The sequence below is a fragment of the Aegilops tauschii genome, chromosome 5, assembly GCF_002575655.3.
Source record: "Aegilops tauschii subsp. strangulata cultivar AL8/78 chromosome 5, Aet v6.0, whole genome shotgun sequence".
In the NCBI taxonomy this organism is placed as follows: Eukaryota; Viridiplantae; Streptophyta; class Magnoliopsida; order Poales; family Poaceae; genus Aegilops; species Aegilops tauschii.
Genome location: NC_053039.3, coordinates 556895325 through 556964425, shown reverse-complemented (window position 1 = coordinate 556964425; position 69101 = coordinate 556895325). Strand labels below are relative to the sequence as shown.

At 46.4% G+C, this 69101-nt stretch overlaps 9 protein-coding genes across 11 annotated transcripts; 4 read left to right on the top strand and 5 right to left on the bottom strand.

Moving 5' to 3' along the window:
* Positions 1 to 14998: 14998 nt before the first annotated feature.
* Positions 14999 to 18475, bottom strand: LOC109734010 (IAA-amino acid hydrolase ILR1-like 4). The gene is made up of 2 exons (XM_020293222.4): positions 17897 to 18475; positions 14999 to 16225 (listed from the first exon to the last, which is right to left on the bottom strand). Exons 1-2 carry the CDS (start codon positions 18173 to 18175, stop codon positions 15257 to 15259), a joined length of 1248 nt encoding a protein of 415 aa, XP_020148811.1. The 5' UTR covers positions 18176 to 18475; the 3' UTR covers positions 14999 to 15256.
* A 2180-nt stretch (positions 18476 to 20655) lies between these two features.
* On the bottom strand, positions 20656 to 23038 carry LOC109734011 (IAA-amino acid hydrolase ILR1-like 4). The gene is made up of 4 exons (XM_020293223.4): positions 22594 to 23038; positions 21817 to 22257; positions 21555 to 21683; positions 20656 to 21192 (listed from the first exon to the last, which is right to left on the bottom strand). Exons 1-4 carry the CDS (start codon positions 22987 to 22989, stop codon positions 20818 to 20820), a joined length of 1341 nt encoding a protein of 446 aa, XP_020148812.2. The 5' UTR covers positions 22990 to 23038; the 3' UTR covers positions 20656 to 20817.
* Positions 23039 to 29389: 6351 nt separating this feature from the next.
* LOC109734013 (NDR1/HIN1-like protein 3) lies at positions 29390 to 30651 on the top strand. Its single transcript, XM_020293224.4, has one exon. The coding sequence runs from the start codon at positions 29716 to 29718 to the stop codon at positions 30403 to 30405; it is 690 nt and encodes a 229-aa protein (XP_020148813.1). The 5' UTR covers positions 29390 to 29715; the 3' UTR covers positions 30406 to 30651.
* Positions 30652 to 32340: 1689 nt separating this feature from the next.
* LOC109734009 (uncharacterized) lies at positions 32341 to 33484 on the top strand. Its single transcript, XM_020293221.4, has one exon. The coding sequence runs from the start codon at positions 32587 to 32589 to the stop codon at positions 33235 to 33237; it is 651 nt and encodes a 216-aa protein (XP_020148810.1). The 5' UTR covers positions 32341 to 32586; the 3' UTR covers positions 33238 to 33484.
* Positions 33485 to 37772: 4288 nt separating this feature from the next.
* On the top strand, positions 37773 to 39688 carry LOC109734014 (photosystem II reaction center PSB28 protein, chloroplastic). Of its 2 annotated transcripts, none has more exons than XM_020293225.4 (2): positions 37773 to 37997; positions 39032 to 39688. In XM_020293225.4, exons 1-2 carry the CDS (start codon positions 37793 to 37795, stop codon positions 39502 to 39504), a joined length of 678 nt encoding a protein of 225 aa, XP_020148814.2. In that variant the 5' UTR covers positions 37773 to 37792; the 3' UTR covers positions 39505 to 39688. The 2 variants fall into 2 exon arrangements, with proteins under 2 accessions (XP_020148814.2, XP_045085273.2); XM_045229338.2 differs by having other exon boundaries at positions 37773 to 38003.
* A 277-nt stretch (positions 39689 to 39965) lies between these two features.
* On the bottom strand, positions 39966 to 42518 carry LOC109734015 (uncharacterized). The gene is made up of 3 exons (XM_020293226.4): positions 42188 to 42518; positions 41425 to 41609; positions 39966 to 40348 (listed from the first exon to the last, which is right to left on the bottom strand). The coding sequence occupies exons 2-3, from the start codon at positions 41584 to 41586 to the stop codon at positions 40178 to 40180; spliced, it is 333 nt and encodes a 110-aa protein (XP_020148815.1). The 5' UTR covers positions 41587 to 41609; positions 42188 to 42518; the 3' UTR covers positions 39966 to 40177.
* A 3306-nt stretch (positions 42519 to 45824) lies between these two features.
* LOC109734016 (glycine-rich RNA-binding protein RZ1A) lies at positions 45825 to 49210 on the top strand. Of its 2 annotated transcripts, XR_012183423.1 has the most exons (4): positions 45825 to 46073; positions 46977 to 47089; positions 47533 to 48593; positions 48667 to 49210. XR_012183423.1 is itself a non-coding variant. In XM_020293228.4 (3 exons), exons 2-3 carry the CDS (start codon positions 46979 to 46981, stop codon positions 48103 to 48105), a joined length of 684 nt encoding a protein of 227 aa, XP_020148817.1. In that variant the 5' UTR covers positions 45825 to 46073; positions 46977 to 46978; the 3' UTR covers positions 48106 to 49210. The 2 variants fall into 2 exon arrangements, 1 of the variants encoding a protein (XP_020148817.1); XM_020293228.4 differs by having other exon boundaries at positions 47533 to 49210.
* Positions 49211 to 49321: 111 nt separating this feature from the next.
* Positions 49322 to 51726, bottom strand: LOC109734005 (abscisic acid 8'-hydroxylase 3-like). The gene is made up of 3 exons (XM_020293218.4): positions 49896 to 51726; positions 49682 to 49800; positions 49322 to 49593 (listed from the first exon to the last, which is right to left on the bottom strand). The coding sequence occupies exons 1-3, from the start codon at positions 51147 to 51149 to the stop codon at positions 49500 to 49502; spliced, it is 1467 nt and encodes a 488-aa protein (XP_020148807.2). The 5' UTR covers positions 51150 to 51726; the 3' UTR covers positions 49322 to 49499.
* Positions 51727 to 57774: 6048 nt separating this feature from the next.
* Positions 57775 to 59329, bottom strand: LOC109734017 (transcription factor PCF2). Its single transcript, XM_020293229.4, has one exon. It carries the CDS (start codon positions 59250 to 59252, stop codon positions 58218 to 58220), a length of 1035 nt encoding a protein of 344 aa, XP_020148818.1. The 5' UTR covers positions 59253 to 59329; the 3' UTR covers positions 57775 to 58217.
* Positions 59330 to 69101: the final 9772 nt, after the last annotated feature.

Here is a 69101-nt window from a genome sequence, read left to right as displayed (position 1 = left end):
TTAGACGGTGTGTACCTGATCATGAACAGGAACAAATCCTACGCAAGTGTCACTCCGAGGCTTATGGAGGACACCACACTGGAGATAGAACTGCACATAGGGTATTGCAATCCGGTTTTTATTGGCCTACGCTCTTCAAAGATGCCCGTAAGTTTGTCTTGTCTTGTGATGAATGTCAAAGAATTGGTAATATTAGCAGACGTCAAGAAATGCCTATGAATTATTCACTTGTTATTGAACCATTTGATGTTTGGGGCTTTGATTATATGGGACCGTTTCCTTCCTCTAATGGGTATACACATATTTTAGTTGATGTTGATTACGTTACTAAGTGGGTAGAAGCTATTCCAACTAGTAGTGCTGATCATAACACTTCTATTAAAATGCTTAAAGAAGTTATTTTTCTGAGGTTTGGAGTCCCTAGATACTTCATGACTGATGGTGGTTCACACTTTATTCATGGTGCTTTTCGTAAAATGCTTTCTAAGTATGATGTTAATCATAGAATTGCATCTCCATACCACCCGCAGTCTAGTGGTCAAGTAGCATTGAGTAATAGAGAGCTTAAATTAATTTTGCAAAAGACTGTTAATAGATCTAGAAAGAATTGGTCTAAGAAACTTGATGATGCATTATGGGCTTATAGAACTGCATACAAAAATCCTATGGGTATGTCTCCATATAAAATGGTTTATGGAAAAGCATGTCACTTACCTCTCGAACTTGAACATAAGGCATATTGGGCTATTAAAGAGCTCAATTATGATTTCAAACTTGCCGGTGAGAAGAGGTTATTTGACATTAGCTCACTTGATGAATGGAGAACCCAGTCCTATGAGAATGCCAAACTGTTTAAAGAAAATGTTAAAAGATGGCATGACAAAAGGATACAAAAGCGTGAGTTTAATCTAGGTGATTATGTGTTGCTATTCAACTCTCGTTTAAGATTTTTTGCAGGAAAACTTCTCTCTAAATGGGAAGGCCCTTACGTTATCGAGGAGGTCTATCGTTCTGGTGCCATAAAAATCAATAACTTCGAATGCACAAATCCGAAGGTGGTGAACGGTCAAAGGATCAAACATTATATCTCAGGTAATCCCATAAATGTTGAAACCAATATTATTGAAACCGTAACCCCGGAAGAATACATAAGAGACACTTTCCAGAACGTTTCAGACTCCGAAAAGGAATAGGTACGTGGTACGGTAAGTAAACCGACTCCAAAATAGTTCTAATGGCAATTTTTCTCCGTTTTGGAATATTTAATAAAATAGGAAAATAAGAAGCAGTCCGGGAAGGACACGAGGCTTCCACGAGGGTGGAGGGCGCGCCCTACCCCCTGGGCGCGCCCCCTGCCTCGTGGGCACCTCGTGTACTCTCCGGACTCCGTTTTCTTGCCCGATACTCCTCTCGGTCGGTAAAAATTCATTATATAATCTCCCGAAGGTTTTGACCACCATATCACGCAAATATCCTCTGTCTTTGTTTCGAGCTGTTTTTCTGACAGATCTAGATCACCATGACGTCTCCAAGCGCCCCCAAGGACAAGTTCTTCGAGAAGGTCATCAACCCCTTCCTCGCGGAAGTGCTGCAACATCCTCAAACCATTGAGATGTGTGAGGGGTTGCTGCACATTCGCGATGTTGAGGGACCAAGGAGGACCGGAAGCACGGAGACAAGGCTCGAAGCAATGGAGCAACAAGTTTTCAAGTGTCAAGAGATGGTGGAACGTGGACTCGACGCCAACCACATAATGATCACAGAGTTCACCAACAACCACAAGCTAGATGTCAAGAACATTGGGGAGACCATCTTCAAGCTTCACGAGAAAATCGAGCACCTCCAGGCCCAGATCTATGACCTGCAAAACCAAAAATGTGAGTATGAATATATATTCAGAAGGATGAGTTTGGCTGCAGATCTGAGGATCCCGGAGACCCGATCATCCTTATATGATGGTGGGCCTATGCCTTGGAAGATGGACGACAAGCCTACATCATCAACAACTCCATCATCACTACCTCCGAGGAAGGAGAATTGAGTATTGGGTATGGGCACTCCCCTTGGCAACTGCCAAGCTTGGGGGAGGTGCCCGGTATCGTATCACCATCACACTCCTATCTTTACCGTTTTCTTAGTTTGATCCTTTTGGTAATATCTTGATCTAGTAGAATAAAGTTTTAGTATGATCTAGTTTTGAGTTTTGCTTTATGATCCTTCTATGTAATCGAGTCTGTGACCTATATATAATAAAGATTAGTGTTGAGTCAAGGGCTTGATTATCTTGCTATGATCTTGAGTGAATAAAAGAAAGAGAAAAGAAATAGAAAGAAATAAAGAGATCATATTTATCTTATGGAGAGTAATGACTTCACATATAAGAGTATGATGATTAAAAGTTGTTGAGAGTTGACAAACATAGTTTTGGTCATCGTTGCAATTAATAGGAAGTAATAAAGAAAGAGAGGCTTCACATATAAATATACTATCTTGGACATCTTTTATGATTGTGAGCACTCATTAAAATATGACATACTAAAGAGTTGATGTTGGACAAGGAAGACAACGTAATGGGTTATGTTTTCTTATATCCGAAATAGAGTATATTGTCATGGATCATCCAACATGTTGAGCTTGCCTTTCCCCCTCAGGCTAGCCAATTCTTTGCACCAAGTAGAGATACTACTTGTGCTTCCAAATATCCTTAAACCCAGTTTTTCCATGAGTGTCCACCATATCTACCTATGGATTGAGTAAGATCCTTCAAGTAAGTTGTCATTGTGCAAGCAATAAAAATTGCTCTCTAAATATGTATGATTTATTAGTGAGGGAGAAAATAAGCTTTATACGATCTTGTGATGTGGAAGTAATAAAAGTGATGGACTGCATAATAAAGGTCTATATCACAAGTGGCAATATAAAGTGACGTTCTTTCGCATTAAGATTTTGTGCATCCAACCTAAAAGCACATGACAACCTCTGCTTCCCTCTGCGAAGGGCCTATCTTTTACTTCTATCTTCTACCTTATGCAAGAGTCATGGTGATCTTCACCTTTCCTTTTTACATTTTATCCTTTGGCAAGCGCATTGTGTTGGAAAGATCCTGATATATATATATCCAATTTTTTTTTGAATTTGATATATATATATATATATATATATATATATATATCCAATTGGATGTAAGTTAGCATGAACTATTATTGTTGACATTACCCTTGAGGTAAAAGGTTGGGAGGCAACACTATAAGCCCCTATCTTTCTCTGTGTCCGATTAAAACTCCGTAACCACAAGTATTGCGTGAGTGTTAGCAATTGTGAAAGACTAAATGATAGTTGAATATGTGGACTTGCTGAAAAGCTCTTACATTGACTCTTTCCTATGTTATGATAAATTGCAATTGCTTCAATGACCGAGATTATAGTTTATTAGTTTTCAATAAAGTTTTTGATTCATACTTGACATTGTGAATAGATTGTTACTTTATCATAAGAATTCATATGACAATATTCATATATGTTGCTGTTATAAGAATGATCATGATGCCCTCATGTCTGTATTTTATTTTATCGACACCTCTATCTCTAAACATGTGGACATATTTTTCGATATCGGCTTTCGCCTGAGGACAAGCGAGGTCTAAGCTTGGGGGAGTTGATGTTGGAAATATGCCCTAGAGGCAATAATAAAATGGTTATTATTGTATTTCCTTGTTCATGATAATTGTCTGTTGTTCATGCTATAATTGTATTAACTGGAAACCGTAATACATGTGTGAATACATAGACCACAACATGTCCCTAGTAAGCCTCTAGTTGACTAGCTCGTTGATCAATAGATGGTTATGGTCTCCTGACCATGGACATTGGATGTCATTGATAACGGGATCACATCACTAGGAGAATGATGTGATGGACAAGACCCAATCCTAAGCATAGCACAAGATCGTGTAGTTCGTTTGCTAGAGCTTTTCCAAATGTCAAGTATCATTTCCTTAGACCATGAGATTGTGCAACTCCCGGATACCGTAGGAATGCTTTGGCTGTACAAACGTCACAACGTAACTGGGTGGCTATAAAGGTGCACTACAGGTATCTCCGAAAGTGTATGTTGGGTTGGCACGAATCGAGACTGGGATTTGTCACTCCGTATGACGGAGAGGTATCTCTGGGCCCACTCGGTAATGCATCATCATAATGAGCTCAATGTGACTAAGGAGTTAGCCACGGGATCATGCGTCACGGTACAAGTAAAGTGACTTGCCGGTAACGAGATTGAACAAGGTATTGGGATACCGACGATCGAATCTCGGGCAAGTAACGTACCGATTGACAAAGGGAATTGTATACGGGATTGATTGAATCCTCGACATCGTGGTTCATCCGATGAGATCATCGTGGAACATGTGGGAGCCAACATGGGTATCCAGATCCCGCTGTTGGTTATTGACCGGAGAGTCGTCTCGGTCATGTCTGCATGTCTCCCGAACCCGTAGGGTCTACACACTTAAGGTTCGGTGACGCTAGAGTTGTAGAGATATTAGTATGCGGTTAACCGAAAGTTGTTCGGAGTCCCGGATGAGATCCCGGACATCACGAGGAGTTCCGGAATGGTCCGGAGGTAAAGATTTATATATGGGAAGTCCTATTTTGGCCACCGGAAAATGTTCGGGATTTTTCGGTATTGTACCGGGAAGGTTCTAGAAGGTTCCGAAGTGGGGCCCACCTGCATGGGGGGACCCACATGAACGTGGGTAGTGGGGGCAAGGCCCCACACCCCTGGTCAAGGCGCACCAAGATCCCACCTTAGAAGGAATAAGATCATATCCCGAAGGGATAAGATCAAGATCCCTAAAAAAGGGGGATAACAATCGGTGGGGAAGGGAAATGATGGGATTTCTTTCCCCCACCTTTGCCAACGCCCCAATGGACTTGGAGGGAAAGAAACCAGCCCCCTCCACCCCTATATATAGTGGGGAGGCGCATGGGAGCAGCACCCCAAGCCCTGGCGCCTCCCTCCCTCCCGTGACACCTCTTCCTCCCCGCTTGCGCTTGGCGAAGCCCTGCCGGGATCCCGCTACTTCCACCACCACGCCGTCGTGCTGCTGGATCTCCATCAACTTCTCCTCCCCCCTTGCTGGATCAAGAAGGAGGAGACGTCCCCGCTCCGTACGTGTGTTGAACGTGGAGGTGCCGTCCGTTCGGCGCTAGGATCATCGGTGATTTGGATCACGACGAGTATGACTCCATCAACCCCGTTCTCTTGAACGCTTCCGCGCGTGATCTACAAGGGTATGTAGATGCACTCCCCTCTCTCTCATTGCTAGATGACTCCATAGATTGATCTTGGTGGTACGTAGAAAATTTTAAATTTCTGCTACGTTCCCCAACAGTGGCATCATGAGCCAGGTCTATGCGTAGATTCTATGCACGAGTAGAACACAAAGTAGTTGTGGGCGATGATTTGTTCAATTTGCTTGCCGTTACTAGTCTTATCTTGATTCGGCGGCATTGTGGGATGAAGCGGCCCGGACCGACCTTACACGTACTCTTACGTGAGACAGGTTCCACCGACTGACATGCACTTGATGCATAAGGTGGCTAGCGGGTGTCTGTCTCTCCCACTTTAGTCGGATCGGATTCGATGAAAAGGGTCCTTATGAAGGGTAAGTCACCGTTGTGGCTTTTGCGTAGGTAAGAAACGTTCTTGCTAGAAACCCATAGCAGCCACGTAAAACATGCAACAACAATTAGAGGACGTCTAACTTGTTTTTGCAGGGTATGCTATGTGATGTGATATGTCCAAAAGGATGTGATGAATGATATATGTGATGTATGAGATTGATCATGTTCTTGTAATAGGAATCACGACTTGCATGTCGATGAGTATGACAACCGGCAGGAGCCATAGGAGTTGTCTTAATTTATTGTATGACCTGCGTGTCAATGAAAAACGCCATGTAATTACTTTACTTTACTGCTAACCGTTAGCCATAGTAGTCGAAGTAATAGTTGGCGAGACAACTTCATGAAGACACGATGATGGAGATCATGATGATGGAGATCATGGTGTCATGCCGGTGACGAAGGTGATCATGCCGCGCCTCGAAGATGGAGATCAAAAGGCGCAAGATGATATTGGCCATATCATGTCACTTTATGATTTGCATGTGATGTTTGTCATGTTTACATCTTATTTGCTTAGAACGACGGTAGCATAAATAAGATGATCCCTCACTAAAATTTCAAGAGATGTGTTCCCCCTAACTGTGCACCGTTGCAAAGGTTCGTTGTTTCGAAGCACCACGTGATGATCGGGTGTGATAGATTGTAACGTTCGCATACAACGGGTGTTGACGAGCCTAGCATGTACAGACATGGCCTCGGAACACAAGCAAAACACTTAGGTTGACTTGACGAGCCTAGCATGTACAGACATGGCCTCGGAACACAAGAGACCGAAAGGTCGAACATGAGTCGTATAGTAGATACGATCAACATGGAGATGTTCACCGATGATGACTAGTCCGTCTCACGTGATGATCGGACACGGCCTAGTCGATTCGGATCATGTATCACTTAGATGACTAGAGGGATGTCTATCTAAGTGGGAGTTCATTAAATAATCAGATGAACTTAATTATCATGAACATAGTCAAAAGGTCTTTGCAAATAATGTCATAGCTTACGCTTTAGTTCTACTAAGATATGTTCCTAGAGAAAATTTAGTTGAAAGTTGATAGTAGCAATTATGCGGACTGGGTCCGTAAACTGAGGATTGTCCTCATTGCTGCACAGAAGGCTTATGTCCTTAATGCACCGCTTGGTGTGCTGAACCTCGAGCATCGTCTGTAGATGTTACGAAACATCTGACATACACGTTTTGATGACTACGTGATAGTTCAGTGTGTGATGCTAACGGTTTAAAATTGTGGCACCAAAGACGGTTTTGAAACGTCGCAGAACATATGAGATGTTCCAAAGACTGAAATTGGGATTTCAGACTAATGCCCACGTCAAGAGGTATGAGACCTCTGACAAGTTTCTTAAGCCTGCAAACTAAGGGAGAAAAGCTCAATCGTTGAGCATGTGCTCAGATTGTCTGAGTACTACAATCACTTGAATCGAGTGGGAGTTAATCTTCCAGATGAGATAGTGATGGTTCTCCATAGTCACTGCCACCAAGCTATTAGAGCTTCGTGATGAACTATAACATATTAGGGATAGACATGATGATCCTTGAGCAACTCGCGATGTTTGACACCGCGAAAGTAGAAATCAAGAAGGAGCATCAATTGTTGATGGTTAGTAAAACCACTAGTTTCTAGAAGGGCAAGAAGGGATACTTCATGAAACGGCAAATCAGTTGCTGCTCTAGTGAAGAAACCCAAGGTTGAACCCAAACCCGAGACTAAGTGCTTCTGAAATGAGGGGAACGGTCACTGAAGCAGAACTACCCTAGATACTTTGTAGATGAGAAGGCTGGCAAGGTCGACAGAAGTATATTGGATATACATTATATTAATGTGTACTTTACTAGTACTCCTAGTAGCACCAGGGTATTAGATACCGGTTCGGTTGCTAAGTGTTAGTAACTCGAAATAAAAGCTGCGGAATAAACGGAGACTAGCTAAAGGTGAGATGACGATATGTGTTGGAAGTGTTTCCAAGGTTGATGTGATCAAGCATCGCATGCTCCCTCTACCATCGAGATTGGGGTTAAACCTGAATAATAATTATTTGGTGTTTGCGTTGAGCATAGACATGATTGGATTATGTTTATCGCAATACGGTTATTCATTAAAGGAGAATAATGGTTACTCTGTCTATTTGAATAGTACCTTCAATGGTCTTGCACCTAAAATGAATGGTTTATTGAATCTCGATCGTAGTGATACACATGTTCATGCCAAAAGATATAAGATAGTAATTATAGTACCACATACTTGTGGCACTGCCACTTGAGTCATATTGGTATAAAACGCATGAAGAAGCTCCATGTTGATGGATCTTTGGACTCACTCATTTTTGAAAAGATTGAGACATGCGAACCATGTCTATTATTATATATGCATGAAGAAAGTCCATACAGATGGATCATTTGGACTCACTTGATTTTGAATCACTTGAGACATGCAAATCATACCACATGGGCAAGATGACTGAAAGGCCTCGTTTTCAGTAAGATGGAACAAGAGAGCAACTTGTTGGAAGTAATACATTTGATGTGTGCAGTCCAATGAGTGATGAGGCACGCAGTGGATATCGTTATGTTCTTACTTCACAGATGATTTGAGTAGATGCTGAGAATATTTACTTGATGAAACACAAGTCTGAATTATTAAAAGGTTCAAGTAATTTCAGAGTGAAGTTGAAGATCGTTGTGACAAGAGGATAAAATGTCTGTGATATGATCATAGAGATGAATATCTGAGTTACGAGTTTGGCACACAATTAAGAAATTGTGGAAATTGTTTCACGACTAATACCGCCTGGAACACCATATTGTGATGGTGTCCGAACATCATAACTGCACCCTATTGGATATGGTGCATACCATGATGTCTCTTATCGAATTACAACTATCGATTATGGGTTAGGCATTAGAGACAACCGCATTCACTTTAAATAGGGCACCACGCAATTCCGTTGAGACGACACCGTATGAACTATGGTTTAGAGAAACCTAAGCTGTCGTTTCTTAAAAGTTTGGGGCTGCGACGCTTATGTGAAAAAGTTTCAGGCTGATAAGCTCGAACCCAAAGCGGATAAATGCATCTTCATAGAATACCCAAAACAGTTGGGTATACCTCCTATTTCAGATCTGGAAGCAAAAGTGATTATTTCTAGAAAAGGGTCCTTTCTCGAGGAAAAGTTTCTCTCGAAAGAATTGAGTGGGAGGATGGTGGAGACTTGATGGGGTCATTGAACCGTCACTTCAACTAATGTGTAGCAGGGCACAGGAAGTTGTTCCTGTGGCACCTACACCAATTGAAGTGGAAGCTTATGATAGTGATCATGAAACTTCAGATCAAGTCACTACCAAACCTCATAGGATGACAAGGATGCGTACTACTTCAGAGTGGTACGTAATCCTGTCTTGGAAGTCATGTTGCTAGACAACAATGAACCTACGAGCTATGGAGAAGCGATGGTAGGCCCGGATTCCGACGAATGGCTCGAGGCCATAAAATCCGAGAGGATCCATGTATGAAAACAAAGTATAGACTTTGAAAGAACTACTTGATGGTCGTAGGGTTGTTGGGTACAGATGGATTTTAAAGGGAAGACAGACAATGATGGTAAGTGTCACCATTAAGAAAGCTTGACTTGTCGTTAAGATGTTTTCCCGCAAGTTCAAGGAGTTGACTGCGATGAGACTTTCTCACTCGTAGCGATGCTAAGAGTCTGTTAGAATTATATTAGCAGTTACTGCATTATTTATGAAATCTTGCAGATAGGATGTCAAAACATTGTTTCCTCGACGATTTTCTTGAGGAAAGGTTGTATGTGATACAACCAGAAGGTTTTGTCAATCCTGAAAGATGCAAACAAGTATGCAAAGCTCCAGCAATCCTTCTAAGGATTGGAGTAAGCATCTCGGAGTTGGAATGAACGCTTTGATGAGATGATCAAAGATATTGGGTTTATACAAAGTTCATGAGAAACTTGTATTTCCAAAGAAGTGAGTGGGAGCACTATAGAATTTTTGATGAGTATATGTTGTTAACATATTGTTGATCAGAAATGATGTAGAATTTCTGGAAAGCATCCAGGGTTATTTGAAAAGTGTTTTTAATGGAAAACCTGGATTAAGCTACTTGAACATTGAGCATCAAGATCTATAAGGATAGATCAAAAACTCTTAATAGTACTTTCAAATGAATACATACCGTGACAAGATTTTGAAGGAGTTCAAAATAGATCAGCAAAGAAGGAGTTCTTGGCTGTGTTACAAGGTGTGAGTATTGAGTAAGACTCAAGACCTGACCACGGTAGAAGAAAGAGAAAGGACGAAGGTTGTCCCCTATGCTTTAGACGTAGACTCTACAATATGCTATGCTGTGTACCGCACCTGAAGTGTGCCTTGCCATGAGTTAGTCAAGGGGTACAATAGTGATCCAGGAAGGGATCACATGACAGCGGTCGAACTTATCCTTAGTATCTAGTGGACTAAGGAATTTTCTCGATTATGGAGGTGGAAAGGGGGTTCGTCGTAAAGGGTTACGTCGATGCAAACTTTGACACTAATCCGGATGACTCTGAGTAGTGAACCGGATTCGTATAGTAGAGCAGTTATTTGGAATAGCTCCAAGTAGCGCGTGGTAGCTGCATCTACAAGATGACATAGAGATTTGTAAAGCACACACGGATCTGAATGTTGCAGACCCGTTGACTAAAACCTCTCTCGTAAGCATAACATGATCAAACCCTAGAACTCATTGAGTGTTAATCACATGGTGATGTGAACTAGATTATTGACTCTAGTAAACTCTTGGGTATTAGTCACATGGCGATGTGAACTTTGAGTGTTAATCACATGGTGATGTGAACTAGATTATTGACTCTAGTGCAAGTGGGAGACTGTTGGAAATATGCCCTAGAGGCAATAATAAAATGGTTATTATTGTATTTCCTTGTTCATGATAATTGTCTGTTGTTCATGCTATAATTGTATTAACTGGAAACCGTAATACATGTGTGAATACATAGACCACAACATGTCCCTAGTAAGCCTCTAGTTGACTAGCTCGTTGATCAATAGATGGTTATGGTTTCCTGACCATGGACATTGGATGTCATTGATAACGGGATCACATCATTAGGAGAATGATGTGATGGACAAGACCCAATCCTAAGCATAGCACAAGATCGTGTAGTTCGTTTGCTAGAGCTTTTCTAATGTCAAGTATCATTTCCTTAGACCATGAGATTGTGCAACTCCCGGATACCGTAGGAATGCTTTGGCTGTACAAACGTCACAACGTAACTGGGTGGCTATAAAGGTGCACTACAGGTATCTCCGAAAGTGTATGTTGGGTTGGCACGAATCGAGACTGGGATTTGTCACTCCGTATGACGGAGAGGTATCTCTGGGCCCACTCGGTAATGCATCATCATAATGAGCTCAATGTGACTAAGGAGTTAGCCATGGGATCATGCGTCACGGTACAAGTAAAGTGACTTGCCGGTAACGAGATTGAACAAGGTATTGGGATACCGACGATCGAATCTCGGGCAAGTAACGTACCGATTGACAAAGGGAATTGTATACGGGATTGATTGAATCCTCGACATCGTGGTTCATCCGATGAGATCATCGTGGAACATGTGGGAGCCAACATGGGTATCCAGATCCCGCTGTTGGTTATTGACCGGAGAGTCGTCTCGGTCATGTCTGCATGTCTTCCGAACCCGTAGGGTCTACACACTTAAGGTTCGGTGACGCTAGAGTTGTAGAGATATTAGTATGCGGTTAACCGAAAGTTGTTCGGAGTCCCGGATGAGATCCCGGACGTCACGAGGAGTTTCGGAATGGTCCGGAGGTAAAGATTTATATATGGGAAGTCCTATTTTGGCCACCGGAAAATGTTCGGGATTTTTCGGTATTGTACCGGGAAGGTTCTAGAAGGTTCCGAAGTTGGGCCCACCTGCATGGGGGGACCCACATGAACGTGGGTAGCGGGGGCAAGGCCCCACACCCCTGGTCAAGGCGCACCAAGATCCCACCTTAGAAGGAATAAGATCATATCCCGAAGGGATAAGATCAAGATCCCTAAAAAAGGGGGATAACAATCGGTGGGGAAGGGAAATGATGGGATTTCTTTCCCCCACCTTTGCCAACGCCCCAATGGACTTGGAGGGCAAGAAACCAGCCCCCTCCACCCCTATATATAGTGGGGAGGCGCATGGGAGCAGCACCCCAAGCCCTGGCGCCTCCCTCCCTCCCGTGACACCTCTTCCTCCCCGCTTGCGCTTGGCGAAGCCCTGCCGGGATCCCGCTACTTCCACCACCACGCCGTCGTGCTGCTGGATCTCCATCAACTTCTCCTCCCCCCTTGCTGGATCAAGAAGGAGGAGACGTCCCCGCTCCGTACGTGTGTTGAACGTGGAGGTGCCGTCCGTTCGGCGCTAGGATCATCGGTGATTTGGATCACGACGAGTACGACTCCATCAACCCCGTTCTCTTGAACGCTTCCGCGCGCGATCTATAAGGGTATGTAGATGCACTTCCCTCTCTCTCGTTGCTAGATGACTCCATAGATTGATCTTGGTGATACGTAGAAAATTTTAAATTTCTGCTACGTTCCCCAACAGTTGATACGTCCATTTTGCATCACGCTTTGATATTGATATTTATTGCATTATGGGTTGTTATTACACATTATGTCACAATACTTATGCCTTTTCTCTCTTATTTTACAAGGTTTAGATGAAGAGGGAGAATGCCGGCAGCTGGAATCCTGGGCTGGAAAAGGAACAAATATTAGAGACCTATTCTGCGCAACTCCAAAAGTCCTGAAACTCCACGGAAGTCATTTTTGAAATTTATAAAAAATGCTGAGCGAAGAAAATACCATAGGGGGCCCACACCCTGGCCACGAGGGTGGGGGCGCGCCCCCCTGCCTCGTGGGCTCCCTGGCAGGCCTCCGGTGTCCATCTTCTGCTATATGAAGTCTTTTACCCTAGAAAAAATCATAAGCAAGCTTGCGGGACGAGACTCCGCCGCCACGAGGCGGAACCTTGGCGGAACCAATCTAGGGCTCCGGCGGAGCTGTTCTGCCGGGGAAACATCCCTCCGGGAGGGGGGAATCATCGCCATCATCATCACCAACAATCCTCTCATCGGGAGGGGGTCAATCTCCATCAACGTCTTCACCAGCACCATCTCCTCTCAAACCCTAGTTCATCTCTTGTATCCAATCTTTGTCCCAAAGCCTCAGATTGGTACCTGTAGGTTGCTAGTAGTGTTGATTACTCCTTGTAGTTGATGCTAGTTGGTTTATTCGGTGGAAGATTATATGTTCAGATCCTTAATGCATATTAATACCCATCTGATTATGAACATGAATATGATTTGTGAGTAGTTACATTTGTTCCTGAGGACGTGGGAGAAGTCTTGCTATTAGTAGTCATGTGAATTTGGTATTCGTTCGATATTTTGATGAGATGTATGTTGTCTTTGCTCTAGTGGTGTCATGTGAACGTCGACTACATGACAATTCACCATTGTTTGGGCCTAGAGGAAGGCATTGGGAAGTAATAAGTAGATGATGGGTTGCTAGAGTGACAGAAGCTTAAACCCCAGTTTATGTGTTGCTTCGTAAGGGGCTGATTTGGATCCATATGTTTCATGCTATGATTAGGTTTACCTTAATACTTCTTTTATAGTTGCGGATGCTTGCAATAGGAGTTAATCATAAGTGGGATGGTTGTCCAAGTAAAGGCAGCACCCAAGCACCGGTCCACCCACATATCAAATTATCAAAGTACGGAACGCGAATCATATGAGCGTGATGAAAACTAGTTTGACGATAATTCTCATGTGTCCTCGGGAGCGTTTTCCTTCATATAAGAAATTGTCCAGGCTTGTCCTTTGCTACAAAAAGGATTGGGCCACCTTGCTGCACCTTATATACTTTTGTTACTTGTTGGTCGTTACCAATTACCTTATCACAAAACTATCTGTTACCGATAAATTCAGTGCTTGCAGAGAATACCTTATTGAAAACTGCTTATCATTTCCTTCTGCTCCTTGTTGGGTTCGACACTCTTACTTATCGAAAGGACTACGATAGATCCCCTATACTTGTGGGTCATCACACGTGTATTACCATGCTATTTACACATAAGTTATCGAGTATATGTTCTCAATGGTTTTTTAGGTCAAAAAGTTACCGATGCTTGTATGTAAGCTATCAGGTTTGTGGTGCATAAATTATCAAACTCATTACAAAGAATTTAACGGGGGGGTATTTCAAAACTTTTTTTCTTGATGACACATGAGAAAAAACTTTATTCCATGAGAGGGGAATGTTTATTTCACTAGAAAATGTTCATCACTACAAAAGAGAGACAAGTACAACACGATGCATCAGTCCTTACAAAACCTGGGCTAGATGGTTTTGTCTCCTCGTCAAAGGCAATGTTGTTTTTCTTTCCCATTCTCATTGAATAAGGTATAAAATCATGTTAAATTGTGCAAAAAAACAGATCAGATACATGTACCAGTTGGTTGCACGCAATGGGCTTCATCCAATCGGTTGTGGGTTTGACTCCTATTGGCGCCTCATTTTATTTTCTGGTAGCTTTTCTTCACGCGCGAGAGCTGAACGAGCGGTTTGTCTAGCGCGAGAAGCGGATCGAACAGCTCGCGAGTCGTTCACGCCTGTCGCAAACTTCCAATCAACTGGAAGTTAAGTTAGCTTCCTCGTTCCCCGGGAAGGTACACCACTTTATGTGGAGGCTGGGCCACAACAGTCATCCTCTCCATATGAATATTCAGAGGCGAGGTGTCGAGCTTGACACTAGATGCGCCGTTTGTGGAGGTTATTTTGAAGATGGCGGTCACTTCTTTTTTCGATGCAAATATGCCAAAGCATTGTGGAGAGCTGCTGATTTGGAAAATGAAAGAAGGGCACTGATGCAGCATCCCACTTCCTTGGAAGTTTTAGAGGGCATCTTTGCCTTGGAGGAAGGAAAGAAACTGAAAGGAACAGAGTAAGGCATGGCAAGAGACAGACTGGGCTGGATGTGTTTGTTGCCAGCTAAATCTGACCATTAATGAGTGGTTAGAATTTTTTTTCTCCTCCGGCCAAACATACCGTCGCTACATTTCCCAAATGGAAGCCACCCCCTTCTAACTTGATTTTGAATAACTCAGATGCAGCTTATTGTGAGAGAACAGGGGAAGGTGGGTGGGGTTGTATAGCTAGAGATTCAGATGGAGATGTTTTGTTTGCTGCAGCCGGGAAATTGGAAGGACTTGCAGAGGCTATTCATGCGGAAGCATTAGCATTGATGAAGGCTGTTTTACTTGCGGAGGAGTTTGGGATGGGTCGTGTCATTTTCAGTACAGATTGCCTCCCACTCAAGCTACAAAAAATAATAATAATCTGGACCTACGAACCTCCAACACATTCAACGGTGAATGAGCGCATGTTCATCCAGATTTACTGCGAGGGCAAACAATTCCACAGCCCGAACACATCTTGTCGTCGTTTACCCCTCAGAAACAGAGCCGAAAGCAGAGCACCTACGCAGCCGCGGGAGGCGACGCCGTGGCACGCGCGTGCTTGTTCAAGAACTCGATGGCCACTGCGGCGTGGAGGGCGGCCCCAACGGGGAGCGCGTCCTCATCGATGACCATGCGCGGCGTGTGCACGTGGTGCACCTCGTCCTCCTCGCCGCCGGCGCGGACGCCGAGGCCGAAGAAGGCGGCCGGGATCTTCTCGGCGTAGAACCCGAAGTCCTCGGCGGCCATGATCTGCGGGGACAGCCTGACGTTCGCCGGGCCCAGCATGCCCTCCGCCACCGCCCTGGCGTGCGCGTACACGCCCTCGTCGTTCACCGTGGCCGGGTACGGCCGGAGCTCCTCCTCCATGAAGTCCACCGTCGCCGCGCACCGGGCCACCGCCGCCTGCCCCTCCACCACCTCCCTGATCCTCCTCATCAGGTAGCGCATCCCCGGCGTCGTCATGCTCCTCAAGGTGCCACCCAGCGTCACGGACTCCGGGATGACGTTGAACGTCTCGCCGCCCCTGATGGTGGTCACCGACACCACCGCGCCCTGGAGCGGGTCCGTCTCGCGGGCGACGAGCTGCTGCAGGCTGAGCACGGCGGAGCAGGCGGCCACCACCGGGTCGACAGCGGCGTGCGGCATAGCGCCGTGGCCGCCCTTTCCGGTTATGGTGGCCTTGAAGCGGGCCGACCCGGCGAGGAACGGCCCCGGCCTGGACCCAACGGCGCCGGCGCGGAGTTGCGTGTCGATGTGCACGGCGAAGATGGCGGCCACGTCGTCCAGGACGCCGGATTGCAGCACGTGGTACCCGCCGGCGTGGCTCTCCTCCGCCGGCTGGAACACGAGCTTCACCGTGCCCGCGAGGCCGTCCTTGCGGGACTGGAGCAACTTGGCGGCGCCGAGGAGCATGGCGGTGTGGGCGTCGTGGCCGCAGGCGTGCATCTTGCCGTCCTCCTTGCTCTTGAACTCCCACTCCACCATCTCCTAAACGCACGACAATGCAAATCAAATAATCAACGACCCCGTAACGCCGGAACGTTCGTTTTTTTACCATGGCAAATTGAACATTTTCGATGGAAATTTTAGTAACGCGAGGATGACAAGTTTAGTTGATACGTATGACAAATTCGTGTTCAGAGTATTTTCTTTTTCCAGAAAATTGCCGTGTCAACTAAAATGCCATAAAAACGTTCGATTTGCCATGGTCAAATCCCAAACGTACGGGATTTAATCAATGGATCAATTGCAATGTCGCTAAAAAAAGTATCATCATTGCAATTGCATGCACACATATATACAAGAATTAGTTAGACGGGCCAACTAATTCAGTTTTTCAATCCGGTTTTTCTTATAAATTGGGCCACTCTCTTGGCATATCGCCACTTGTAACAATACATTCAGTTATAGGCACTCACCCCGATGATTTCTAAAAAGATATACGAAATTGTTTTTTGGTGGACATGTTTGATTCATATGAGAAGTGGAGAAAAAACATTGAAATAGAACAAATTTATTTGCTGACACTATTCATACATTAATGGGATCGACACATCGAGAAAAATGATTGTTTTTCCCAATTGTTTTGAATTTCAAAGGGAAAAACCTTGGTTTGACTATTCTTATTCCTGTGTTTTGCCTATTCCCACAAATTAAGCACCCAGTTTCGCAAAATACCTGTGTTTGCACAATACTCAGTTTTAAGTATGCTACCATGTCTAATTTTTATATCTTTTCTATTTCGACGTTTCTAGAATCTTTTTTTTTGCGGGGGACGTTTCTAGAATCTTTTAAATCTAAAGAAGCCCCAAGCTGGCTATGCAAAGAGATATCTGCAGCCTAATATTGTTGGTAGTCGTTATCAGAATAGTAGTGTACTTGTCCCAGAAAAAATAGTGTTGTACTAACTTTGTGTCGTCTATAGTCGTTTCGGCATCCACACGGACACGGTGGCGTCACAAAACTATACACGCAACCACAATGCTCCTTAACTGATCGGTTGGCTGATGAAAATCTCGTGAACCTTAGCATGAAGAGGAGACGTGCTAGCTGCTGGCTGAAACATGGTGTGTATATGTGGATAGTGCTTGAGAAAAGGGTAGAATTTGGTGTCCTCCTGAATTTCTATCTTTTTTAACTGTACTCCTGGTTTTTAAACCCAGACATGTTCATTAATTAACTGCGGGCAAAGTTGCAGCAGGATTACTTGATTATTCTACAACTGTGCTAATTAGTGAGCTTGTGTTGTGTGGGAGTGATGGAAATGCCTAAAGCACCTGGGCCTGGATGCGGAGCGCGACCGTAAAGAATAACTCGATCAATCGCATCGTGTTCATGGTACCACTGTAGCAGAGTAATTGGAGTTGCTGTTCGACCATGTTCATGTAGGAATTGATGAGCTTGTGTGTGTGGGAGAGATGGAAATGTCTACTGACAAAACCTGCACGGGCCACGGGCCTGGATGGGGAGCGCCGCCGTCCGTGTCGGAAAGATTCACTCAAATCACATCGTGTTCGTGGTATTACGCCCTCCGTTCTAAAATAGATGACTCAACTAGTGTTGAGGACAAAGTTGAGTCATCTATTTTGAGACGGAGGGAGTACTACTCTAGGACTAGAGTAATTGGAGTTGCACGCGGTCGGTGTAGCGTGTACGGACCTGGATGGGGAGCGCGTCCATGTCGGCCCGGAGCGCGAACACGGGGCCCGGGACACCGCCGGAGATGGTGGCCACGACGCCGGTGCGCGCGACGGGCCATGCGTAGGGGACGCCGAGGGCGTCGAGCTCGGCGCGCACGAGCGCCGAGGTACGGTGCTCCTGGAAGGCCAGCTCCGGGTGCTGGTGGATCTGCCGACGCAGCCCCCGCATCCACGCTGCGAACCCCGGCGCCCGCGCCTCCTCCAGCACCTCCGGTCCCAGCGCCGCCGCGGCCGCCATAGATCGGTCGCCGGCCGAACAAGAGTAGCTTCTACGAGGGTGGAGGAGGAGATGGTCACAAGGGCGCGGGCGCGTGCGTACGTACCAGACTGAGGCAGCTAGGCTTTCAAGCGGAGTTAGAGGTGTGGGAGTTCGGCACAGGATCGATCGTCGCGACGTGGGGCGTGGTCGTATTGCTCAACGCTCTCGCCGGCGACAACTACAAGGGACCCTCTTGTCGTACGTACTATACACGCCTCATGCTTCCCTTTTTTGTGAGGATGTAAACTAGTTTTATATGTTCAATAAATAAAAAACCACGGTTCGTGGAGCCCCTCATCTAGAGAAAAGCATCAGCTTTTGCTACACCGTGTGCTTCACAATTTGATTCCATCGCCTCATGCTTCGCAGTCCCTCAAAGTTTGCCATTTTCACTTTAATTTCCATGATGATCATGCTGCTAGTGCACCCACAAAATAAAAGGCACTCCCTCCGTCTCAATGTAAGTGTCTCAACTTTATACTAACTTTAGGACGAAGGAAATATAAAAAGTCACTTTGAACATGTTTGACATTAGCCAAGCGGTCAGTGACCACCTGGAGCTTGATCAGATAAAGATCGATAACCAGAGTTTCCCTTTCACGTACACGCCATGGCCTCAAAAATTTCCGGCTCAACAATTGCACGCATCGCAACATGTCCCGAGTCCTCGGCCGTCGACCGAAAGCCGTGTGAGATCCTTCGAGGAAGCCATGTAAAGGATTGCACGTCAGCCGGTACCCAAGATGAAGAATGAGCACATGTAGTAGAGACTAATGAACATTGACAATGTATCGAGTGGAGATATCCATGCGGAGAAGACTGGACGACCGAGCACTAAAAGCCCTGCACCGGCGAAGAAATCGAGAGTAAACAGGGCCCGGCAACCCAATTTCATGGAACAAGCAGGGAATATCTAAGGATTTATTGGAGGCAAAGCTAAAATAAGAACTCAAAGTAAGGTGAAGAGGAGCCGCCAACATAGATCCCTCTGAATCACCATAAATGCAGCGATCGCGAGGAATAAAATCAGAAGAACACGTGAACACGAAGTTTATTTATGGGGGAATAAATGGATGGCAAAAGATTCCACTTCGGGCATGACTTCGCCCTTAACTCACTAGTTCCTCTAAGCCGACAATAATAATCCCCATTATGTTGTTTAGGATGAAGAACTACACTTGCCATCGAAAAAGGACAGAGAGGAGATAGGAGGGGTCAATGAAAGTGGAGAAAGAGCGGGTTGTAGGCAGAGCGAACGAGAAGGGCGAGAGCAAGAGGGTATCGGTTCCACATCTGGTGGTGGTGGTTCGGCCTGATAAGAGCACTCCACTTAAGAACTTCGTGGGGTGAAACTGGAATGATGTCTGAAGAGCTAAAATCTCTTTGGATGAAGTTGCTTTATCTGATGACCCTGACATCGTAACATGAAGAATGTGTAGCAAGAAATCTTTTACTGCCTAGGATTTATATTTGCAGATGAAAGCCTCGGTCCTTGTGGGGTATATAAGGATGTGGAAGCTCAGGATGCCTTTGAAGATCAAAATCGTTTTATGGTTGATGTTAAAAAACAACATTCTCACTAAAGATGCTTTGCTTCACATAGGCTAGACTATGAATATTTATTTGTTTCTTTTTGTGGGCATGATGAAAGCATCAAACATCTTTTCTTTGATTGTAATCTCGCAAAAAATTCTTGGAGGTTGGCCCTTGGTGCTCTTGATTTACTCAGGCCGCCTGAAGATGTGGAGGATCTAGTTGGCCTCTGGCTAAACCTCTTCTTACCAGAACATTGGAGTACGGCTCTGGTGGGGGCCACAACATTATGTTGGACCATTTGGAAAACCAAGAATGTCGCATGCTTTGAACATGAAATGGCTGATGATTCTGCTGCAATTATATTTAGTTTTTACCATTATCTCACTAGTTGGGTGATTATGCAGAAAAACCCAAGACAACGAAGAATGGATGAAGGGATTGCGAGAATCAAAAGGATGATGCTGTCGACCGAGCTCATGGGTGGATGCATGTGACCTGAATCGATCGACGTGGAGTGAAAATTGTTTTAGATCTTCGTGTAATCCTTTCTTTCCATGCTTTAATTTTCATACAAGCGTTGGCTTGATTTTGGGATGTGGTGTAAGAGACTGATATTGTACTAGTTTCAGGGACCATGCTTGGTCACCCTGAAGTCGTCCTAGGCTGTTAGTTCCTACTTTTGAATTTCGTTCCTTCGTAAGGCAATGGTGGTTTCTTTAATGAAAATCGAGGAGGTGAGATCCTTGTTTTTTTTTTTAAAGAACAGTTCTCACATTTATTTAATACTACATGCTTGCGTCTATGGCTTATGTGCTTGGCCAAATCATTTTCCGGTAAGAAATGATGAGAATCAAAATGTTTCGTTTATTTATTGTTCATATATACCTGACGACCATTTTTTTTACATGTGAAAGTGGAGCAAATTTTAAGATGGTGTGAAAGCCACTAGCCAAACCCTTCAATACATGATAGTATACATGATGTATTTCCCTTCAAAGTTGATTTGGAACATAAAGAAAGCATAACAAGGCAAACCATGAGATGTCCGAGAATGTGAGTACAAAACGAGATGTAACAAGGACGAATCAAGAAAGAGGAGAGGCAACATGCTTGTTCAAGAACTCAATGGCCACAGCAGCATGCAGCGCGGCCCCGACAGGGAGCGCATCTTCACCGACCACCAAGTGTGGCGTGTGCACGTGGGTGATCTCCTCGCTGGTGCGGACACCGACGCTAAAGAAGGCGGCTGGGAATTTCTGCGCATAGAACCCAAAGTCCTCCGCCGCCATCACCTGAGGACACAACCGCATGTTCGTATCTCCGAGCATCTCCTCCGCCACTGCCTTTGCGTGTGCGTACACGCCGACATCATTCACGGTTGCGGGATACGGCCGAAGCTCCTCCTCCATGAAGTCCACCGTCGCCGTGCACCGACCCACCAATGCTTGCCCCTCGATCACCTTAATTCATTAATGCATCCATGTTAATTACAAGTAATTAAAGCATAGCATCAATTATTGTTGACAGACCAATGATGCAGTGAGTCTCATGATCATGTTGTTAATTACACCCTACAACATGCCGTTTTAGAAATGGGCACCGTCTCCAACGTGTGCATTTGTCCATTTCTTTTCATGCAAGCATATATGTTTGGTGAAAATCCATTGTGATAATACGGACATAATTCTTGTAAGAAATCTAGTGGTGATGTTTTTATGTGTCCAATCTTAACATTTTCTTATACACGGTGCAAACCAAAGTTGGTAAGTCTGACTTTGGTTATTCCTAGAAAAACATGCACTCCTGCAGGGAGGGAGTATACCTCTTTGATCCTCCTCATGAGATAGGATAGTCCTTCTGTTGTCATGCTCCTGAAGGTGCCACCCAAGGTCACAGATTCCGGGATGACGTTGAAAGCCTCACCTCCTTTGATAAAGGTCACCGACACCACCTATACAAATTGTTCAAACACATAGGGAGTCGATGTATAATCGATGAAACATAGGCACACGATTAATATGTTGAAGAAGATGTGGAATCAATATCCACCCGAGAGTTGAGAAGTAGCGAAAGCACAAACGTACCGCGCTCTGGAGGGGGTCGGTCTCGCGAGCAACGAGTTGTTGGAGGCTAAGGACGGCCGAGGAGGCGGCAACGACGGGATCAATGGCGGCATGGGGCACAGCTCCGTGACCACCCTTCCCGGTGATGATAGCCTTGAAGCGAGCAGATCCGGCGAGGAACGGCCCAGGCCTAGAGCCGACGGTGCCTACCGGCAGGTGCGTGTCGATGTGCACAGCGAAGATGGCATCGACGTCGTCCAGTACGCCTTCCTGCAGCACGTGGTACCCGCCGGCGTGGCCCTCCTCCGCCGGCTGGAACACGAGCTTCACCGTGCCCTTGAGATGATCCTTGCGGGACCGGAGCAGCCTGGCGGCGCCGAGGAGCATGGCGGTGTGGGCGTCGTGGCCGCAGGCGTGCATCTTGCCGTCCTCCTTGCTCTTGAGCTCCCACTCCACCATCTCCTGCACTTGCCAATGGATGGATCAAGCACACGGTATCAGTAAAAAAACATTTATTCAAAAATAACAGTAAAAAATAAATTCACGTTTGATCTATGGACAAGGGAAGTAGACAGCATCTGCAAATGAGAACTATTTTCTATGACTCCTTGCTCAACTTGACCAGCTGACAAGATTCCATTCGCACATGAACGCATGCTGCAATTAACTAATTTAAGATCGTTTTTTTTGCAGACAACCCTAATCTTACCCACCGAGATGAGCTGATTAACCAATGATTAACCTCTCGATCTCGATCCAGTAGAATTTGCATTATTGAGACGTCGGTGGCTAGCTGACCTGGATGGGCAGCGCGTCCATGTCGGCCCGGAGCGCGAACACGGGGCCGGGGCCAGCACCACCGGCGATGGTGGCGACGACGCCGGTGCGGGCGACGGGCCAGGCGTATGGGACGCCGATGGCGTCGAGCTCGGCGCGCACGAGCGCCGAGGTGCGGTGCTCCTGGAAGGCCAGCTCCGGGTGCTGGTGGATCCGCCGCCGCACGCCGAGCATCCACGCCGCGAACTCCGGCGCCCGAGCCTCCTCCAGCAGCTGCGCCGCCGCCGTGACCATCGGTATTACCGTATACCGCGCCGGCCGGAGACGTGGGGGGCAGGAGATGAACTTTGCAGATCTCCTGTAGATACTAGATACTGGGGTCGGGTGTGGCGTCCCGGTCTCGGCGTGGACTTCCATTGTTCTCGGGCCCGGCCGAGGAGTATGCTTCGTGGGCCGTGACAAATGTGGCACGGGCTAAACCTACACGCTGGTAGAGTATAGAAGACCACGACTGATCCTCAAAGGTAATGAATGAAAAATATAGCATGTCATAATAAAATCAATCTTTTTTGAATGGAATCCAAAATTACAATTTTCTGGGTCTAGTGAATAAATGGATAGATTCTGGCTCCAATTCGGGTAAAATAAAAGGCAACGAGCTTAACTACTTATTGGAATGATTCCCCGCTCTAATTAGACGTCAAAAAATATATTAGTGCCGGATGCGGGGAAAGGTTAGGTTTTCTATGAGTGGACCCTTTATTCTTTTTCTCTTTATTATGAAATCCTAATTATTCTTGATTATGGATTGAATAAGGGATGTTATGAATTGAATTTGTAAAAGAAGCAGTATATTGATAAAGAGGTTGTATTCCAAAGTACTCAAGAAGAGCGATTGGCCTGCAAAAAAAAACTTGTTATGTTCTTTTTTGTAATTAGAACAAACATAAACTAATTGGCTAGAAAAGGAGAGAAAAAGATCTGTGAATTAGACTCCCTTTCTTTCCAGGGTTTGTACTTAAAATGCAACACCCTGTTCTGACCATATTGCACTATGCTACAATTAGGCCCACCCAACTGGCAAGGCTCCCATTTCAGCTCATACCACAAAAGTTTTCTACGTTTTTCTTCTCGGGTTTTTCTCCCTTTTCATTTTCTGCTTTGTTTTTAGTCATTTTAGCCTTAGGTTTCCTCTTTCTCCCTCTTTTTTACATTTCCAAATTCAGAATATTTTTTCAATTTCTCAAATATTTTTTGAATTAATGAATATTCTTTGAATTCACAAACATTGGCTGATGTTTTGAACTTTTTTTGGTTTCAGGCCATGTCATGAAATTCAAAGCCCTTTCTTTGAATTAATGAACACTTTTTCAAACATGTTATGCAGTTCATGAACATTTTTTAAATTCACGACGATTTTGAAATTCAATAAAAAATTATGAAATTCGGCAACAATTTTTCGAAATTCTAAAAAAAAAATTGAAATATAGAAAAAAAAACAAATTCATGATTTTTTAAAATTATACTTCTTAAATTTTAACATTTTTATTTGAAATCTAGGAACGAATTTCAAATTCATAACTTTTTTTGAAATTGGGGAATTTTTTTAGTTCATTAACATTTTTGAAATTTGGATATATTTTTTGGGAATTTTGAACATTTTAAAGAAGCAAAGAGACAAAAAATAAACTAAAGGGAAAAAGGAGGCGAACATGGGTCGGCCAAAGCTCGTGCGGCGGGGGGGGGGGGGGGGGGGTTGCCTCACTTTCCAAAAAACAATGGCTAAGAAAATGATAGTAAGCACATATACCTGACTAGTAACTAGTGATTCTCTAATAGAAAAGGTATGTCTTGTTTCTTAGTCATCAAAACACTTCTTAAGTCGGTCGTCACTTTGTCACACAAAAAACTCGATCCATTCATGTTTTTTGTTGGCCCCAGTTTGTTTTTGTTTCCTAGAGGATAGTGAACACGTTCTGATTCCCTCTCTTCGTCTGCTGCCTCTTGTTCATCGAATCAGGAACCAGTTTCAATTACTGAACCTACCATTTCGATGGAACACTTTGAAAATCCTGTGGAGGAGAACAATGAAGTTCCTACTAGGAGCAAGAGACAGAGGACTGCAAAGTCCTTTGGTGATGATTTTTGTGTGTATCTCATAGATGACACTCCCAGTTCCATTTCAGAGGCCTATGCATCTGAAGATGCTGACTACTGGAAGGAAGCGGTTCGTAGCGAGATGGATTCCATCTTGGCGAATGAAACTTGGGAGATAACTGATCGTCCTTATGGGTGCAAACCTATAGGATGTAAATGGGTATTCAAGAAGAAGCTTAGGCCTGATGGTACTATTGAAAAGTACAAGGCTCGGCTCGTGGCTAAGGGATATACCCAAAAGAAAGGTGAAGACTTCTTTGATACTTAGTCACCTGTGGCTCGACTGACCACTATTCGAGTTCTACTTTCACTAGTTGCCTCACATGGTCTTCTTGTTCATCAAATGCATGTTAAGACTGCTTTCCTAAATGGAGAGTTGGACAAGGAAATTTATATGGAACAACCAGATGGGTTTGTACTAGATGGTCAGGAAGGAAAAGTGTGCAAGTTGCTGAAGTCTTTGTATGGACTAAAGCAAGTGTTGGAAATATGCCCTAGAGGCAATGATAAAATGGTTATTATTGTATTTCCTTGTTCATGATAATTGTCTGTTGTTCATGCTATAATTGTATTAACTGGAAACCGTAATACATGTGTGAATACATAGACCACAACATGTCCCTAGTAAGCCTCTAGTTGACTAGCTCGTTGATCAATAGATGGTTATGGTTTCCTGACCATGGACATTGGATGTCATTGATAACAGGATCACATCATTAGGAGAATGATGTGATGGACAAGACCCAATCCTAAGCATAGCACAAGATCGTGTAGTTCGTTTGCTAGAGCTTTTCCAAATGTCAAGTATCATTTCCTTAGACCATGAGATTGTGCAACTCCCGGATACCATAGGAGTGCTTTGGGTGTGCCAAACGTCACAACGTAACTGGGTGGCTATAAAGGTGCACTACGGGTATCTCCGAAAGTGTCTGTTGGGTTGGCACGAATCGAGACTGGGATTTGTCACTCCGTATGACGGAGAGGTATCTCTGGGCCCACTCGGTAATGCATCATCATAATGAGCTCAATGTGACCAAGTGTTTGGTCACGGGATCATGCATTACGGTACGAGTAAAGTGACTTGCCGGTAACGAGATTGAACAAGGTATTGGGATACCGACGATCGAATCTCGGGCAAGTAACGTACCGATTGACAAAGGGAATTGTATACGGGATTAATTGAATCCTCGACATCGTGGTTCATCCGATGAGATCATCGTGGAACATGTGGGAGCCAACATGGGTATCCAGATCCTGCTGTTGGTTATTGACCGGAGAGTCGTCCCGGTCATGTCTGCATGTCTCCCGAACCCGTAGGGTCTACACACTTAAGGTTCGGTGACGCTAGGGTTGTAGAGATATTACTATGCAGAAATCCGAAAGTCGTTCGGAGTCCCGGATGAGATCCCGGACGTCACGAGGAGTTCTGGAATGGTCCGGAGGTAAAGATTTATATATGGGAAGTCCTATTTTGGCCACCGGAAAATGTTCGGGATTTTTCGGTATTGTACCGGGAAGGTTCTAGAAGGTTCCGAAGTGGGGCCCACCTGCATGGGGGGACCCACATGAACGTGGGTAGTGGGGGCAAGGCCCCACACCCCTGGTCAAGGCGCACCAAGATCCCACCTTAGAAGGAATAAGATCATATCCCGAAGGGATAAGATCAAGATCCCTAAAAAAGGGGGATAACAATTGGTGGGGAAGGGAAATGATGGGATTTCTTTCCCCCACCTTTGCCAACGCCCCAATGGACTTGGAGGGCAAGAAACCAGCCCCCTCCACCCCTATATATAGTGGGGAGGCGCATGGGAGCAGCACCCCAAGCCCTGGCGCCTCCCTCCCTCCCGTGACACCTCTTCCTCCCCGCTTGCGCTTGGCGAAGCCCTGCCGGGATCCCGCTACTTCCACCACCACGCCGTCGTGCTGCTAGATATCCATCAACTTTTCCTCCCCCCTTGCTGGATCAAGAAGGAGGAGACGTCCCCGCTCCGTACGTGTGTTGAACGCGGAGGTGCCGTCCGTTCGGCGCTAGGATCATCGGTGATTTGGATCACGACGAGTACGACTCCATCAACCCCGTTCTCTTGAACGCTTCCGCTCGCGATCTACAAGGGTATGTAGATGCACTCCTCCCCTCTCGTTGCTAGCATCTCCTAGATTGATCTTGGTGACACGTAGGAAAATTTTGAATTTCTGCTACGTTCCCCAACAGTGGCATCATGAGCCAGGTCTATGCGTAGATTCTATGCACGAGTAGAACACAAAGTAGTTGTGGGCGATGATTTGTTCAATTTGCTTACCGTCACTAGTCTTATCTTGATTCGGCGGCATTGTGGGATGAAGCGGCCCGGACCGACCTTACACGTACTCTTACGTGAGACAGGTTCCACCGACTGACATGCACTTGATGCATAAGGTGGCTAGCGGGTGTCTGTCTCTCCCACTTTAGTTGGATCAGATTCGATGAAAAGGGTCCTTATGAAGGGTAAATAGCAATTGGCATATCACCGTTGTGGCTTTTGTGTAGGTAAGAAACGTTCTTGCTGGAAACCCATAGCAGCCACGTAAAACATGCAACAACAATTAGAAGACGTCTAACTTGTTTTTGCAGGGTATGCTATGTGATGTGATATGGCCAAAAGGATGTGATGAATTATATATGTGATGTATGAGATTGATCATGTTCTTGTGATAGGAATCACGACTTGCATGTCGATGAGTATGACAACCGGCAGGAGCCATAGGAGTTGTCTTAATTTATTGTATGACCTGCGTGTCAATGAAAACGCCATGTAATTACTTTACTTTATTGCTAACCGTTAGCCATAGTAGTAGAAGTAATAGTTGGCGAGACAACTTCATGAAGACACGATGATGGAGATCATGATGATGGAGATCATGGTGTCATGCCGGTGACGAAGGTGATCATGCCGCGCCTCAAAGATGGAGATCAAAGGCGCAAGATGATATTGGCCATATCATGTCACTTTATGATTTGCATGTGATGTTTGTCATGTTTACATCTTATTTGCTTAGAACGACGGTGGCATAAATAAGATGATCCCTCACTAAAATTTCAAGAGATGTGTTCCCCCTAATTGTGCACCGTTGCGAAGGTTCGTTGTTTCGAAGCACCACGTGATGATCGGGTGTGATAGATTCTAACGTTCGCATACAACGGGTGTTGACGAGCCTAGCATGTACAGACATGGCCTCGGAACACAAGCAAAACACTTAGGTTGACTTGACGAGCCTAGCATGTACAGCATGGCCTCGGAACACAAGAGACCGAAAGGTCGAACATGAGTCGTATAGTAGATACGATCAACATGGAGATGTTCACCGATGATGACTAGTCCGTCTCACGTGATGATCGGACACGGCCTAGTCGATTCGGATCATGTATCACTTAGATGAACACAGTACAGACGCAAGTGTTCATATACACGCGCATACACTCACCTCTATGAACGCACCCACGTACACCCTACCCCTATGAGCACCTCCGAAAGACTGAACCGTAGCCGTAGGCACCTCGTCGTCGACGGGAACGTCTCCTCCCACTTAATGCGCATCGCCGGAAATTCTGAAATAAATGCGAGCACCAGGATTTGAATCCTGGTGGGCTGGGATACCACAGTCCCTCTAACCATCCAACCACAAGTTGGTTCGCGTATAGGTTATGCACGTTGACTACTATTACTATTGGCATTTCATTCTAGTTTTACTTGGGTTTTAGTTAATTAGTTTCTTGCGATTGAAATGAAGTATATTCCGGTTTGCTATCTAGTTATCTTTTACTTGCTTAATCTCGGGTTTGGATATAATTTTCATAATTTTGATTGGAGTCTCAATGTTGTTTTATTTAGGTTTCATCAAGTCTTAAGAGGTAATTGAAAAGGTTACATTTTATTCGGTTTAGTGCGTTCTTCTTTTTCAGAAAAGGCGTATCATTTGCTTTCCAAGCAAACGGAACCATGTATCGCTGAAAATGAAACCAAAGCACACTTTCCATCTACCCCTCCGTTCGGAATTAGTTGTCGCGAAAATGGATGTATCTAGAACTAAATTTTAGTTCTAGATACATCCATTTTCGCGACAACTAATTCCAAACGGAGAAAGTAGAATCCTAAGGCGATGAAGATAGAATTAGCATAGAGCGAGCACCCTGCAGTTCCGCGTGGAAGGGACAACATTCAAGAAACCTCTATCCTATAGTCAGCAAGTGCCTTACTGACACCATATACAAGTCAAACATGGTAAAAACAGCTTCATTGTAGTTTCAGAATTCGAATTCCAGATTTGTTCAAACCATGCTTGACATTGATCTTGTTTTCAAGATTCCCGTCATCCTAAATCGGGTCATAAATCAGACTTAAGGTACAAAAGATAAAATAATACAAAGCGTTGGAATCAAGAAAGCCAACTATGGAGCCATCACTAACCTTTAAAAAAAAACTATGGAGCCATCACCTCTTTTTTTTTTCGGGATCTATGGAGCCATCACCAACAGCAGTTGATGCCTCCAGCTCGACCACGCTCTGCCAACGCGCTCTCTTCTTTTGAAAGAAAAGAAACAAAAAATACAGAAAACGCGTAGGAGCGCTCTCTCTCTCTCTCTCTCTCTCTCTCTCTCTCTCTCTCTCTCTCTCTCTCTGCTTGGGACGTTTGGCGAGGCAACCACCATGGATGCCGTTGCCACGGCTGAGAGCGAGAGGAGACGGATAACAACCAACGGTCACCTTGTCCTTTGTTCACGACCCACTGGCCTGCCCAGCAGCAGGTCTTCTTCTTGGTCTCCTCTGCTCACATCTGGCCGCGTCCGAAGACCCACACCCTCGCCACAAGTCTCCGCTTCCAGCTCCAGCCCCGCCCCCTTCTTCTCCCCTCGCCGTGCGCGCTCCAGCTCCACGCTCCTAGCCGAGCCACGCCTCCACCCGGAGAGATCCACCCACCAGCTGAGCTAAGCCAGCGCCAGCGCCAGCCATGGTCTTCTGGGAGCGCGACTGGTGGCGCAAGTGGTGGGAGAAGCGCCGGGGGGACTGCTCCGACTGCGAGTGCAGCTGGACCACGGCCATCGTCTGCCTGGTCATCCTGGCCGTGCTCGGGGGTGCCCTCGCCCTCCTCATCCTCGCCTTCGCCGTCGTCAAACCGCCCACGGCCAGCGCCGACGACGCCCTCCTCACACGCTTCGACCTCGCCCCGGCCCCCAACTCCACGTCCACGGCGAGGCCGCCGCTCCAGCTCCTATCCTACAACGCCACGGTCACCGTCTCCCTGCGCAACCCCAACCTGCACTACGGCATCACCTTCGGGGCCGTGGCCGCGGCCTTCTCCTTCAACGGCACCCGCTTCGACGAGTCGGGCACCGTGCCGACCCTCGACCTCGGCGCACGGAAGGAGACCACGGTGCGCCTCAGGGTCGGCGCCGTCGGCCGCGCCCTGCCCAAGCTGCCGGCGGCCGGCGCGGCGGAGTTCGCCAAGCAGAAGGACGCCGGCGTGTTCGACGTGGAGGTGCGGCTGGACACGGTGATGCAGTACAAGGGGCGCAAGGCCAAGTGCCCCCTGGGGATCGTCTGCCCGCTCCGGCTGCAGCTCGTCGACCCGGACGTCGCCGCCACCGCCTTCCAGAAGACCAAGTGCACCATCCTCAGGGCCAAGATCTCCGGCTGCTAGCCCTCCCGCCCGCCGTTGCCACCACTTGATTTGGTTTGGTTTCATTTCCAATTGTAAAAATCGGTTCTTGCTCTGTGTTCTTCATCAGTACTAGTAGTGGAGAACAAGCATCGATGTCTCTTCTAGTGTCACCCAAAGAAGGAATTTCCGTCCCCTAGCTGGTGTAACTGTTGGTAGATTAGAGAGAGGTTGCAGAACTAATACTGCAGAACAAGCAATATTTCTATTCATCTTTCACAAAGAAAATACCAGATTATAAATATAAATATACATAAATCCAAAATAAATAAAAGTTAAAAAAGAACACAAATGTTAGAAATAAATAAATACGGGAAAATGCGAGAAATTTATAAATTCGGCACATGGGCTGGCGAAATGGCTCTTATTCTTTGCTAAAAGCGGAATATATTTCTATAAGTTCTTTTTTCATACATTAGGAACATTGTATTTACTTTCTACCAATTTACTACATTTAATAATAGAATAATGTCTATTTAGAAAACAAAAGATATTTTGAAAAGACAAAAAATAGAAATTAAAAAAACACAAAAGTTAGAAATAAATAAATATGGGAAATGTGGGAAAATTGTAAATTCGGCACATGGGTGGGCGAAATGGCTATTATTCTTTGCTTAAGATAAGTGAATTACAAAAAACACCAGATTCGCTTCAGATATTTGGATTTGCCACCACATTTCCCCGCCTCCCCAAAAGTCTACAACTCTAGTGGTAAAAAAAAGTAAACACCGATGACCGATTTGGACCATTTTAATCCGATTTGTAACATGTCAGGCTCGCAGGTCAGTGCCACGTGGCACTAAGAATCAACAACGTTTGTTCTCACCATTAAGTCAGATGTGGGGTTTAGGGTTTTTAAGTCAGTGATAATGTTGTTCATATCCTCAGGCCCTGGTAGAGCTGGCACACCTGTCTCCTTAGCCTTCTGAGCTTTCAACTCCCTCCACATGTCTTTCCCTATGAACATTTCTGACATGGTGCTCATGAGAAGACTTGCACGTCTTGAACAGATAATTGAAACCTCGAATAAACATATTCTTCTCCTTCTTGGAGTCATCAGCAAAACTTCGGTAAAACAAGATGCATTTTAGATTCATCGGCAACCCGTAGCCGATATCAATGCCGCTCTACCATGCCCAAGCACCTTTTCCTCCATTTCGTGGCCGCACTAGCCATCCCTTTAAACCCTCTCTTCTCTAGCGCCAACAAAGCCCCCCTACCCATCCACCCATCAAACTCTTGGATTATCCTCGTCGGCCAGGATGGCAATGGGCCGACCCGGCCCTGGCCTTGGACTAGGCCCCTGTGGCCCCAAGGCCAATTTGAGAGGCCAGGGGTCGACCCATATAAAGAATAGTCAATGGCCTCGTTGGTGCGATGGGTATTTCGTGTCTCAAATTCGGGTCCTACGACAATGCCGACGCGACAAAGATTGCAACTACTGTGAGATATAAGACTGTAAGATGAACTGACCCGGCTGGCCCGGTGGGTCACCCGGTGCCGACTCTGTTGACCTAAATCTCATTTGAGACCAACCCACATGACCCATTGGCCTCAAATTTATGGGTCACGGCAGCGACCCGGCCCATTCCCATCCTGACTCGTCGGACACCGCAGCATCAACCGTGTCGTCCTATCTCTGGCTCATTCTTAGATTCGGTCCTGTGTAGGATTATTCTCGCCGGTGTTCTTTGTACTGCCATAACCATAACAGCTAATGAATAGATCGGAAGTTTCTCGGAAAAAAAAATCCTCGCCAGTGATGCCGCAGCCAACCGTGCCATTCGCAGAATTGACTGACGCCCGAACCATTTTCGGTCAATTTCAAATAACAGTCACGGAAAAAAAAGTGAGCATGAAACACGAGTGCTCCAGCACTACCAACTGGCCGGAGCAGTTGCCATGTCGTAGCCAGAGCTCAGATGACCAACGGTCACCTTCTGCTTGCACCCTTTGTTTATACGACCCCACTGGTCTTGGTCTTGGTCTTCTTCTTGCTCTGCTCTCGTCTGGATGGCCATTGGCCACAGCCACAAGACCCGCTCGCCATAAGTCTCCGGCTCCAGCCCCTCTTCTCCCCGCCCCTCCTCGCCGGACTTCCCGCTCCAGCTCCACGCTTCTCTCGCAATCTCCATCCGACCAGCCAGCCAGGCGAAGCGAGCCATGGGCACCTTCTGGGAGTACGAAGATTGGAACTGGAAAAAGATCGGCATCTGGGCGGCGATCCTGCTCGTGCTCGGGGGCGTCCTCGTCGTCCTCATCCTCGCCTTCGCCGTCATCAAGCCGCCGACGGCCACGGCCGAGGACGCCCTCCTCACGCGCTTCGACCTCGCCCCGTCGCCCAACGCCTCCAACTCCACCACCGCGAAGCCGCCGCTCCAGCTGCTGTCCTACAACGCGACGGCGACCGTGTCGATGCGCAACCCCAACCTGCACTACGCCATCAGCTACGGGCTAGTGGCGGTGGCCTTCTCCTTCAACGGCACCCGCTTCGACGAGTCCGGCACCGTGGCGGCCTTCGACCTCGGGGCCCGGAAGGAGACCACGCTGCGGCTCAAGGTGGGCGGCGTCGACCGGGCGCTGCCGAAGCTGCCGGCGGGCGGCGCGGCGGAGTTCGAGCGGCAGAAGGAGGCCGGCAGGTTCGAGGTGGAGGTGCGGCTGGACACGGTGATGCAGTACAAGGGGCGCAAGACCAAGTGCCCCCTGGCCGTCATCTGCCCGCTGAGCCTGCAGCTGGTGGACCCGGACGTCGCCGCCACCTCCTTCCAGAAGACCAAGTGCACCATCCTCCGGGCCAAGATCTCCGGCTGCTAGCCGGCGGCCGCCATTGGCGCCGGATGATCTGATTCCATTCCATTTTCCTTTCATTTCCTGCTGTAAAAATCTCCTGTTGCTGCCCGCCGTTCTTCATTATTGCTACTAGTGGATGCAGAGCAAGCATCATTAATTTCTCTTCTAGTTTCGCCCAAAGAACAAATTTCGCCTGATTGATTGATGTGTCCGTTGGTAGATTAGAGGGTGCTCTCTCTATGACTGGAATATTCGATGCTATGATTGATGATTGGGTGCTTGCTCTGTCTCTGTGCTGATTTGGGGGGTTAGAGCATCTCTAACAGACTTCTTAAAAACGCGCAAACCGTAAAAATCCGACGATCATACGGGTTTGGTCCGTTTTTGGGCAAGACCAAAGCCCGTATAGTCGCCCCGGCTCATAACTCTTTTTCGATGGCCCGGAAGAACCCTCCTCGCGCGTATAACTACGGGTTCATGGCCGCGATACGGGTCGAAACCATATCCCCCATCGCTGCGATTCCCCATCCCCCCTCCTCTGATTTCTCGCCGCCGGTGACCTAAATTCGCCGCCCCCGCCCACCGATCTGCCACGATGTGGGGCGGGATGTGGAGCTCTGGCCGGCCGGTGGCGGCGAAGACCTGGAGCGCAAGCGTTGCGTCGCCACCGATGCAGCGCGGAAGCGCTCGGCCCGACGGTACACCAACTGCGGGCTCGAGGTGTCGACGTCCCTCCTCTGCCGCGAGATGGAGGAGTATGACCCGCCAGGCGCGGCGCTTCGACGCGGGGAGCTCTTCCGGCGCGCCGCCGCTTCCGGTGAAGAGGGAGCCCGGCGAGCTTCCGTTGCTCCGCGCCGTCAAGAGGGAGCCTGGGCTCAGGCGCCGCCGCCCCACATCGTGAAGACGGAGCCGGGGGAGGAGCCCCTGCGCGACCGCGGCGTCATCGGCCCGGAGGCCTACCTCGTCGGGCCCGACGTGGACGCCTTCGAAGCAGCGCGAGCATGAGGAGGAGGAAGCGCGTCGCCGGCGGGACGAGGAGCTCAATGAGCTCCTCTATGAGCAGGCGCTCACTGCCGTGCGCGAGTTCGATGCCAAGCAGGCGGGATGGCGCCGCGAAGCCGAGGAGCAAGACAAGATGTACATCGATCTTGTCTCCGACGACGACGACGACAAGATGTACATCGATCTTGCCTCCGACGACGACGACGAGTGAGCGTCGTCGCCTCCGCCGCACCCGGAGAGCTCCGGTGAGCTTGGTTTTTCGCTAGTTTAGGATAGGGCGGCATGGCGACATAAAATATCTTCGAAGTGTAGCGATGATCAAACTATGTATGCAGTGTTGTGTTCTTTATTTCGTCCGGGAATGTTTTCTTTTCCAAATTTACAGTTTCAATTGCGGGTTCTGTTCGGCCGTAGCCGATTTCGCTCATCAAACCTCCGATTTCTCGGTCCTTATCCGCGACTAGAGATGCTCTTAATTTGGGTGGATTGCAACGACTGTTGGATGATGGATAGAATGTGCACTGCATTGTAATTTCGTTGATGTTGCTAGGAGGAGGAGTTGCCATGACTTTGAGGGTTGATTAGTATGGTTTGTTGGGGCATGTTGGCTCTGTCGGGCGCACAAGGTGGAGGCGGCTAAACCTAAACTGAACGCAGGGTTGTTGAGGCCATGATTGGCGACTGACAGAGAGGACAGGGCAGCATTCTACTACAGAGACAACGACAAAAAAGGCGTTATCCGGGAGTCTAAATGTCCTTCGTCTTCATCTCTAACAGTTATATAATGCTTGCGTCGCTGTAACGGTAAAGAACACGTTCAGAAAGCGCGTGGCAAAGTTAAACAACACGTTGAGTACAACCGAGAGAGAAACAGACAGAAAGACAGTCACACCCCTTTTCTTTCTTTTTTCCAACCGGGCATTCCATTTCCATTAATTTCTCAACGGAAAGATAAGAGCAACTCCAACGCGTCAATCCAAACGGATGACGATTTTTATCCGTTTTTTGTCTGTTTGGATCGTCCCAGCGGACATCCATGTCCGCTTTCGCGTTTGGGTTGGCGCTTTTGAGTGTTGAACACTGGCCTGACACTTTTTTATATGACGTGCAAAAAGAAAATAACACACATATTTTGAAATAAAATATGATAATTAAACATTAATGCCGGCCATAAAGGCCGGCGAGAGTCCATGAGTCCACTTTTACATTAACTAAAACATTAAATAAAACTAAAAACTACGAGGAGGCGTCCTCGTCCTCGTCGTTGGGGTCTGTGAGGTTGATGAGCGTCAGCGTCGGGCCAGCCCAAGTGAATGCCGTCGACCAGGCTCTAGCGACGTCGTCCGCCGCCGACTAGGCTGGCCCATCACGGGCAAGGCGCTCCTCCTTTGCCTTGCGCTCCAGCTGCTCGAGGTACTCGCCCTCGCGGCGCTCCTTGACCAGCCTTCGCTACCGCCATTGCTCAAGGTAGGCTGCTCCTGCGCCGGCCTCGCCCCTACAAGACCGGTGGTGTGCTGGCCCGCTCGTGCACCACCCCAGCTCGACACGGGCCCTACCACCAGCCGCCGGCCTCGCCCCTACAAGACCGAAGTACCACCAGCCGCCGGAGCGGCAGGCAGAGGGGAATGTGAATCCACGGACTCGCCGATGAAACCTGGAGGGAAAAGTTTGCCCTGGCCAACTATGATTAGGAAAGGAAACAAACAATCTGGCTTACTCCATATCGCCATTTTGACCAATGTAATGCAAAACCATATACTATAAAAGATACCCCTAGAAACTTGTTTCGGTCACAAATCCAATGGTATACTTTGGCGTCGAGCATCTCCAACAGCCGCCCAATGCGCGGCGCATTAAAAATCAGAATACAGCGTCGGGTGAGCCAGCTTTTGCGCGTGGCGGTGCGCTAGCTCCAACGGCCGCCGCAAAATAAAGTGCGCCCGAGCCGCTCCAGCAGGCGCGCTATATTTCATCCTTTTTTTCCTTGACGCCTACTGTCTGAACTACGATTCGATACACATTTGGTTCCGATGATACAAATGTGAGATAGTTCGTCACATAGCCTGCTTCTACGATACAAAATAGTGCATAGATAGTTCATAGTCCTCTACTACGATAGATAGATAAAACGAAAAACTACTACTATTCGTCATTCTCCGGTCTGAGCGTAGGCGTCAAGGAACCGCTCGTCGTTGGAGTCCCAGGACGACGCATCTCCTAGCGCGATGTTGAATTTAGCGACCGCCTTCCGCGTTCGCTTGTCCTCGCGATAGGCGGCTCCCTCCTCTCCTCCCTCTCCGCCCTCCTCTCGACGAAGAACTATTGCTCGTTGATGGTGTCTTGCAAGAAGCGTTGGCGTCACAGCGCCATGGCTTCCTCGTCCATCTCGAGCAGGCTGAGACGGCGCTCCCGCCTCCGGTTCTCGCGACGATCCTCGTCGGTGATAAGCCGCGGGGGAGGCGCCAACTCCTGTGGGATCTTGAACTAAGAAATAGACCTAGCAGCTAAAAGAGGGTATCCTGAGCAATTGCAAGAATGGGGTTCATTGATATTCCTGGTATAGTTCCGGGAAGTTCATGTCCCAAAGGGACCGCCGGAGGCGCCACGCCGCAGCGTCGTACGCGCGAGCGCCCTCCTGGGCTGTGTCGAAGGTTCCGAGGCCGAGGCGCACGTCGCCCGACCGAATCTCGGCGGAGTAGGTGCCGGACGGACGCACGCGGACGCCGTGGTAGCCCGAAGCTCCCCGGCGGCGCGGCGGCATGGTGGCGCGGTGGTGGCGTGTCGGCGGCGAGGAGAGAAAGCGGTAGAGGGAGAGACGAGAGAGCGGCAGAGGGCGCTGCAATTTTATAGGCGCGCCAGACACGGTGCACCAAATCTAGCGCGCGAGCTGCCGCTTTTTCCCGCGCGCGCTAGTTTCCCGCCTCCGCTGGAGCGCGCGAAAACGTCCCCCGCGCGCTAAAATGCCAGTTTACCGCGCGCGTCTTTTGGTGCCGCCGTTGGAGATGCTCTTATAAACCAAAAGAGGGACTATTTTATTGCGGGATGATCTCTCTCTTTTTTGCCAAAAAATAGCATATGACAAATAGCTTGATAATAATATTAAGTTATTACAAAATTAGTGTTAAGTACACCATATACACTATATTCCCTTTTTTTGTAGGGGGTGCTTGTCGAGTTGGGCATTTCGAGGACCGGTCTCCATGAAGGCCTTAATTTTGAAAAAATCAAACTTTTCAGTTTCAAAAAATTCTGAGAATAATACACATGTATACAAGGATGTAATGTGTGTGTAAATTTTCAGAATGAAATACTTTCAATTACGAGCTGCACAAAAACAAATTACGAACTTTGAGGATGAACATTTTTAGCTCTCATTTTAACGTATTTTGATCTGAAAATTTACACATATATACATTATGTCTCTGGGTACCATTTGGCATTTTCGATGCTTGTCTAACCAGTTTTCGCCTATTTGCACTGGTCAACTTGTTTTTCTACTTGGGCATGCACGCAAATACCAAAAGATGCCAGGGTGGCAAGGAAAAACATTGACACGGATCGCCAGAGGGGCGGATGGATGGATGGCTGTGGTTGGAACACGGGGCCACCCAATCGCTCCTGCCATCATCTTCCTCCTCTGCACCACTCAAAACCACACCCCCTTCCATCCTCCCTCTGCGCCAGCCTCCCTCCCTTCCTCGCCCAGCCGGCCATGGAAGCTCTGGCCGTCGCCTCGCCGGCCGCGGCACGGCCGCAGCCCCGTCGACGACGCCTCGCCGCAGGTTCTTGTAATTCTCAGTCACCCAGCTAATCGAGCTGCATTTCCATGCCTAGTTCTTCTAGTTCCCTGTTGTGTATGTAGTGGTCACGTGTAATCATGCACTGTCTGCTCTGGGACTGGGATAGCCTAGAATTCGTTCGTTCAGAGAACAGGTACACGGTGACGGTGCATCACATCAGTGATAGCACCATAGACTGGGTGATGTGCTACGTGCACTGGTGTCTGTTTTTTTTTTTATCAAAGAAGGGTTTCCCCCTTCCGATTTTTATTACTGAAAACCCCAAGCATCCAAGCATCCAGTCTATGGTGTCTGCTAGGTGCGTCAGCACATGATCTGCCTCGCCTTCTTCCTCTGGACAGGGCAGGATGTACTTGGAAACAATAATTCTTTCAGCAATCTGCTTTTATTTATGACGACATACCAAAGAAATTGAAGCAAACCGAAAGTCACATTGCGGTTGTCCAAAGTTGCCGTCTCTAGTTTAGGCCCGCCCTTCGCATATCCTCGCCTCCGGTGAAGAAATCTTCTTATGCTTTCTTTATGATTTTTTTTTTCAAAACAAGCAGAGCCTTAATGATTTTAGATCTGAGAAAACCAAGGTTTTGCTTATGGATGCTTAGTTCCAGTTATGCATGATACTGCATTGCTAGGAAAGGCCGTCATAACATTACATAAGTCAACACTGCCGGAATCGTAATCGGTTCAGAACCCCATGGTAGGCTCGCAAATCGTAGAATTTTGAACCAAATCAGAATCAAAATGAACATAATAACCTTAATGTTTAGTTGTGAGAAAAGAAAGTCTATCTTTGCAGACAGTCAGTTTCTGTTATGCATGACAGTGCGCTGGAGGCCAAGTTGTGCTAGTCGATGACACAAGGGTTTCAGAATCTAGGTTGATTCTACTAACCAGAATCGTAGAATTGGTCCGAGCAATTTACATTGTAAAGTCGTAGAATGGACAACATTGTAGCGTGCACTATGCACCTCCAATAAGTTTCAGTATATGTATCTGACACCGTTCCTCATTTCCAGGTTCGTCGTGCCAGAGGAGGACAAGCCAGCTGCACACCTCCTTCAGCGGCGTCACCGTGCAGCTGCAGAAGCCATTGCACCCAACGACTAGTTCCCGGCGATCATCGTCGGTGGTGGCGATGGCGATGACGTCGCGGCCGTCGATCCAGTTCATCCAGGGCACGGACGAGCAGACGATCCCGGACGTGCGGCTGACCAAGTCCCGGGACGGCAGCAACGGGGTGGCCATCTTCACCTTCGAGCAGCCGTCGGTGTTCGACTCGTCGGCGGAGCTGGGCGACATCACGGGGTTCTACATGATCGACGAGGAGGGGACGCTGAGCTCCGTGGACGTCAGCGCCAAGTTCGTCAACGGCAAGCCGGCGGCCGTGGAGGCCAAGTACGTGATGCGCACCCCCAGGGACTGGGACCGCTTCATGCGCTTCATGGAGCGCTACTCCCAGGCCAACGGCCTCCAGTTCCTCAAGAAGTAGCAGCCATCTCCGTCCATCCAATCCATCATCATCATCCATGAATAAATCTTTTGATTCTTTTTCTTCTACCTTTTCTTTCAAGGATTCCTGACAGAAACTACGTAGCTGCTATCTATAGCTGCATTGAGTTCAGTCATCACCGTGACTGCTGATTTGTGTCAGTGCTCTGTTGCTGCGTGCCTTATTCATGCTGCTTTCTCTCCTTGATTCTTTGGTAATATGCTTTTTTGAACAATACTCATGTGCTTATATTCTGATGATGTGTCAAAAACGCTCTTATATTATGGGACGGAGGGAGTAACTAATAACACATGCTTGCAAAAGCTCATGTAGGTTGTAGAGTGCCTGCCTCACCTCTTTCTTGCAGACCACCACATCGCCGAGAAATTGCTCCACCGAATACAGACTGCTGCACATGTGTTGTGGCGGATAGAAAGAATCGATGATGATCGCGGCAGGGATCGGTATGAGTACATTCTCAATCTCAATGAGGAAGGTGGGCTAAATTTACATGATACAGTTACAATATAATCCTGTACAAGCCGAGGGTGAAGATGTATTAGAAGGGGGTGGTCATAGTGCTGTCAATAGTACAGCACATCAGTACACTGCAGAGCATGTCCTTGATCCGGTTGTACTCTGACGCAAACGACCTGGGCATGTCCACGCGCGATCAGTCATCGATTATCTGATGTCTGTCCGCTTCGGAGTAACTGGCTGAAGACTGATTCGAGGAGGCGCCATGAGCAGTGCTGTTGCTGCCACGGCAATGCAGTAGCTGCACCTGGAGGCTCTGGATGAGCTCGGTGAGCTGCTGGATGTTCTTCTCCTGCGCCAGTATTATCTGTAGATTGATACATAAACTTGTGAGTGTTGAATGTTGATTTGAATCCGCGCAAAAGGGATGGAAACAAGAAACCGCCTTGCGTGTCATAGGCACTGGCACTGAACACCTGCTTATCAAAAAGTGTCGCATGAAGCGCAATACTTCCCTAAAAGTTCTTGCGTAATAAAGCAATCACCATACCAGTAAGCATGGCTGCATAATGTATCAACTAAGGGGCTGTTTGGTTGCAATCTCATGCCTGAGTGTGGCCTGACGTTGTATCATAAATCGAGGAAGATTGCATACACCTTCTAAAAATAAAGCCACTGGCTCTTTCTTCAGATGACAAACTTATGCTATTCCTGTTCTACCGTCAGATCCATCACAAAGCATAGGCGTTGAGAAAGAGTAATAATTAGCGCCATCACAACAAAGAAACAGGGCTAAATCTGTATGCTCCAAATATAGCAGAAAGTGAATAATAAATGATCATGAAACTTCCACAGGTCACTCAACTTCTTCACTAAGCAATACTTGGATATATTGTAAGTTTAGAGAGGGATGCCCTAAACTTAAAACTCACTTTCTTGAAACTGAACAGCAGTATGCAATTAAATGGAAAGAAGAAAAGGAAATAGTACAGAACATTCCGACATAAATGCACACAGATTATTCTGAAGCCAGCTACTAGTATCATGCCACACAATTTAATTATTTCGATCAACATTATAGTAGCATCAAAAAAGAAAAGTTGGCTTCTAGAGAGGATGAAATGCAACCAAAAGAACTAAGTTGGTCACACATCACAGGTTTCAATTTGTTTTCATAGACAACACTTGTGGTGGTGGTTCCAAATTTTCAATCTATGTGTGTTCAAAGTTCTAAAAACGCTACCATATGCCAGCACCAATTCTTCCGCAACATGTACAAAACAAGGTAGCACAACAAACAATGGCAATAAATAGGGGTGCCTCCAAGAAGATACTAGTAGATAATTTCCCGCCAAATAGAATGGCGGGGGCGTGCGCTGAAATCGACCTAGAGCGAGTGCAATTTGACAAACGACAAGAACGCCAGGAGAGCGGCTCACTCACTTTCTCTTTAACGGCATCTTCCCTTACGACCTGTGGTTGCTGCCTCCGCCGCGTAGCTTCCGGGCTGGCCTCGGCCTCACCGATCTGCTGCTTCCACTCGAACTGCGATGATATGATGAGCACGAGCAGGAGGAAGACGAGCACGATCGGCCTCGAATTCATCACTGCAGTCAGCAGCCAGAGACCTGCGGAAACACATGCCACCGTCAGCTCGTTACAATCTCCACGGCGGCCCGCCAGGGGACCAAAACCACAAAACAATCTCTACAGCACACACTAGCCTAATGCTTATTCCTGTGTACTACTCCCTCTGTTCCCAAATGTAAGAGATTCCAACAAGGGGCTACATACGGAGCAAAATGAGTGAATCTACACCCTAAAACATGTCTACATGCATCCGTATGTTGTAGTCACTTGTTGAAATCTCTAAAAAGACTTGTATATTTAGGAATGGAGGGAGTACAAAAATTCCCCCAAAATGGACGAAGTCAGGGAACAAGTGAATAACACAAAGAGGCTAGATCAAGTACTATTTATCAAAGTCCAGCCTGTGGGCTAGAGGGATCGTAGTGGCGCGACGAACTCACGCACAGAGGAAATGGGGAATCTGACTCGAACTGGCAGCTCCCACGGATCGAGGCCTAGCCTGGCCGTCCCAGCGCGAGAACTGCCCGGGGGATCCGGCGATGATCTCGCCCGAATTTGAACCCTAGGAGGGAGGATAACAAAATTACTGATGGGTAGATGGGGGCGGAGATCGAACCATCGCAGAGGCGGGCCGCGGAATCGGATGGCCGGTCCGGCCGAAGCTCCGGGGAGCCTCCTCTCTGCGCCGGACAGACGCGGATCAGATCTGCTTCTGCCGCCGGCTGCCAGCCCTAGCCGCCGCCACCAACCTCGGAGATCGAGAACTGAGACTGCTTCCTCTCTTTCTCCTCCGCTCTCCGTTCCGCCGCGCCGCCCCCAGTTTTCCAAGTAGCCCTCTTCCTTCCCCCTTCGTGCGGCGCAGTCGGCCAGCCAAATGCTGCTGGCTGGAAAAACCGATGATGCGATGCGTCATGCGTTGCAACTTGGCATCACTGCTTACGCGTCGTGAAGCAAAGGGAGGAACCGTCCTGCAAGGCACGTGGGTGCTTCTAGATGGTCCGTTGTAGGAGTATTCATCAAACATTTCATCTCCACTACTATTAAACAATCAAACAAGAACTTTCTTATGTGCACACCGTAAAATGTACACGGATTCATTATGACCGCATGATTAAGCCCTCTAAACTTAATCTAACGGCTAGCCTTAACCTAATCCATTCTCTTTGTGCACTTAACAATTTACATTGACTGACCATGCTTCACCATATGAAACTCCACGTCCGATCAATTAGGAAACTATAATTATGATCGCGTCTTCTTAGGAAACTAATTACGATCGCGTCTTCGTAGGAAATTAATTACTATCGTGTTTTATTAGGAAACTAATCATGATCGCGTTTTATTAGGAAACTAGTCACGGTCGCATTTTATTAGAAAACTAATCCGGTATTCGCACACATTGACACGTCCATCACCTCGGCCTCCTGGATCACGATCCTATCTCTCCCAAGAAAAACCACCACAACCAGCCTCCACTCGGCATGGCGACAAGGAGCCGAGGACCAACAACTCCTTCTCAGGGGACGCCGCCGGAGTGCCGGTAATTCTCTGTACTTGCTGACTTGAAGGGATTATGATTTACAAAATGACACTTTTGCCCAGAGAATCAGCTTGTATGAAATATTTAGCATGCACTTCTGAAGAAAATAGTAGTTAGCAAATGCCGTATGACCTAATAGTCCTCCTGCCAAGCAACCTTTTCTTGAAAGAGAAAATATTCTATGATGACATGCAATGTGATAAGTAATGAGTAGTAGAAGGTTCCTAAGTTGACATGATAGCGTGATTAAATTTTCTTTACTTCACCATTTTTTTTGAGGGAATTCTTTACTTCACCATGTTACTTATGAGCAATTGCCATATTTTGACATAGGTTCCTGGTTTCCTCACTTCTGCTGAGGCGAAGGCTATTAATCGAGGTGAAAATGTGAAGGAACCACTGGGTAACCGCCCCCACCGCCTCTGGGGATGTGGGAGTCACATCTGCCGCCGCCACCAAGACGCGCTAGCCGCTGCTGCCGCAGGGGACACGAGCGCACATGGAAGCCCATACTTCTCACAAGTTCAAATGTGGTTTTTGTGGTACTCTATTTTTAGTTTTGTTTCCTTATCGAGGTTTTTGTGATACGGGCGCACACGGGTGCACTTTTATTATTTTCTCAATAATATATTTCTGTTCATTTTGGCACATCTTCACTACAGAATGTGACCGCGATGGAAGAGGCGCTCCTGCAAACTTTGCTTCATGTACCTTTTAATTTAGATTTGTTATGTTGCTTGTAAGACAACTGCCCAGCCAACATTTATGGTTTCTTGTGAACTTACACGGCGTGCCTGTGCTGACTTGTATACTTCAAAATAAGGTTTCTATGCATTGCTAACCAGAGTGTGCTATCTTTATATCTTCGGTGTTTCTTAGCAGATGTCGTTTACATGTGTCATCAACACATTATTTGTTTTTCTTAATTTGTAACACTTGTACTGCTGGAGTTGGTTTATTTTAAGTTGTTACATTTGGAACTCCTTTAAGTTGTTTTCCTGTGTCTACCCTTGTATTTATTTAGCGCATTGTTCTTTTCGCATTTTGGCATGAAAGCTTGTTGGCTTGGAGGAGGATGAACACAGATGAAAGAGGGGAAACTTTGTAGAATTGTGTATGTTGCTTGCCAAGTTTAGCTTTGGATTTTTAGTGCTTTGACACTTCGTGCAGAATGAACTAAACATTTACATGTCAAGAGCATCTTGATGCATATAAAAAGTAAACGGAGGCATGAAATTGCGAGTTGTATGGGTTGATTTATATTCTCCAGTTTTATGTATGTTTGTGACTTTGTGTGTACCAGACATGAACATTCATCGTTTCATGCGTTGTCAATTTTTCCTATAGGCCACGAGACGCAAAGCAACCTTTTATCTACCAGCTGTTGGCATCTACTTGAAATGCAATCAATAATTATACGTGTGTTGCACGTGCACACTTACTAGTTTAAATAATTGTAAAAACGTCTTACATTGGTGTATAGATGTTAGTAGCTCCCACGATGATCTATCGTATATGTTGTCATGTGTTTTTTTTAGGGGATATGTTGTCATGTGTTGAGGACGGGTTGCGTATTATAACGCTGTGTTCGAGAACAATGGCATGTTGGTGTCGGCCATGCTAATTTTGTTATTTTTTTCATTTTTTTTGTATTTGTGATAGTGTATTATAGAGTTTGGGGTAGCATCGGAACTTAAAGGGCAATACATAACAGTGTCTACATTAACTATGAGGTGGAAATCTAGCTTCTCTACTATTAAAAGCATGCTCGTTTTACGCAGAGAAACAAAAAAAATATAATGCATATACAAAACACACACGAGATATGCTAGAGAAAATGAGAGAGATGACATGTGTTATGAAAACTTTTGTCTAAAAGTGCCATAGAGAAAACATCATTAGAGATGAGTCCTTTAGGCTCCCTGCACGCACCCATCCTGCAACCGCCGCCAACCTCCAGTATCACCGTTACGCATGACAGAGGCTATTGCCATCACATGCGAGGCTATGTGCAGAACCGATGCGAGCCACAAGACAATTGTTGATGCGGTATGACGGGTGGGGCCTGGGGGAATGTTCCCTTGTTGACCTAGGCCCGGATCCGTCGTCGACGATGCCGAGGAAGAACACCAAAAATCCTCCACCGAGAAACCTCCAACCAAGCTCTAAGACGTCACCCTTGCTCCGTGGTGAGCAAGAGACCGGGGGCCCAGCTTATTCCATGTGACTGCCGCCCTTGCCGCTTTTTAGCCACCAAACGGAAAGCCGAGCCTTCCTTTGTGCACAAATGGAAAACTCCCATTATCGTCGAATCAATAGACGGAGCGTGGGAGGGGATGAAAACCATTGCCACGCCGTTGGGGACCCACCTCCGGCTTCTCTCAAAGGGCGAAGAGAGCGGAGTGATGTTTTGGTTTTCCTACCGAAAGCAAACATTGCATTTTTAAGGAAACTCTCAACAAACTTGTACATACCTAAAAAAAATCTACATACCAAAATAGCATTTTGTTGTTGTTGTGAGACGACATACCAAAATAGCAGGGTGCGGCCTGCCGTGGAGCATGTACGCGCGGCCCACCCACCCACCCATCCCGTCCACCAAACCAAAGAAAGGTTCCGAGCCCACCGAAGCGAGAGAAAGGAAGGAAGGACAGAGCTTCCCGAAGCAGGCGTCGGCCTGCCTGCCTGAATCCCACGCCCAACGACGAATACGTCTGTCCGGCCCCGCCTGCCTGTGAGAGTGTGAGTGACGCCCAGCGCGGACGGAAAATATCTCGCGCCGCCGCCGGGATTTAGGGTTCCAACGTTTCCACTCTGGTCTAGGATCGTATCATCCCATATAAAATCCCCCCCGCGCCACTACTGTACTGTACGACGCGGTCTCTCCTCCGCCCATCTCTGCTCCGCTCCGGTCAACCCAAGTTCCTCCTCGCCTCCCAAGCCGTCTTCCTCCTCCTCGCAGGTGAGATCTCTCGCCTCCTCCCCCGCCCCCGCCCCCGCCCCAGCCTCTCCCGGAGATGGCCGCGGTGGCCGGCTGTCTGGTTGCGTGCTTTCGGCCCTGTTTCTGTTCGCTCTCGATCGTCCCACGGGTCTAGACTAGGGCTTGATTTGGTCGGTGCTCTGTAGAATATCGAGCGATTGGTTGCTCGGCCTGGCTCCAGTCTGTATCTCTAGTCTGAATGAAGCTCGCGTTTCTGGTGTCCGTTCCGCATCCAGGACGAATCCCCCAACGGCACAACGCACATCTAAGATTTAAGCTTCTTATTACTGTAGCGCTGTTCGGCAGTTCATCCCATCCCCCCTAATAAAACTGAGCATGTTTTTTTAGGACACCTGTTTCCTCAATTAGCCTTGGCTAAAATACTAGTACTCCCTTCGTCTCACAATATAAGATCGTTTTTAAGCTATGTTAGAAGATCCAGAAGAATTGCTTTTCCTTTTGCTAGGGGCATCTCGGTACAGCAAAACTGCGATGCCATTCTGTTTGATGTCCGTAGTCGGTTCAGCTTCTATTCTAGTACTATCTGTTTGTCCATACGTGTTTCAGCTTCTCTCCTCTGCTACTCTGCTTCCAGTAAAGCATCCTCTTCTCGACCAACAGATATGCAGTTTAGCTTAGATGAGTTGATTGATACCGCCTATTGACAAATTGCCATGGCATGCTCAGTTTTTCCTTTTTTTTTTGCTGCCTAAGATGTACTAAATCTTTGAGGTACCTATGAATCGAAGCACTCATCGCTTAGGAGGTTGAATGAACAGAATATTTGTTGATCGCCATATAATCTGTATTGCTCTTGTTCTTTTGGCAAGCTCTAACAGTTTGTTACCTGCCCATCTGTTGTTGGATGTGTTTATATCCCCCCAGTGATGGCTGATGAGGATGAGTACAGATGCTTCGTTGGGAACCTGTCCTGGTCCACAACTGATGAAAGCCTCAAGGATGCATTCTCAAAATATGGCAAAGTTACCGAGGCAAAGGTGACGTGGACAATCTCTTGGTCATCAATTCTCTGTTTACAATTCAACAACTGCATATGTTCGAATTATTTTCCTGATCCTACGCTCAGCGTCTGATAGAGCATTGATGAAGCAATTTTTATGCCTTCTGCTGGACTCTTTTCGTCACTAGTTATTCACTTATTTTGTCTCAGAGATCAATCTTTTCCTCAGTTCTGTGTCCAACCTTGATACAATAGAGCTTTAGGACATACGGTTGCATATCTACACATTCCCAACTATTGATTATATGTGGAATGTTTTTTGTTTACTTGTTATTAGTTCCTGAATTGTTTTGCAAATATTGGCTTTATGTTGGTGGACTGAGTGATGCCTTTTATTACCTTCACAACTATTCCTCATATGCACTTTGCCGTTTATTCATCATGAGCTTTTATTTATCTTTGTTTTCTGGTAATGTGCAGGTGGTTATGGACAAGTTTTCTGGACGTTCACGTGGATTTGCCTTTGTGACCTTTGATGAGAAGAAAGCCATGGAAGAAGCTATCGAGGACATGAATGGATTGGACTTGGAAGGGAGGGCCATCACTGTTGATAAAGCTCAGCCTCAAGGGGCTGGTAGAGATCGTAACGGTGACCGTGATTTTGATCGTGACCGTGGGTCTCGTGGTGGCCGTGACTATGGCGGTGGTCGTGCGCCGCGTGGTGGTGGTGGTGGGGACTGCTTCAAGTGCGGCAAACCTGGACACTTTGCTAGAGAGTGTCCAGATGGTGACGGCGGGAGAGGTGACCGATATGGTGGCAGAGATGATAGGTATGGTGGTGGTAGATCTGACCGTGGCGGTGATCGTTCTGACCGTGACCGTTCTGACCGTGGCGGCGATCGTTCTGACCGTGACCGTTCTGACCGTGGCGGCGACCGTTTTGATCGTGACGGCGATCGATCTGAGCGTGGCAGTGACCGATATTCTAGCCGTAGCCGAGATGGCGGAAGCGGGGGTGATCGTTACAGTCGTGACCGATCAGGTCCCTACTGATGGCCTGGATCTTGAGAAGTGTGTTTCATCCAGGTATGAAAACCCTATCTACTATCATGAGGTGTGTTTCCTTGTGTCTGAAACTTTGTGATCATGTATTTGAATCATAATGATGTACCGTGAGTAAGCAGATCCTTTATTACAGACCATATTACTGACCTGCTTATTATTTGCTTCCTGGTTAATGTGAGTCACATGGACTTTGGCCATAAAATGCTTGGCGCTGGGCCCTACATGTTTGCTTGATATGCTGCTCGGTGGTTCTTGCTTGGTTGAGAGGTGGCTTTTGGTCGCGCTGTGTGTTGATGCTCCATCATGCTGGTTGTGCTCATGCGAGATACGTGGGTTATGTGGGATTGGACGGGCATACCATGTTGTTGTTCCTGTGGTACCGGGAAGGAAACGGTGAACTAAACTTTGCTTGAAAAATTCATCGCAAGAAAAGGGGGAGATGACAATCATCGGTCCGTAAAAGGAAAAGCAAACCGGTAATCTCTTTCAATGCTCTGTTTTTGAGATTGAGTTGACCTATCAATCTTAAATGATCTTCTGTTTTGGCAGGCCCCCTTTTGGGTTGCTTATTTTGTTCTGGATCGGTTTCGTTGTTGTCTAATAATGACTGAGGTCATGTTGGTTGATTCCAATCCGTGCCAGTATACCATAGCCATTGGAGGACCCCTGCTTCTCTGCAGCCTGCCTAAAAATGTTGGTCTGTGCCTTTGCCGCTGTTGGTCGGCTTTGGTACCTGGTCACTGGAGTTTGTCCCTGTTGGTCGGCCTTGCTACCTGGTCGCTGGAGTTTGCTAGCTGTTGTTTCCTTGTTTCGTTGAGCTGTGCCGTTCGTCGCTAGAGATGCATCACTGGGCCGTGTTCGTCGCGAGAGATGCGCATGAGAATAATGCTGAGCTACCTGGCTATTCTTCTTTGGCAATGCACCACCGGAGTAGCAGGTTCCGTTAGTATGTAGTGTATTATAGTGTGGCATTGCAAGTTTACATGGCCATCAGATAGGTCATCTAAAGAGTTTTTCCTTGTTTAAATTTAGTTTACATGGCATTGCAAGTTTGACATGTTTTAATCGTCTAAAGAATGTTTTGTTCACTTTATTTGTTTTTCCTTGTTTAAATTCATGAGCTGTTCATCCTTATGTGTGTGGAATTGTTGTACTAAGAAAAGTGATTGCTGGTTTCACTTGCTAATACAAGCAAAGTTTGCATATAGTTGGTCCATACAATACATGTAGCCTCAAAATACCATAATCTGACCATGCCGATGACAGCATCTGTAGAGTGCGTGTCGGTCTGTCACATGCCGAAAACAAATGCCGCCACCTCGCCATCGCCGGAGCTGGGGTCAGAGCGAGCCAGCATCGGCGCAAATCGCCGGAGATGGAGTTCAGGGGAGCGCGGTGGCGAGGATGGGGTACTTGTTCTTGGGCATGCGCACCAGCGTCGGCTGCACCGAGGCGTCATCCTCCAGCGCCTTCCAGCTGCACAGAAACAAACATCATTATTACCGTTAGCCGGCCGTTTCAGAGCTAGTGACTGGACACGGTGGCCGGCGGGACAGCGACTCACTCGTATGTGCAGACGAGGTGGTGTGCGAAGACGCAAATCTCGAGCTTGGCGAGGCTCATCCCCGGGCACATCCGCGGCCCGCTGCCGAACCCCAGGAAGCTGTACGGCTTCAGCGACCCCTGCATACGTGCATTGCACAAAGTCAGTCGAGTCGTCAGCTAGCTCGGCTGCTCGCCGGAGACGAGGAAGAAAGGAAGCTAGGCTAGGCACGCACGTCGAATCTGTCCGGGTCGAAGCGCTCGGGGTCGGCGAAGACGGCGGCGTCGTGGTGGATGGACACCACGTCCAGGTTCACCGACGCGCCCTTGGCCACCTCGAAGCCGTCGATGCTGAAGTCCTGCGCGGCCTTACGCGAGTACCACGGCAGGATGGTGGCCCGCCGCAGCGTCTCGTTCATCACCTTGGTCGTGTACGGCATGCTGCTCAGGTCCGACCACCACAGGTGCTGCGTGTCGTCGCCGTCGTGCGCCGCCCGGATCCCCATGTGCTCCTCCCTGAGCCTGGCGAGCACGTCCGGGTTCTCGCCAAGGAACTTGACGAGCCAGGTCAGGCCCGCCGTGGTGGTGTCGTGGCCGGCCACCAGCAGCGTCAGGATGTTGTCCTTGAGCTGCGCGTCCGTCAGCTTCTCCTCCTCCGCCGGGTCCGACGATCCTTGCTGGCCGCGGGCGTGCTTCATGAGGAGCGTCTGGAGGAAGTCCTCGCGGACCTCGCCGGCCCTGCGGCGCGCGATCACCGCGTCCAGCATGGCGTACATCCGGTTCCGGCCGCCGAGGCCGCGGTGGAAGGCCGTGCCGGGGAGCTTGAGCGGCAGCGACGCGAAGGAGGAGGAGATGGCCTTGAAGTTGGCCCGGAACTCCTCCTGCTCCGGCCCCTCCGGCTCCAGGCTGACGAGCATGTTGGCGATGACCTTGAGCGTGAACTGGGAGGCCTCGTCGAGGACGAGCACGCGGCCGCGGCCGGCCCAGGAGCCGAGGATCTGCACGGCGAGGCCGTCGATGAAGGCGAAGTGCTTCCGTAAAGCGTCCACGGAGAGGGGCTGCGCGATGAGCCGGCGCAGCCGCCGGTGCTCGTCGCCGTTGGTGGTGAGCAGGCTGGTGGGGCCCAGCACCTGCTTGCCGGTGTAGAAGAGGTTGAGGCTCACCACGCCGTCCTTGCCGGACAGCAGGATCTTGGCCGCCTCCCGCCCCGTCATGAACACCGTCGTCCGCCCCAGCACGTACGTCTTGAACACCTTGCCGTACCTCGCCTGCCGCTCGCGCATGAAGCTCAGGATGCCGGCCGGGTTGGAGAAGGCGGCGATGAAGGCGAAGGTCTCGCCCACCACCGGCCACCCCATGTTCCCCGGGATGCCACGCATCGGGTCGTCGGCCGGCCGCCTCAACGCCCGGAGCCAGAAGAGGAGCCCGCAGGCCGCCCCCAAGGCAGCGGCCAGCAGCACGGGAGCTCCCGTTCCCAAGATGGCCGCCATTGATGGTGTCGGAGGAAGGTTGACAGAGCTGTACGTATCACCATCGCCATTCTTGGCCTTATATATCGTTGTCTCTTGTTCTCTGTTGCCTCGTCGTCGTTACGCCCGAGAGGGAGCCATTTGGTGCCATGCCAGAGGTTCACTCGAGTTCCATTGTGATCTGCTCAGCTAGCTCTAGCCTTTGTCTTTGGTGCCGATTTGGTTGTCTTTTTTCTTTTAGATTATACACCATGCATACATCTATGATTACGTGCTCTGCTTTAGCCCTTGTCTTGTTCACACAGTTTCCTTGTAAACTGAACATATCGTTTTTCTTAGGTTATATAGAAGTTGCTATAACAGCTCCAAAGAAGTACTAGTATTTGTGTGACTTGTAGAGTGTGCCGGCCATGTGCATGGAGATAAGCTTTGTTTTAACTTGTGCCACGAAGCTCATGGACAGGCTTTGATAAGGACTATGATGCCCACAAACGTATTATTCTTGAGGTTAACGTAGCCACGTAGGCAGGATTTGTTTTCTACTCACAGGTACCTACCTGTGGTACAAGTCTATGTTCATTTACAAAAGTTGATGAAGCGTGAGAACCAACCTATGGTTGAATGGTTAACAGGATGGTTGTACCTTAGCCGTTGCATGAATGCGTGTATATGGCTGACGACCTGACACCTTCATCTTGTTCGTGCTGCCCCCGCGACAGCCGGACAATCCCCCACCTCCTCCACCTCGTTGCCGCCAGAAGGTGTTGTCGGGCGAAGCTCGACCTATGTCAACGTCGACGGTGGCGCGGGATGCGGTCGGTTGTCAGGGTTGCGATGCTAGGTGCGGGACGTGACAGCTGTGTGGCGGAGGGTGCGTGCGAGACGACTGTGATGCGTCGATGATTCTCTCAAGCGATACGGGCAGACTCCCCGTTCCATAGGGCAGGGGCTTGCCTGGGTAGGCAGAAACATGGGGTGGTAGTGCGTGAGGCTCCGACAGCGATGCTGGGCAGGATCGAGGGTTTGGGCGGCAGTGGGACTTGGAGATTTCTCCATGGCCAGATCTGGCCCATGTAGGCATGCTACCTCGGCGGCACGCCTTGAGTGGGTGCTGCCCCCGCGATGCATGTCGGGAAATCGTCATACGACGTGTTGCTGGCTAGAGTCGGTGATCCCCGCTTTTCGACGACCTGATGTCCTGGCAGCGATGTCTCTCTTGGAAGCTAGGGCGGTGACCCTGGATGGTGAGGTTGCATGCTTGGCTCTCTGGCGAGCAACGTTTGTAGTAGTGGTGGTGTATGCTCTTGACCATGTGGATAACAATGGGAGGGGTGGCGGGTGATCTTGGTGTCGTTGTCGCTTCGGTGGTGACAATCCTTGTTTTGGATATGGAGGCCTTCCACTGGTGGCAACGACCCCTCCCTCGCGGGTTGGGTCGGCAACCTCTGCTCTGTCGGGTGGCACTTGTGAGGGTCAGAGCAAAAGCCTCGCGCTCAAGCGCCATGGACAACGAAGCCCACGGTTGTTGCTTCCCTCTTGAGGGCATTGTTGTGGATCCCCAGTCACCCAGGTGTTGTGGACTGGGCACCTGGGTGAAAACCCTAGTCCATTTGCTCGGGCTTGATGATGATGGCGCCTGGTGGCATCACTCTCTTGAGGGCGTTGTTTGCGGATCCTCGATCCATTTTGTTGCCGCTGGCCAACATCTTCTGATTTTGCCTTGTCCTTCGCATGTAGCGTCCCGACTCTAGAGTGGGGTGGTCTCGGCGATCTCTTTTATTATACACGTGTGCTCATAGTCTTCGTTTTCAGCCCTTGCCAGCCCTTGCCATCTCCTGGCAGGAGTGGAGCTCCACAACCCAGAGTGAGAGGGCAGTCTCAATGGGGAGTCGACACACTCTGGAGATGGCTCGGTGTGTTTGGTACTACGGTGTCCAGTGGTAGGTGTGGTGCAGTTTCGTTCATATCCAGTAGTCTAGGTTGTCTCTTGTTAGGTGAGGCGTCTCCTGTTTTCGTAGTCAGTGTAGCGTTGTTAGCACTTGTGTCTCTCACTCGGATGTCGTTTATTTTTCTTTTGTCCTACTTGTATCGGTTTGACTGTCTGGGCTTTTGAGAATGTATGTGGTGGGTGTGTGTGTTCGTGTATGCATCTAAATTGTAACCGGTGTTTATATCTTTTTTTACAAACTATGTTTAAAGTTTCAAAATATCCAATAAAACCTCACACATACAAAATTTATAGTACATTATATTCGCAAAAAATATATGTGAAAATTTTGCAGGATTCTCCAAACACAGTAATAGAGAAAATGAATGAGTGTCATCTCCTCTTCAGTCCTATAGTATCAGAAAACAGAGTGAATTTGCATCAAAGGATGTGTTTCTGTGGGGATCATCAAAGAGTAGTGTCTGACAACACAGGAAAAACAAAGGAATTCTACCAAGAGCTTTACGTTAGTGATTTTCTCTCTCTCCAAAATAGAGTGCAGATGAATGCTAAATGAAAATCCGTCCTAATCACATGAATCAAATGAACAATATTGGAAAATTTCCTAAGAATTCAAATCCTCCAAAAAAGATCGGGTAAAATATCTCTGAATGAAAGGACTCGAGTATTGTGGTGTACAGTGAAAAACTAAAATGAAGGGTAAAGAACAACTCTCCCTTTTCAGACACTACTAATTGTGTACATGCACACACGTCTAGTTTGACAGTAATATTATTTTTAGTGTTAACTGCAATTAATTCATTCCGAGATTAATTATGTTTAATGCAATTAATGTCATTTCTAAATTATGATTAATGCAACTAACATGTTTCAATGTATTGATGATGTGACGGCAACATCATTGGAGCAGCGTGAGACGTTGGATATAGGTGAATGGATGGCTCAGATCATTTGGATTCACCAAACTCATGCTTTTATAAGTAACAAGTATAGTAGCAGAATCTAAAACACGTTTCTAAAAAAAAGTGGAAATTCACAACAAATGCTGGATGAGTGGTCATTGGTCCAGCATCAAGAAGTTTACAACAAACGAAAATAAGTAAAGAAGAAGCATCATGATAATTGCAGCCCATCCCGAAAGGCTTCGCAGCATTGAGATTTTGGAGGCTGCAACAACCACTGGGGACACTTCAAGCACATGCACATCGACGACTGCCATCGGCTCCATCGAAGGGCCATCACTCCGGCCACCGATGCAGCATCCCGAACACCGACCTAGGTCGCCGGCTAACATTTGCCAGCACCTTGAGCTCTCTTGCTACCAATTCTTTTTAATAGACAACAAGCACACATGAACTATCTATTCTGGTCAACATGCTTGATCAGCCGAACTGTTATATTTTAGCCACTTGTGTTGAGCAGGTGCAACACGACTTCTAAGGCACCATCGCTGTTCCTTTCATTTATAAGGTTAATATTTGACTGTATTTCATAGGCATCAGTCACACATATGTATTTTATCGTTTGGACCAACATCCAATTGATCATATGAAGATCATTCTCTTCCATCCATATAAATGTTGACTTGGGACTGAAGAAGAAAACCATACATCCTGTGTATGATCCTACGATATCAAAACCATTAGGATATGATCTAGCATATCAGCAAGATGGTACGTAGCTTCCCGAAAATCCCAAGATATTCCTGGGATCAGAAACATACTTACTGTTCATAAGCCTCATACTGGAACTCCATATATCAAGCCAGCTGTCTTCTGGGCCCACGCCATCTCATCCAAACGACTAGCTTCGACCTCTTCTCGGATTTCTTTCAAACAACATTACAAGATTCATTATTATCGGATTGATTCGGTCTTACAGGCGAAGATGCCCAGTGACTAAGTCTTCCTTGTCTGAACTATAGGCTACATCTTTGTCTGAACTCAATGGCCTGCAGCAGCACCTTCGTTGGCTTGGTTAATTTGGTTGTCAATTCAATGACATGCACCTTCCCGCACCGCACTGAACAAAACGCATGAGGTTGACAGCTGAACAAGCAGCTTTTTTTTCTTTGAAGAAAGAACAAATATGGAGTACTAGTATTTTGAAGTGGCGCATAAATCTTGAAATCATATTTTGACTTGTATGTATCCCAGGATTTTCTTTCTAAAACTTTTGAATGGTTTATTTGTTGAGAATTGATAATAAGTACTCGATTATAATTTGTTGAATGTATAAAAAAAGCAAGTCACACAAGGACACATTCGTACCTGCTATCACATTTATATAAATAACAAAAGCGATAATTTTATTCTGGAAACAAAGGCAGACATTAAGACCAAAGGGAACACAACTTCCAGAACAAATTCAATAGTATTTAAATTGTGATGATGGGAACTGGCAAATTGACCAACACCTTAACTGAAGAGCTGTTATCAAGATAGCTCTCATTCCCATCCCAGGTGCTGAGAAGCCTGGAACAGCTTCGACTCTTGTTGCGTTGTTCAACCGTAGAGCTGCTTGCTCCGGCGAAAGCTGAAGAGTTTGGAACTGAGCATCTATACAGGCTCAGAAATTCTCTATCTGTATCTCCGATGAGCCAAATCCACCTGAATGAAGAATGTTTATCAAACCTTGCAATTCACCAATGATAGACTCAACAAGAGACTCAACACATGAGATAGGGCCTCTGCCAATCTTGCTAACCTGTGTTATTATTCAGTAGCCAATATTTCAAACGAGGAAGAGAGGCACAGTAAGTATAGTGGAGGACTCTTCGCATATATTAACAGCATAGGAGAACAGTGTTTATGAAAGGAGTTCATTTTTTCTTTTAAAAAAGAGAGCTCAATTAGATTGTACAGAATTATTGACGTCGATGACAATCTAAGTCTGAAGTCTTGATGTTCAGAGCCGGTTAGTTGCTTGCTTTTGTTTTGCATCGACGACTAAAGCACTATTAAAGGCCCATTTTTTTAAGCCAACGTCAACCGTGATGGCCTTATCCTTGAACAATTCTGTCATAGCTGATCATTTTGCATAAGTGCATCATCACGGTGAGGTAAGCATCATAATAGCGCACAGAGCGACATAATGAGGTGAAATAGTGACCTCTTCAGGAATAATTGCAGAAACATATTCTAGAAAACTGCAACCTGATCTCAGTCATGCACAACGATTTTGTGGACGGCCTTTGGACCAAACATTGTGTTTACTGAAGACCTGCAAGATTCCAGCAAAGTTCAACATGTTAACACCAAAAAATTCTAGTTACATGAAAGGAAATAAAAAGTCCAAGTAAAAATAACAGCATAGCAAATATAAACAAAATATACACTTGCAGTTGTAAGATGCTGCTGATAAAAGTACATTTTTTTAAGTTTGGAAAGATTGCTCTTGAGTACTTACACATCTGTAAAACGAGTTCTAGAAGAAATTAGATCTCAAGATCTGGAGGTACCAAATTTACTCCCAAAAGACCAGTACTAAAGCAACCCGAAGGCAGATGCATGTTAGAAAAAAAAAGCCATTATCATATTATGTGGATTAGCATTAGCTTGCCCTGATTATAAAATTATATGTTACACTGCAGGAGATTCAGAAAACTCAGGAAAATTTATAGCATTGTGATTCACACAAGTATTGTTGCTAATCCCAAAGTTACAAGCTAAGAAACAATTGCTGCATCTGTACCAGGATATTGGACTGCCTTATTCAAAACGGTAACTTTCACTCACCTAGACCAACTGTATGCAGCATTGCCCTGAGACCAGGTCCTCCTTCCCAGTAGACACAGTAAGCCTTCTTCAGGTGTCTTATATTTATAGTGGATTTTGAAGATGTGACAATCATCAAAATGGATAGCCAGTGCTTTAGCAAATCCTGCGCCGTCTTTTTAACATATCCTAAAATTAAACTCTGCATTTTTTTATCATGTGTCTTCTAAAATGCAATGAACTTTCTTGCATATTTCGCTTTGCAAGTACAAGTTACAACAAGCAGTAGATAATGGTGTTTAGTTTCACCGTTTATTTGCAGTACAAGGATCAGGATGTACTCGGTCAGCTCAGAAAAAAAAACGATTATATGATGAGACCATTAACAAATAAAAAAGTGCAAACTAATCATCTGCAAATGAGAAAATGAATTCAAAGACAAGCAAGTGAGCTCTTTTATGTGCAGGTCCAGCAACAGGACTCTAGAAGAAAACTCATCCCCACTGTCTTGGCCTCTTGGATTACAGAGTCTAGAGAAACCTTGAACTATAAGCAAAGTTATAGAATATAATAATGAAGACAGGACTGTAGCAACAAGATGAGACCAAAAGCAAGCTGGAAAGATTTTGCCATGGCACTGTAAATTCCTGATTGTGCAGTAAATTCCTGGTTATTTGCTCTGCAACTGCAAGTGTACAAGAAAAAAACCAGTAGCAGAAAACTGACTTTGTTCTAACATGAAAGCATGAAGAATTAAAGAGTTCTGGTGTGGCTGTGAAAATAGTGGAAAAGCCACTATTTACAGAAGCAGAAATGATAGGAGGTTACTTGGGAACTTGTTCATGAAATTCCAGCAATCCAAGCAGCAACTACCGATGTGAAAATCAAAAGAAATTTGTCAAATGAGTAAATAAGAATATAGTACACTGCATGTGAGCATGCCTTTTCTTCTCTGTAAAAAATAATGTAATGCAGTATATCGTTTTACTATGAAGAACAATTTCCTTCAGATACATTATCCTGAAACAGAAGAGTTAACAGAATGTAGCACCATTTTCAAGCTGATACTCGTCTTGCCTGTAGTTCAGTATTAGTTCAGTATAGTGCTTCATTCCAGTTAGGGAACCAACCAAAGTTTGAACTTTGAACAGGGTTTTACAACCCTGATGGAAATCATCAACAAAGCTCAATTTTTTCTCCATGTTTCGTGTTCTTATTGATTGAAGGTCAAGAATAATTAGGGACAACCAGCAATAGTCATGGTACCAGAAAAACACTCCGTAGGGGCAACAGTGGTATCATTACTGACTAATACATAATCGGAGAATAAATATTTCACTAGAATAGAACCTAAGGTTTCTTCTTTGGATTGACTTTTGGCTGCAGTGGAGCAGTGGAGTGCTTTCGTGGCTTTGCTCTGCTTCGTTAGTCTTCTGGGCTGGAGTCGGAGACTGGCTCGTCGTCATCATCGGCGTCGTCCTCCTCCGGGTGGTGGTCGCGGCGCTGCTGCTCGTGCGACTCGGCGCCGGTGAGATGATGGCTGAACTGCTGCTGCTGGTGGTCCGAGTTGGTGTTCTGGACCACGGTAGAAGCAGACTGCTGCTGTTGATGGTAGTCGGCGGCAACGTTGGGGAACACAGCTCCAGCCGGCATGGTCTGCGCGCCGGCGAGGTTGATGAGCTGTGGCGCGGACTGGAAGGCCCAGTACTGGGTGGGCTGGTTGGGGGCGCCGGCCGGCTGCGGGACCATCCACACGGCGGTGGCCTGCGGGATCATGTGGTTGGCTCCGGCGGCCCCAGCGGCGGACGGGACGGCGAAGACGGGGACGAGGCCCTGCTGACCGCCGATTGGAGCGAGGCCGCTGGCGACGGAAATGGCCGCGCTCCCGGCGCCGCCCTGCAGGAGAGGGTCGGCGAGGACGGAGTAGTAGGCGGCGGTGGGCGGCACGGTGGCGAGCGGTCCGGCGGCGCGCGTGGGCTGCAGCTTGCGGCGGCGCTTGGCGGAGGCCTCGTCGTCGACGACGGCGGAGGAGGCGGACTGGGTGGGGATCCGGAGCACGCCGTCAACGGTGGTGGCGATGGCGGGCACGGTGCCGGTGCCGGTGGCGGCGACGATGGCCGGCTCGGACTGCTGCAGCAGCCAGCGCACGGTCTCGCCGTCCGACTTGTGCCCTAGCTCGCGGGTGAGCTGGAAGATCCTGGCGGCGCAGGCGGCCGGCATGCGGATCCGGCGGCCGCGGCCCTCGACCTTGGTGTGCCGGTCCCGGTTCCTCGGCGGCGGCTTGCGCACCACCATCCCGCCCCCGCCGGCCCCGAAGAGCTCCACCGGCTCCGGCTTGGGCACCACCATGTACCCCCCGCGTACCGGCACCGGCACCATCGCCATCGCCCCCGGCTCAGCCACCCCGCCGGCGTTTGCTTCCCCCTCGCCCAGCGGCCTGTCCTGCCCCTCCGACTCCATCCCGGCCGGGCAAATTCCCCGGCGCGCCGCGGCTGGTGGTGTTTTCGCGTGTCGCGGGAGATGGTGGGGTGGGGTTGGGGTGGGGGTGGGTGGGGTGTTGTTACTTGGTGGTGGTCCTACCGCTGCCCGTGTGGTGTCACTCGGCGTGGGGCCACCGCCCATCCCGGGTCCCGGCGCTGGTGGTGGGGACCGGGTCCACCTTCCCCCCGCCGCGCTGTAGTGGGCCCGGGCCCCGCGGGCAGGCGCGCATTTGATCCTGATCCTGGCGGATCCGGGGGCCCGGGAGCGGCTGTCGTTTCCCCCCCTGCTCCTGCCCGTTGGGCCAGCCAGTCGGATCAGCCCCGGGCCCACCACGCCCATTGAGAAACCGCTGGCCCCACTGCCCACGGATGCGTGTGCGTGCGTGCGTACGGGTCAAATCCAGGCGAATAAAAGGGGTAATTAACGCGTGATTACGAGGTGGGCCCGCCGGATTAGGGTTTAATGGGGGTTGATGGCCTTAAGATCCGCGTCCGTGCACGTGACTGACCGCTCCCGCGCCTTTCGAAACCAAAATGCAAATGTAGCACTCGCTGGAATAAAAAGGCACCTTTCGGACGGGGTGGGGTGGGGCAGACGGCGCGTGTGGCGGGGGTGGCCCCCGCTGGCGGTGGGTGGGGGTGGGACTGGCAGCTGGCCTGGCGTTGGTCCCAGCTGGACCGTAGCACGCCGACGGCGGGGACCACCCGCCCGTTACGGTGGAGATCTGGGCCCGCGTCTCCAGAGATACCACCGTGCGTGCGTCCACGCGCCTTTTCCTTCCGCTCGGCACTGGACGATGGGGTATTTTTTTTCTCGGAAATTATATGGGGCGAACGTCAGTTTTTTTGGCTTAACTTGTCACGAAGGGGTTTTGACAAATTCATAGGTTGATACAATGCTTAAGTCTATGTGGATTATGATGGCAATTGCTGCTTATTTCGATTACGAGATATGATAGATGAGCATCAAGACAACTTTCTTAAGTGGAAACTTCGAAAAGAATATATACATGATACAACCTGAAGGTTATGTCGATGCTAAGGATGTCGCTAAGGTGTGCAAGCTTCAAATGGCCATTTATGGTTTGAAGTAAGCATCAAGGAGTTGGAATATACGCTCTGATGAAGTTGTCAAAGGGTATGGCTTTATCAGGAATGGCGTGTCAACAAGAAGTTTAGTAGAAATTCAAAAGTATTTCTAATCTTATATCTGAACGACATATTGTTAATTGACAATGAAGTGAAATTTCCTAGTGCAATTAAAGAGTCATTGAAAAAGAGCTTTTCGATGAAAAACTTAGGTGAACAAGGGTATATACCTTGTAACTCTACAAGGTATATGTGACAGCCTCTTCCATACCAATAGTGCCCCTATGAAGTGTATTGGTTTTTATAGAAATAGATCACCATACCTTCCAATTGAGCATCGAATGTTACACATGGACCATCAGACCAAGTCAACTGCTCGATCATATTCTTTCTTCTTCTAAAAAACACTTACGGTGGAAAATTTTCGTATTGCCATCCCTGCGGGGATGGAGAGGGATGCGTTGTGGCTTCAGAAAACACCACATTGGACACAGGCACAAAGACTAGAGAGCTCCTAATTGACACTCATTGCGCCTGTTAGACTGCTGGCGCTCACGTGCATGCTATGTGGGCTGGTGGGCCGCGACCAACGGGAGCATTTCACCATAGATTGTTAGACCGTTGCATTCACCTTTGACCATTGACGTTGACCATGAACATTGGTCGTTGATTTTTTGAAGAAAAAAATGAACTAAAAAAGAGTTCATTTTTTTAAGAAGACAGTGAATAAGTGTTCATAAATTTAAAAATATTCATAAATCTGAAAGTAAATGTGAACATGGAAAAGGTTCATGAATTTGATAAATGTTCACAAAAAACACGAATTTGCAAAACTCTGCAAATTTAAGGAAAGTTCACAAAAAAATCTCAAATTTTAAAAAGTTCACGAATTAAAAAGTGATTTTGAAAAAGTTCAAGAATATGAAAAATTTCAGGATTTTGAAAAATGTTCAGAATTAAAAAGAACTGAATTTGAAAAGGGTCTGCTAATTTAAGAATATTTCATGAAACTTAATTGTTTCCCCTCAAATTTGAAAAAGGTTCCCGAATCTGGAAAATGTTCACGAATTCATGAATTTGCAAAAAGTGTATGCATTGAAAATATAATCATAAAAGAAAAAAATTGTGCCAAAAAAGAAAAATTAATACAACAACAACAACAATAACAGGGAGTTTAGCTTCACATAAACATGCGTGTACTTAAGAAATTTAGTAAGGGAATGGGTATTTGTCGAAATCGCTAATTAATGGATAACCCTTACAATGGCCACTTTCACCTTGTTAGAGCCTGACAAGTGGCAAACTGGGATTTTCCCTTTTTTTCATAGATTCGCTTTTTAAAATGTTTATCTTTTGTACCATGCGTCCAAATTTTGAATCGTTTTCACCACTGGATTTCTCGCATCGAGATCTTCGAAACTAGATACAATGTTAATAGGTTTCGATGAAAATATTCACGAAAGAATTCACAAAAATTGATAGAAAAAGTAATCATAACTGGAAACACTTTTTTTTAAACATTTTTTTCCTTTTCGAGAGGCACACCCGTACTTCTCACGGAGGTAAATATGTGCCTCCCCGAGAAGGAAATCTATGCCTCACGTGGGAAAATGCATTTTTTTTTATTTTTCAAGGTAGAACTGTGCTTCTCATAAAAGCAAAAAAATACAAGTTTTTTTTCATTTCCTAGCCTCTCGCGGAAGCAAATCTGTACCTCTCGTTAATACAAAAAAAATATGTTTTTTTTCTTTTTCGAGAGGCACAGTTGTGCCTCTCGTGGAAACAAACATGTGTCTCCACAGAAGCAAAGTTGCTTGTGGAAGAACAAAATATTTTTTTTCTTTTCGAGAGACATAATTGTGCCTTCACGAGAAAGAAATTTGTGCCTCTCGTGACAGCAAGAAAAATAACACGTTTTTTTCTCCAAAATGTCGGGAAAACCGAGGGAAAAGCGAAAGTAAAAAAAGTAAAAAAACCAATATAAACCCGAAAATGCATACAAAAAAAGGAAAACAAATTCCTGAGGGTGCGTCTAGCACGGGACACGTGACGTCGGCTGAGAACGCGCCATGTAGCACGCTCTCAACCCACCAAAAGTAACCCATGAAGGCTCTCGCAAGGGATACCCCTCAGTCAATTGCTTTCATTGTGTGTTAGTTTGTACGTGTATACTGCGACCGCTACGTGCCTCTTTGCTGCAGGCAGATCACTGCCTCGCCAATCAGGCACTGGGGTTGGGCCAGCCCTATAGGACGTGGGTCATCAAGCTGCCATCACTCTAATATCTTTTCCCCTATTTTACTTTTTATATTTTAAATGCATATATTTCAAAACCTTAATTGTACATAAGAATGTTATGACCATGAGTTCGAAAAATGAAACACAGTATAAAAGCATTGTTAGCGTGATTTGAAAAAAATGTCGATAACTTACAAAAAAAAATCATAACATTTTTCTGGAAATATTCCCGCGTTTCAAACAATGTATGCGTTTTGAAAAAAAAATACAGTGTAGATTTTTAAAAAATTCTTGCGTGATGTTAAAAAGTTTCATGCTATATGTGAAATTTTATTGAAATATTCCTGCAATCCAAAACAAATGTTTGTGACATTTAAAAAGTGTTATATACAATGTAGAAAAATGTCCATATAGGTTAAAAGATGTTTATTTGTAGTATTAAATGTACGTGATATTTTAGTAAGTAAACATTCTCGTTTTCCAATAAACTGTCCGTGACACTTAAAAATGTGGATCATGTATCAAAAAACTTTTTCACATGTACTCTAAAAATATACATTGTGTACCGATAAAAAGAGGGATTGTGTTAAAATAATAAAATTGATAAAAAAACTGACAACGAAAGAAGAAGAAAATCAAAGGAAGCCGAAGAAAACTAAGCAACCAAAGTATAACAAAGAAAGAAAAAAACCTGTGAGAAAACAAAGAAAAACCAAAGTAAAATATTGAAAAAAGAAAAACAGAAGAATAAATAAATAAAACCAGAGAAAACAGGAAATAACGAAACCGAAAAAACTGGAGGAAAGCGAACCAATAGCTTGAAATGAGCTGCTGCGAGCTGCCACGCTAATGGCCCAGCCCGCTGGTTGTCACCCGTAGGTGATTCCTATTTGGAATCGGTTCGAGCGACATATACTATTTGGAATCGAATGAGGGATGTTACGTAGGTTTTTTTTTTGGCATTTCCTATCGGGTGCCTTAAGCGCCCGTTTCTTCATCGCAATAACCACCACGGTCAGCTCACAGCTCTTGGCTACCTACTCGTTTTTTTGTACATCAACTTGCAACCCTGATAAGATCACTCTTTTTTTTTTGCGACTCTGATAAGATCACTCTACTCTTGCTTTTTCTTTCAGCTTTCGTTGGCCAGTTTTCATTCGTTTTTTTTGCCCGGCTTTTATTCATGAAAATTTTCTTGAAAATTTGTGAACTTTTTTTCAACAGTGATGTACTTTTTTCAATATCCACGAACATTTTTAAATTCATGACCTTTTAAAAAAATTGATGGACTTAAAAAATAGGTTTTTTAAATCATTGAATTTATTTTACAAAATCTTTTTTTCTAAAAACAATGATGAACTATTTTCAAAAGCGAGGAACATTCTTCCAAATTTGTGATATTTTTCAAAATTGAAGAACTTTTTCTAATTCGATTTTTTTTCAAAATCGATGATTTTTTTAAATTCCTGAATTTTTTCAAAAATCGTGGTCATTTTTAATTGCTCTGAACTTTTCTCTTAAGTTGGTGAACTTTTTTCAATTTCATGTTTTTTTAATCCTTGAACTTATTTGAATACATGAACTTTTTTTCATTGGCCAACTTTTGATGCATGTTTGTGAACTTTAAAAAAATCACATTTTTTCCCAAATATTCACGTTTTCCAATAATATTTTCAAATAATTCAAAAATCTACGTGAGGTACTGTAGAATAAATAGCGCAGCTGGTACTTAAAATAGTTCGCGCTTATGTGAGTCAGTCGCTTCCAGTTGGTGTATCAGTTAGCCAAACTCGAAGACAAATTTAAGGGCGCGAGTTTGATTCCTATATGGGGCACTTTATTTGTGGTTGCTAAATAGGCGCTCCCAGTTTTTTTTTTGTTATTCGGTATGCGTTCAGTTTGTTAAAAATATGAGATCTGAGATGTACATAGCTTTATATTGGTCTATTCCCATTTCTTTATATTTCCAATATTTTTCTTCTTTTATTTCTAATTTGTAGTTTTAAGTTTCCCTTTCATTTATGCATTTCTTTCCTTTTATTTTCTTCTATTCTACCTTTTTATTTTGTCAATTTTTTCAAAAAATTCTTATTGTTTTTCTCCATTCTATTAAATTTATTTTAATGCGAGTAATACATGTATATTATTTGTATGATACATGGACACTTTATGTGTGTAATACATTTCGTCATATATTAAAAAAAAATATATATATATAATGTAATTTAAAAATGCTTTATCATGTATTAACAAGTTGCTCCGCTTTTTGCACTTTATTTTTATTTTTTTCGTTTATACTTTTTTCCTTTCCCCTTTTGATTTTCTTCACCTTTTCATGGTCAACTTTCTGCTTGTTTTTGGAAAGAATACACACTTTCTAAAGCTTCGGCTGGTATTAAAATAATGTACATCATGTGTTAAATTATGTTTATCATATACTTCAAAATCTTAACCATGTACGTAAATGATATTCATCATGCTATTAAAAAAAAATACTCATGGCATATTTTAAAAATGGTCATTGTGTATTTTCAAAAATATATGTTGGGTATTTAAGAAATCTTCCTATATTAAAAAAACATTATGTAACTTTGAAAAATATTGGTCATGTATTTTCAAAACGTCCATCGTATATTTTTAAAATTGTTCATCATGTATTAAAAAAATCTTGATAATGTTTTTTGAAAACATCCATCGTATTTTCAAACATGTTCATAACATATATTAAAAATGTTTAAATTATTTCCTATCATGTTCATTTTGTATCTAGAAAATGTTCATGTATCTCAAAAAAACATCTTAAAAAATCACATGGTTGAAGGATTCTAGTTTCTCACAAAAAAATGTATGAAGGACTCTCATCGCTCGCTTTCGTCAACACACACGTGTATGAAGGATTCCACGTCTCATCGACCGCATGCGCTCGCCCTCAGCCGCCAACGCTTGCCGGCCACCAGTGTTCACATCTTTGACTGCCCCCGCTCGCCAGCCACTCGTGCCACCGCACGCTCTCCCTCGTCCGATCATGCTTGCCGCGCCATTGCTTTGGTAGCGATGACAATTCGGGTTGCAGCTTTTGTCGTCGGTCGGTCGCAGCTTCTCCTGCCGATGGGTAACATCATCGTCGTGTATTGGTCTCACACCATCGCTAGCTTTGCCTGCGGCTGAAGCTTTTTTTTATCACTAGCTACATCATTCGCCATTGTTGTTCGCAGCTTTCACCAATCGGAGCTTTTTTGTCGCCGGTTGAAGCGTTTTCCATTGTCGATCGCAGCTTTATGCCCTCATCTATAGCTTTTCGCTGAATCCCATTGAAGCTGTTTTGTCGCATCTTGAAGGATTTTGCAACGCCGATCACAGCTTTTGGCCATCATCTATAGCTTTTCGCTAAATCCCATTGAAGTTTTTTCGTCGCCAGTTGAAACCTTTTCTATCATCGGTTGCAGCTATCGCGGTTCGTAGTCGTCGGCCCTAGCTTTCATGATTTCCGGTTGAAGCTTTCGACGTTGTTAGTTGTAACTTCCTCGGTCATCGGTTGCAGCTTTGGCTATTGCACAGTGGCCGGTTCCAGCTTCCGCCGTCTCCGATTGAAGCTCTTTGTGTCGCCAGTTATAACTTTCGCAGTCGCCGGTGGCCACTCGCAGCTCCAGTGATGCACCTCCCACCCCCATGCTAGCTACACCTGTTGTAGCTTCTCGTGCCTTGGGGTGTAGCTCCTGCGTTCTTTGGTTGTAGCACATGAGGATGCAGTGTGACAGATGGCAGGCTGGTTTTGCAGCACGAGCCCCGCCGGGTGCTGATCAGCAATGCCGCCATGAGCTCGTACATTGTAGGCTCATGGCAGCCACGCATGGCGTGGCCGCACGATAGCCAGGCACAATTGTCACGACATACCCTGCACCTGACAACAATGTGGGCTCAATCTTGTGGGATCCATGGTAGATTGCTGCAGGAAGGAGAGTGGACAACATGTAGGAGCTCAATCTCGAGGCATCCATGGAGGATCGGTGGCGAGGAGGAGAGCCAGCTCATTGGACCTATGAAGGAGAAAGACGATGCGACGCTCAATGGAAGAAAGCGTGTGGACGAGAACTTTCTGAGGGGATAAAGGATGCGGGGAAAGAGAGCGGTTGTGGGACAAATAAATGTGGTCAAGCTACCCGCTACCGACCAACCAAGCGTTCCGCTGGCCAACCAATTAGAATAATTTGCGTTTATGTAAGGGAACGGTGCATGTTTTCAGAGAGTACACATGTTGGCTACAACCGCTTAACGAACATGCTTCTGGTAATTCCTATTTGGTGCCTGAAGCATCACTTATAGGTTTACCTTTTCTTTTGAGACAGCTTATAGGTTTACCTGATACATGGCACACACCCTCTGAGCACTATGTAGAATTGGGCCAGCCCATGTATGGCATGATTTAGAAGCTTTCCATCACGGTTTTGTGGAGCTTTTAGAAGCTTTCAGCTGGTTTTATGAATCCTCTAGAAGCTTTTGACCTTTTTTGTATCTTTTTTCATTTTTGTTTTTCTTCTCTTTTTCGTTTTCGAAAACTTCTTTTAAAATGTGTGAACCTTTTTTAAAAATCACGTACTTTTTCAAATCCATGAACTATTTTGAACACATGGACTTTTAAAATTCGATGAACTTAATTTAAATTCATATAGTTTTTCAAATTTGCGAACATTTCTTGAGTTAGCAAACAATTTTTGCGGCCATGAGCTCTTTTTATTTTCGTGATATTTTTGAAGTTATGATCTTTTTTGAATTCATTCATTTATTTGATTTTGATAAACGTTTTTGAATTTGTGGATTTTCTGATTCAGTTTTTTTTGGAAAATTCAATGGTCAATTGGTCATCGGTCAACCAGTCAGAAAAACAAATGAACCTGTAGTGGCTGGAGAGCAATCGACACTAAGGGGTCGCAACCCATCTAGTAATCCTGAAAAAACCAAAAACACGTGTAGGAAAACATGGTGCTCCTACGAGGTGCACTCGACATGCGGCACGTGGCAGCGGCTGGGTGCAGTACGCCTGCCTTCCTGCTGCGAGCCCCTTCCAGGGGTACCGGTTGGTTAGAGCATCTCTAGCAGACCCCATATAATGTTAACCCGCAAAACACATTTATAGTTGGAGAAAAAATGGCTTTGCGGGCCGGCGCAGGCGAGGGCAGAGTCAGACCCCGCAAACGGACCCGTAAAAAAGATATTAACAGAAGATGCTCTTTTACGGGCCGGCTACACGGGGTCTGCTCAGGCGCCGCCGCTTCGAGCCGCAAACCGAAAACCCCCAATAAGCAAATTTGACAGCGATTCCGATAAATGAGTTCAAATTCAAACAATAAAACATAGTTCGGGCGTAAATAAAATCATAGTTTTGTAGGACAAACGCAAAAGGACTTGCAAACGACCACGTCCGTCATCATTTTGGTCACTCTTCACTCCGCACCACTTCCATACACTACAGGAATCAGCTATTTTGCCGTCTGCCACGGCGGACGGCAAAGGCATGAACGGCGGACGACAAAAGGCTCCGGCAAAGTAGGCTACGGTAAAGAGCTACTTTGCCGTCTGCTTCCTGGCGGCTGACAGCAAAGGCCCTTTGCCGTCTGCCGCGGACGGCAAAGAGAGCGGACGGCAATAATTGCGCTGTCAGTCCGTTAAGTGGCTAACGGCAGGCCTTTGCCGTCCGCCGCTGACGACAAACTTTCTAGTGCCTTTGCCGTCCGCCGCTGACGGCAAACTTTCTAGTGTCTTTGCCGTCCGCCGTATGATGTCATCTACACGTCACTACATGGCAGGCCTTTGCCGTCCGCCGCTGACGGCAAAGTCGTTTACTCTTTGTCGTCTGCCACTGTAGGCAAACTGACCAAATGGGTCAGCTCCCAGGAAGCACAGCTGGCTGCCACGTGTCTTCTTTGCCGTCCGCGGCAGACGGCAAAGAGCCCGTTGCCGTCGGTGGCAGACGGCAAAGAGCCTGCATATTGGCTCTTTTTTCTTTTTTTATTAAATCCAACAATTTTCACAGCAAATATATATGACATATATAGATATATTTCACAAGGCAATTACAGAGCAAACATATAAGATATCCAACACATAACTTCATCATACATGCGTAGTTCCATCCAACCATACCAAGTTCCATGCATAGTTCCATCATACATAGCAAGTTCAACATAGAGGCATCCAACCATATATATTACAATAGTTTCATCCAACGATACATGCATAGTTCAACGATACAAAAGAAACAGAGAAAGGGATAAGGAGCACTCCATCTATGCAAGCTTTCGTCAAGTGAATGAAATCTGCAAAATGAAAAATAAGAAAGTTAGAAATAGGTGACTAGAATAAGAAGACTAGAACAAGAAGAGTAGAACAAGAAGAAGACTAGAACAAGAAGAGTAGAACAAGAAGAAGACTAGAACAAGAAGAGTATGTCATTTATGAGCTAACTTACGTGAAATGGATCATATATGAGCTAACTAAGTTGAAA

Excerpts from the sequence above, each read along its gene's own strand:
- LOC109734016 (XM_020293228.4), top strand. The coding sequence starts at position 46,979 with ATGGCTGATGAGGATGAGTACAGATGCTTCGTTGGGAACCTGTCCTGG. Across the intron at positions 47,090-47,532 it reads GCAAAGTTACCGAGGCAAAG|GTGGTTATGGACAAGTTTTC; the intron begins GTGACGTGGACA and ends GGTAATGTGCAG.
- LOC109734013 (XM_020293224.4), top strand. The coding sequence starts at position 29,716 with ATGGTCTTCTGGGAGCGCGACTGGTGGCGCAAGTGGTGGGAGAAGCGC.
- LOC109734005 (XM_020293218.4), bottom strand. The coding sequence starts at position 51,149 with ATGGCGGCCATCTTGGGAACGGGAGCTCCCGTGCTGCTGGCCGCTGCC. Across the intron at positions 49,801-49,895 it reads TCGACCCGGACAGATTCGAC|GGGTCGCTGAAGCCGTACAG; the intron begins GTGCGTGCCTAG and ends GCACGTATGCAG. Across the intron at positions 49,594-49,681 it reads CACCTCGTCTGCACATACGA|CTGGAAGGCGCTGGAGGATG; the intron begins GTGAGTCGCTGT and ends GTTTCTGTGCAG.
- LOC109734011 (XM_020293223.4), bottom strand. The coding sequence starts at position 22,989 with ATGGAAGTCCACGCCGAGACCGGGACGCCACACCCGACCCCAGTATCT. Across the intron at positions 21,684-21,816 it reads CCGACCCCCTCCAGAGCGCG|GTGGTGTCGGTGACCTTTAT; the intron begins GTACGTTTGTGC and ends CAATTTGTATAG. Across the intron at positions 21,193-21,554 it reads TCATGAGGAGGATCAAAGAG|GTGATCGAGGGGCAAGCATT; the intron begins GTATACTCCCTC and ends TAATGAATTAAG.
- LOC109734017 (XM_020293229.4), bottom strand. The coding sequence starts at position 59,252 with ATGGAGTCGGAGGGGCAGGACAGGCCGCTGGGCGAGGGGGAAGCAAAC.
- LOC109734010 (XM_020293222.4), bottom strand. The coding sequence starts at position 18,175 with ATGGCGGCCGCGGCGGCGCTGGGACCGGAGGTGCTGGAGGAGGCGCGG. Across the intron at positions 16,226-17,896 it reads TGGACGCGCTCCCCATCCAG|GAGATGGTGGAGTGGGAGTT; the intron begins GTCCGTACACGC and ends TCGTGCGTTTAG.
- LOC109734009 (XM_020293221.4), top strand. The coding sequence starts at position 32,587 with ATGGGCACCTTCTGGGAGTACGAAGATTGGAACTGGAAAAAGATCGGC.
- LOC109734014 (XM_045229338.2), top strand. The coding sequence starts at position 37,793 with ATGGATGGCTGTGGTTGGAACACGGGGCCACCCAATCGCTCCTGCCAT. Across the intron at positions 38,004-39,031 it reads ACGCCTCGCCGCAGGTTCTT|GTTCGTCGTGCCAGAGGAGG; the intron begins GTAATTCTCAGT and ends CCTCATTTCCAG.
- LOC109734015 (XM_020293226.4), bottom strand. The coding sequence starts at position 41,586 with ATGAATTCGAGGCCGATCGTGCTCGTCTTCCTCCTGCTCGTGCTCATC. Across the intron at positions 40,349-41,424 it reads AAGATGCCGTTAAAGAGAAA|ATAATACTGGCGCAGGAGAA; the intron begins GTGAGTGAGCCG and ends ATCAATCTACAG.